This window comes from Nicotiana tabacum, chromosome 7 (assembly GCF_000715075.1).
Source record: "Nicotiana tabacum cultivar K326 chromosome 7, ASM71507v2, whole genome shotgun sequence".
NCBI lineage: Eukaryota > Viridiplantae > Streptophyta > Magnoliopsida > Solanales > Solanaceae > Nicotiana > Nicotiana tabacum.
This window is the reverse complement of record NC_134086.1, coordinates 140,372,647-140,444,735: the sequence shown is the minus strand read 5'-3', so window position 1 is coordinate 140,444,735 and position 72,089 is coordinate 140,372,647. Positions and strand designations below refer to the sequence as shown.

Genomic DNA, 72,089 nt, shown 5'->3' with positions numbered 1-72,089 from the left:
CTAGTATAACAAAGCCACATGCCGGATCCCTAGTAGGAACGTTTATTTGCATCATGTGCATTTGACTTAGGGGACTCAACACAGGGGTTGGGTCCGTCTAGGACAAGCAACCTGAAAATAATAGACCAGCTTTTGGCATCCTATGTGCTACATGTTGTATTTAGTCAAGGGCGAATGGGTCATTTGGTCATTTCCAGCATGGTGTTATTTTAATCAAAGCATGGGGAACATTTGTGGAATCCAAGGAGCCTTGGAATTCCCTATGTCCCCCACGCTTCATTTTTGGGAAAAGCACCTAGGGAACATTTGTGGAATCCAAGAAGTCTTGGAATTCCCATATGTCCCCCACGCTTCATATGTTGGAAAAAGCGCATGGGGAACATTCGCGAAATCCAAGATGTCTTGGAAATCCTTATGTTTCTCATGCCACATTTTGAAAATAACAATAAATATAAAAAACAATTACAAATAAAACAAAGCATGAAAATTCAAAAAGATTTTGTATGTTTTCGTTATTTTCCACAGATTAAAAATAAATCGTGAAAAAGAGGAGAAAATAACAGCATAGAAATCCGAGTAGAGTCGAAACTCTGCCGAAATTTTAAAAATGAAAAAATGTCTTGTTAGTTTGTTATATTAAAAGCAAAGGAATAAAAAAAATCACCATTGTTCTGTCTGTTTTTAAAAAATATTAAAGAAAATAGTTTGTTTTGCCATTAAATGAAAATGAAAAAGAGTTTGTTTTTTTTTAAAAAAAATGTTTTATTTTATTTTATTTTGTTTGTCTATGAAAATGCCAGAAATAAAAATAAAAAGAGTCTTATTATTTGTTCCAAAAATAAGTATATATATAATCCAAAAAAAAATTCAAAAGAAAGTTCAAAATTCAAAAAAGATAAAATAGATAAATAAAAATCCGAAAATATTTTGATTCTTCTTTAGAAAATTCAGAAAAAAAAACATTTTAGAAGCATTTCTTTTATTAAAGGTAAAATTCCAAAAAAATATTTTCTTCTTCTTCTTTAGAATAAAAAAAAAAGCAAATGAAATTCAAAAATATATCTTAGAAGTGTTTCTTTTAAAAAGAAAATCAATCAAAAATAAATACTTCCTTTCTTCTTTTAAAGTAGTTCTTTCAAATTCAAAAAAGGTTAGTTCATCTACTTGTCCTTATTTGACCGAACTACGCGGGTTTGATTCTCACCGGGTGTGAGATACGTAGGCAACCCTCATCGGGTCCAACCCCACCTTCTCAAAAAAGAAGGAATGTTTTATGTTTTTCGTTAATTTGTTTGTTTGTTATGAGTAAAAAATAATAGTCTATTTGATTGTTGTGAAAAAAAAAGAATAATAATAAAAATAGAAAATGGAAAAGGGTCCTCTCAAAAATAGTTTATTCGACCGAACTACGCGGGTTTGATTCTCACCGGATGTGAGATACGTAGGCAACCCTCATCGGGTTCAACCCCACCGTTTTGCTAAAAAGCCAAAAACAAACAAATAATAATCATAAAAAAAATACATGTCAAATTTTAGTTTTTGTCATAAAGAAGTCGGGTGACGCTGTTTTATCAAGACATAGCCGAATGTTCCCGAAAGGGACGCCAGAAGGCTGACTTTGCATAAACAGCCACCTTTGGGTCATTTTAAGATTTGGTCCAGTTGACCCACACAGTCTGAAAAATCTTCGTCCCCGAGACGCTGACAGGCCGTGTTTGCAATATTGAGTTTCCTATTTTTGAAAAACAATAAAAGAGTCATAACTAAGTCAGGAGACTGTTTGTCATAAACAGCCGAATGTTCCCGAAAGGGACGCCGGAAGGCTGACTTTGCATAAATAGCCACCTTTGGGTCATGTTTAGGATTTTTGGTCTAGTTGACCCACACAGCCTTATAAATCTTCGTCCCCGAGGCGCTGAAGGGCCGTGTTTGCAACACCAAGTTTTTTATCATAACTTGAAAAAAAAACAAAGAGTCAACGGTCGGGTGAATGCCGTTTGGATGTTTAGTCAAAAAAAAATGAAAAAAATAAAATAAGCCGATCCAGTTTCGGCCGCGTCTTAAACCGTTCTTGCCGAAATAGCCTTAGAGTATCTTTCAGTTGTCGAAAGGTTATTTTCGTAAAAGAACGGACAAGTTTGTAAAAGTGTCAAAATAATCCTCCCCGGCCTCAAAATTCATGAGAAAATTGGAAGGGGCCACATTTGCAAAAAATAACCATTTGGTTGCATTTGTCGAACAGAGAAAGGGAGCTGGAATTTTGTTTTAAGTCTACCAATCTTTTGATTAGAACATGCGGGTTGTTTAATTTTCAAGCTGGTGGGTAATCTTTAAATCCTTGAAACCCAGTTTGTTTTAAATTTTAAAAAAAAAATGTGTGTTTAGTGTTTTTATCTTTTATTGGCACGAACTACGCAAGGTCTGATTCATGCGGGGTCATGATACGTAGGCAATCTCCATAAGATTCGACCACAAGAAAAAAAAGAAATGAAAAAAAGAAAAAAAATGAAAAAGAATGAAAAAAAAAGAATGAAAAAGAAAAATTGAAAAAAAAAATCGAAAAAAAAAGAAAACATCGAAAAAGAAGAAGAAAAAATGTTGTCAATAATGAGGACCGACTGAGTCCATTTTAACCTGTTTCGTTTTGAATCACAAAGTTAAGGTGGTTGATTTGTGGTAAGCCGGACAATGACACACAGAATCCTTTACTTGCACCTCATGATGCACACTCTGCGAGGATCAGGCCTGATGACAGAAGCACGCGAATCCTCTTGAGAACTTGTTGACCGATGTTGATGATATTGAAGCTGGTAATGGTCTTGGCAGTATCGATGCAAAGCTCAGTGGCTAAGATGCCAGTCTTGATAAAGTGGAAGGACGCTATGTTCCTTGGTTAACAAGAAAGAAGCATTTGGTGGCTTATTTTGTTGTCATTTCTGTTGTCCGGATTATTCTTAGAGTTGTAATCCGAATATTTTCTGGTGTCAAACCTTCTTATCTTTTCCTTTTGTCATATCAGTTTGTTTAAGTTTTGTCCAAGTTGTTTAGGATTTTATTCCGGTTTGCTTTGTTTTTTCAGTCCAATGCAAAAAATTCAGTCTTTGATTATTCCCAGTCATCTTTCTGTTTAGTCATTATGTCATTTTTATTCAGCACCGATTCTAGTGACATGACATGCGCACACACTTTGGGCCTAGTCTTTAAAGTTAATCATAAAACCCTGTAAAGGCGATCAGACCATTTAAAGAAAATAAGAACGGTTTGAGATTATTCAGAGCCCGAGTCATGTGGAACTAGGGGCAAGTTGAGTACAAATAAAACCGTTAAAAGCAAGATTCGCCAAGCTGGCATGAGGTTTGTCCAAGATAATGAGAGTTAGAGTGTCGCCCAACGGTGCTATAGAAGTGACAAATGAACAAACCAATGTTGAATATAATTGTCGAGTCCAGCACCACCAGAAGAGACTACAAATTTAAGTTGTGTTGTTTGCACTTGGCATGTTTTGAAGACTGGAATGACGAAGGCATTTTATTCTGCTACCCAAACACTTTATCCTTCGTCACCCCTTTGAGCCTTATTTATTTTCTTTCATACCCCTCGTTCGGAATTAGTAGCAATGAATAAAATATGCGAGCATGGCAGGTAAGAGAAAAGAAAGAAAAGAAAACAACAAAATGGTAAAACAAGAAGGAAAGAAAAAGAGAGAAAAAAAAAACGACAATAGAAAATGAGAAAAGAAAAAGAGAAAAGAAAAATGATAACAAAAAGCAAAAAAAGGAAAGTCAAATGAAAAGAGGAATTGGGAACTACGTTTGACCTGATTCCTCAAAGAGGATACGTAGGCTCTTCACGGCTCGGTCATAGTTTTGAAAAATGAAAAAAAAAACTATTAAAATATCCCCAAGCAAGAAACTGGGGCAGATGTTGCGTTTGATGTAAATAAATCTAATTCCGAAGGTTGTAATTAATAACCCAAATGAATGCATTTTTGAGCCTTTAATACCCTTTCTTTCTAGCCCAATCCAAAAACCCACATTACGGTCCAAAGAAAGACCTTCCGATCAGTCTTCAAAAGATGCCAAGTCAGACAAATGAAGAGTCTTACCGGCGAACATAACATTCTGTTCCACAGCAGAAAGGACTCTAATCTCCAGCAGAAAGAGTCGTACCGGTGACACTCCAAATCCCTAGCTGGAAAGTGATACAAATGAGAGAGTCTTATCGGTGAAAACCTTCACAGGCACCATAAGGCGATGAAAGCTGAGAGAAAACCAAAATGAGAGAGACTTGATAGTGAAAACCCTTCGGGCACTACAAGTCGAATAAGATTGAGAATCAGAGGGGGAATCGCCAATGGAAGATCTTAAAAGATGATTGACGGCAGAGGATAGGCCACATACGCATGTCATGGCCATTAGAGTCAGTATCTGCATTTGATAGGGTTTTATTTATAGTTTCTTTTGTAAAAGAGTCATCGTTTCCTTTGTCTTTTATTTTGTTTCTGTTATCTTTCTCCTTTCATAGAAAAATCCCCAATAGAGTCTGTCCGGTTAGAACAAGTATGAAATGACTTCAAATAGGCCATCAGCTTTCCAAAATGAGATCTGACTAGTACATCCAAGTGGTATAGTCAGCAGGGAACAAACGCGAGGCCAGTGTCAAAAAAGATATCCCCAGCAAAGGGAATTGACAAAAGGATTGACAAGCGTCAAGAGGGATATCCTTGCCAAAACCAAGGTTATAAACCTCAAAGGCCAAGGCCCATGAACAGAGGAAGGAGAGCAGCGAGCATGATTTGGCGAAATCCATACTAGACTGAAAGGTCGAGGAAAATGCCAGTTTCCAAGCTATGCCACAAAAGAAGAGGGATATCCCCCAGCAAGAAGGGATTATCCCCAGCACATAATATCATCCCCAACAAGTTGTTGAATGCAGAGCAAGGAAGAAGAAAGGGAAAGCCATCCCAGCAGGAGTATCACAACCAACCACCATGTTTTAAACTAACTAATTTTGTTTGATTTGAAACATGTAAAGGAAACGGCATTGATGCCAGAACTGCGTGCCACAAGGAATATTATCAAACTGGGGCAGAAAATTTTCCTTCCATTTAGAAAATTTTCTGGAAGTCAGGAACCCCCAGCTGATAACATTTTACCCCCCAACAGGTAAGTAAATCAAGGTAGGTAGTCTTTGAAGGAAGAAGCTATGCAAAAACAAAACAAAAACAAAAAAGGAATAAAAAAAAAGAATAATAATAAAAAATGGGGAAGGTAGAAAATGAAAATTCATCCCAATCCCCAACAAGTATTCGAGGTAAGACATTTTCAAGTCTTAAAGATATGTCGGGTTAATCCGCCCTCAAATAGGATCTGTTGGGTTAATCCGCCCTCAAATAGGATCTGTCGGGTTCATCCGCCCTCAAATAGGATCTGTTGGGTTCATCCGCCCTCAAATAGGATATGTCGGGTTCATCCGCCCTCAAATAGGATATGTCGGGTTAATCCGCCCTCAAATAGGATCTGTTGGGTTCATCCGCCCTCAAATAGGATCTGTCGGGTTAATCCGCCCTCAAATAGGATCTGTCGGGTTCATCCGCCCTCAAATAGGATCTGTTGGGTTCATCCGCCCTCAAATAGGATATGTTGGGTTCATCCGCCCTCAAATAGGATCTGTTGGGTTCATCCGCCCTCAAATAGGATCTGTCGGGTTCATCCGCCCTCAAATAGGATCTGTTGGGTTCATCCGCCCTCAAATAGGATATGTTGGGTTAATCCGCCCTCAAATAGGATCTGTTGGGTTCATCCGCCCTCAAATAGGATCTGTTGGGTTCATCCGCCCTCAAATAGGATCTGTCGGGTTCATCCGCCCTCAAATAGGATATGTGGGGTTCATCCGCCCTCAAACAGGATATGTTGGGTTCATCCGCCCTCAAATAGGATATGTTGGGTTAATCCGCCCTCAAATAGGATCTGTCGGGTTCATCCGCCCTCAAATAGGATATGTCGGGTTCATCCGCCCTCAAATAGGATATGTCGGGTTCATCCGCCCTCAAATAGGATATTTTGGGTTCATCCGCCCTCGAATAGGATATTTTGGGTTCATCCGCCCTCGAATAGGATCTGTCGGGTTCATCCGCCCTCAAATAGGATATGTCGGGTTCATCCGCCCTCAAATAGGATATGTCGGGTTCATCCGCCCTCAAATAGGATATTTTGGGTTCATCCGCCCTCAAATAGGATATGTCGGGTTCATCCGCCCTCAAATAGGATATGTTGGGTTCATCCGCCCTCAAACAGGATATGTTGGGTTCATCCGCCCTCAAATAGGATCTGTTGGGTTAATCCGCCCTCGAATAGGATCTGTCGGGTTCATCCGCCCTCGAATAGGATCTGTTGGGGTCATCCGCCCTCAAATAGGATATGTCGGGTTCATCCGCCCTCAAATAGGATCTTATTTTCAAAGTTATTGTTGAAGACAGGCGCCCACCTGAATAACGAGAGGAATACATTTTTGTCTTTTCATTTATGTTCTAGGTCACCCACCAGTATAATGCGGGAATACATTTTTGTCTTTTCATTTCTGTTCTGGGTCACCCACCAGTATAATGCGGGAATACATTTCTGTCTTTTCATTTCTGTTCTAGGTCACCCACCAGTATAATACGGGCATATCATTTTTCATATCTTTACAAACAGGCGCCCACCTGTATAACGAGAGGAATACATTTCAGTCTTTTTATTTTAAGTGTTGAAATTGGGAGCCCGCCCAGATAACAGAGGCATACATTCAGTTTTTACTTTCAAGTGTTGAAGTTGGGAGCCCGCCCAGATAACAGAGGCATACATTCAGTCTTTACTTTTAAGTGTTGAAGTTGGGAGCCCGCCCAGATAACAGAGGCATACATTCAGTCTTTTTATTTCAATTGTTGAAGTTGGGAGCCCGCCCAGATAACAGAGGCATACATTTCCTTTCTTAGTCAAGTTTTACCAATAGGAGACGCACTTCCTAGATCCACTGCACCAGTAGGAGACGCACTTCCTAAGCAAGTTTCACCAGTAGGAGACGCACTTCCTAAGCAAGTTTTATCAGTAGGAGACGCACTTCCTAAGATAAGTTTCACCAGTAGGAGACACACTTCCTAAAGTTCAGTTTCACCAGTAGGAGACGCACTTCCTAAGCAAGTTTTATCAGTAGGAGACGCACTTCCTAAGATAAGTTTCACCAGTAGGAGACGCACTTCCTAAGTTTCAGTTTCACCAATAGGAGACGCACTTCCTAAGATATGTTTCACCATAGGAGACGCACTTCCTAAAGTTCAGTTTTACCATAGGAGACGCACTTCCTAAGTTCAGTTCTACCGATAGGAGACGCACTTCCTAAGTTTAGTTTCACCAGTAGGAGACGCACTTCCTAAGATAAGTTACACCAATAGGAGACGCACTTCCTAAAAATATTTCACCAGTAGGAGACGCACTTCCTAAGCAAGTTTCACCAGTAGGAGACGCACTTCCTAAGCAAGTTTTATCAGTAGGAGACGCACTTCCTAAGATAAGTTTCACCAGTAGGAGACGCACTTCCTAAGTTCAGTTTCACCAATAGGAGACGCACTTCCTAAAAATATTTCACCAGTAGGAGACGCACTTCCTAAGCAAGTTTCACCAGTAGGAGACGCACTTCCTAAGCAAGTTTTATCAGTAGGAGATGCACTTCCTAAGATCAGTTTCACCATAAGAGACGCACTTCCTAAGTTTCAGTTTCACCAATAGGAGACGCACTTCCTAAGCAAGTTTCATCAATAGGAGACGCACTTCCTAAGTCAGTTTCACCATAGGAGACGCACTTCCTAAAGTTCAGTTTCACCATAGGAGACGCACTTCCTAAGTTCATTTCACCCATAGGAGACGCACTTCCTAAGTTTAGTTCTACCAATAGGAGACGCACTTCCTAAGTTCATTTCACCCATAGGAGACGCACTTCCTATAGTTCAGTTTCACCATAGGAGACGCACTTCCTAAAGCAAGTTTCACCAATAGGAGACGCACTTCCTAAGTTCATTTCACCCATAGGAGACGCACTTCCTAAGTTGCATCAGCAGTGTCAGTGAGTTACAATTTTGCTAACGACTCACAAACCTTCCCAGTACAAACTGGGTTAGGAAATTTTGTTTGTTTTGTTTGTTTTGATTGTCAGGGACCCGCCTGCGGAACGGAGAAAACATTTTTCAAAATCAAGCAGTGACCCACTGGAGAGCAGAAGGATTACAACAAAAATCCCCAGCACTCAATCCAAGATAGAAGCAACAAGAATCTCGCCCCAAGAATGCGAGTCAACAGTTTGAGAGCAAAAAAAAAAAAAAGAAGAAAAAGAAAAAAGAGAAAAATGAATGAATCCGAAATACGGAAGTGGAGAACAAATGTGGTCTGCTCAAGAACTAGCGCCTACAACTAGCAAGTATCAAGGTTCAAATCCAAAGTCTGTATGAAGCACCATTCAAGACTCAAGACCAAGTTTCAGAAGACTTAAAGATAGGAATCCTTGTAACTAGTAGCTGATAGGCTTAGTTAGTCTTTTTCAGTTTTCATTTTTGTTGTAATGACAGGACCGCGGACCGGAACCTCAACGGAACGGAACCTCGATCGGCTCTTCACCTCAGTACACTCTACTATCTCTCTCATATCCCGAACTACACGTGGCCTGATTCCTGTATAACCAAGGATATGTAGGCGGCTCAGATACCAGAGCTCGGTCACATTCCCTCCCTTTCCTGAAGTGTAGTCCGTCCAAGTAATGGTCGGGTCAAAAACACGGCTAGTCGTTCTTTGTCGGAAAACTCTTCGTGTTTCCAGTCAAAGAGGGGCAGCTGTAAGCACATGATTTTTGACCCTCCCCGAGAATTTTCACATTTTTAGCATGAATATGTAATTTAGGACTAGTATAGCTATTTTAACTATTTTACTTTATTTCGTTGCAAAAAGAAAAATCACAAAAAAATATATATATATAATTTTAGTTTATGTATTTCTCATAAACTTGAAAAATACAAAAAAATTGTACTTTATTTTTGGTACTTTATATAAATTCGAAAATTACAAAAATATAGTTCTATTAATGTTTGCAGTCGTTTTTAACTTTGAAAAATACAAAAATATTACCTCATATTTTATCTTAATATTTAAAAACGAAAATTACAAAAAAATAGTTTTATTAATATTTTTGTAGCTATTTTAAATCTTGAAAAAATATTTAAAAGGATATAGTTTTGTTTAAATACTAGTCTTATTTTTGGTAGTTATTTTGCTTACATAGGACTAGTTAAGTAACGTGTTTTTATTTCTTGGGACCGGGCAAAAGAATAATATTCGGGTTCAAACTACCCGGTTTTAGGCCTATTTTCGGACCTAGCCCATAATAAACCGTGTCCAGGACGCGTGGGGAACCCCACCACGCGTGGGGGACATATGCCTCGAACCCCACCACGCGTGGGCTCATTTTTCTGGGTAAAACCCATGCTAAATGCACGGATGAAAGACAAAGGCATGGGGACTTTTAAAAAATTGGAAAAAGGGGTACTGTATATCTTCTTCCTAAAAAAGAAGAAGACAAAAGGGAAAACGGACGGAAAAAAAAAGGACCAGAGGGACTTGGAATTTCTTTGGGAAATATACTACTGTTCCTCTTTCTTCTTCAAAGAAGAAGTGAGAAAACCTACGGAAAAAAAAAAACGACTGTTCCTCCATCTTCTTTAAAAAACCAAAGAAAACCCTACTCCCCCCAGCAGAACCCGTCACCTCCACGCCCAAAACCTCCATCAACGCCGGAAAACCACCGGACCAACACCCCTACTGCCCAAAACCTCCGTCAACGACGCCCAGCTCCATCACCCCCGTTGCGACCACACCAGTCACGACCAAACCCACCATGAACGACCACTAAGCTCCTTCATACCTTCCGGCACCCCCTCGCACCACCAACATTCCATCAACGGACCAACCTCCTCCTCCCAAACACCACCCCGACGCCATAACCACCACCCCCCACGTCCAAAAACCCACGACGACCTCCCCAGCGTCCAAAACGACAGCCCAGTCCGTCGACCACCAAGCCTCTCAAACGACCACCCTCGTTCCACCCCAAAACCACTCCGTCAACGACCCACCGCGTCTAGCCTCCGTCAAGCAGCGACTGCTGCTACGTCTCCATCGCGTCGTCGCTGCCCCCTCGCCGGAACTCGAGCAGCTGTTGCTGCGTTGTCGAGCTCTCCACCATGTCTGGCGACCATAACCCAAAACCAACCACTCTCTCACGTCCGAGCTCCAGCCATTAACCACTGCCCAAACAACCCACCCTACTGTCGCAACCAACGCCCTCGTCATTTTCCAATCGACAACCATCACCCCGTCACCATTAAACACTGCCCGTCGACCCCCACAATCGTCGACTAAACAGTCCGTCAGCTTTACGCCACTAGTTGAGCCGGAGTTCATGGATGTGAGCTGCTCGACCTTGTGTTGAGGTCGAGTTCCAGTCCAAGGTCCAAAGGTTGAGTCGAGGTCCGGTACGTCGAGGCGCTGTCCGAGGTTCCGTCGTTGTTCTTCGTTCAGAAAGGTCCGGCTTAAGTTCCGTCGGAATCGTGTTTGTCGCTCTGAGTTTGTCGAGGTGCTAAGGTTAGTAAACCTCGATGTATTAGATAAATAAGCTTACGTTGAATGTTTGAGATGCAATATAAAAATTGGTATGGAATTTTCTGCCTATGTTTCATTGTCTGCATTTTGGTTCATTTTCATGTTATGTTATTCTTGTTTATTTGATGTCGTTTAATTAAGTTGGACTAGTCGTTCTATGACACAAGTTTGACGTTAATCTGTTCGTCCTTTCCTTCAGTTAGATCATTCGAAAAAATAGTATTAGTGCATGCTGTTACTACTGCCGAAACACTCATTCACTAAACTCCTTTTATTAAACTTCTAACAAGTCATGGGATTTTAGTTGTAAAGAGGCCGTAAGTTTTAGTATTGTTAAAGACATAAAAATGGCATCCTTTTTTTAAGGAAAAAATAAATAAATAATAATAATAATAATAATAATAATAATAATAAAGAATAAAACGAGACGAGCCTCGCCGAATAAAAGGGACAAATTGCGGGGCCCTCACAAAATATATGTATTAAATACTTAGATTCCGGGATGGGCCGTTTAACGAATTTCACGGCCCTCCCCAAAAATGATAATGCGCTAGTTGCTTTAGGCGCGCCTTTAATAGTGTTATCTCCCTAAACTCGGGTGCACATTTATGTGACCCAAATCCAAATCTCAACGGAGTCGAAATGTGTCTCTAGTCACGGGCGCATTGATTGTGGCGTGGCCCGAGATGCATTTCCATGACGTTGCAAATTCCTTTTAAAAAAAATAAGAATGAGATGAGCCTCGCCGAATAAAAATACAAATTGCGGGGCCCTCAGTAAATACTTGTTTTAAATTACTTAGAATTCAGGAGGGCCGCTTAGTGAATTTCGTGGCCTTCCCAAAATAATAACGCGATAGTCTCTTTAGGCGCGTGTTTGATAATTTACTTTCTTAAGCTCGGGTGTGCATTTCATGCGACCCAGATCCGATCCCAAAACATCAAATAAAATGTGTTCCGGATTATGGGTGCATTTCATGTGACGTAGTCCAAAGACGTGTTTTAAATGATGTTCACATTTCTTTTAAAAACAATAATAGTAAAGCGGTTAAAAGATAAATTTGCACATAAGTTCATATTGTATTAAAAATCAGATAAATAAGCCAAATATAACAGTTGAGCGACCGTGCTAGAACCACGGAACTCGGGAATGCCTAATACCTTCTCCCGGGTTAACAGAATTCCTTATCCGGATTTCTGGTACGCAGACTATAATATAGAGTCATTATTTTCCTCGATTCGGGATTAAAATTGGTGACTTGGGACACCCTAAATCTCCCAAGTGGCGACTCTGAAATAAATAAATAAATCCCGTTTCGATTGTCCTTTAATTGGAAAAACTCCCCTGCGCCCCCTCGGGCGCGGAAAAAGGAGGTGTGACAGGGAGATGACATTATTAAAGGCGCGCCTAAAGCAACTAGCGCATTATTATTTTGGGTAAGGCCGTGAAATTTGCTAAACGGCCCGTCCCAGAATCTAAGTGTTCATTATGATACATATATCTGTGAGGGCCCCGCAGCTTGTGCATTTTTTCGAGGCTCGTCTCATTTTTATTAAAAGCAAGCCTAAAAATAATTATGATTTTTTACCCATGACTTCATCTGAGGTTAAATGAAAACAACGATTCTAATAAATAATAATATCCATGGTAAACAAAAAAAAAAACGATTCAACCAAGATGACTCGCAAACCGTTCATACATTCTCACATTCACTTTAAACATGCAGTAACTATCCATAAAAATAAACATTTTTTTAACAAAACAACAAAAATTGCATTGTCGACATTCATCAATATCAAATACTCTCATTCGCCTTGAATCATAACATGTGAAACGAACAAAATGAAACAAGGATGAAGAACAAACCTTTGATCCTTGGCAACCTCGGAACGACAAACACGACCCCGATGGAACTCAAGACGGACCTCGACGAACAACGACGACCTCGATGGAAGCAGGGAGCTCGGACCAAGAAACGGTTGCTGCTGTTGGATTTTTCGAGATGTTGGTTGGAACGGGTGAAGCAGGTGGTTTGGGGTAGGGTTTGGTTAGGGTTTTGCGTTCGTTCCTCCGATTGTGATGGAGCTTGGAGGAGATGGAGTAGTCGTATAGGCAGTGACGATGGAGGGAGCTGGTGGCGGGACTGCGAGCTCAGCAGCAGTGGGTCGTCGGGGCAGGTGGTCGACAGTAGAGTCGACGGGCCTGTTTGATGGTCTGTTTGGTGGTATGTTTGGTGGTGGTCTGGGCGAGGTCGACGGATGGAGCTGGTGGCGGACGACGAGCTGGTGGGTTGTTGCTGCTGGTCGTGGTGCTGGGGAACAGTGACGACGAGGGGGGGAAGCTGGTGGTTGATGGTGAGGCTGGTAGCTGGGGCGTGGCTGAATGGGTCGTTTGGTGGTGGCGATGCAGCTGGTTGTTTGACGGGTGGTTTTTGGAGGCGGAAGCAGCTGCGGTGGTGGCGACAGTAAAGTCGAGGAAGGAGGAGGCTATGGAGGTTCGATGGATTGGTTTTTGAGACGACGAGGAAGATGGTGTCGTCGGAGCCGGTGATCGTTTGGACGTGGAGGAGTGGCGTCGCGACTGGTTTTGGGTTGCGACGGGTATGACGGAGTTGGGAGGAGACGGGGTTTTGGATCAGTTTGACGGGGGTTTTGGGTGGTCGGACATCTTTGACAGTAGGTTTTTGTTTGGTTCTTTCAAAGGAAGAAGACGAGGCTACAGTGCCCTCCAATTTTTCAAAAATCCTCCTGTTCCAAATGTTTCATCCGTGTTTTTGTAATGGGTTTGCCCCAGAAAAATGAGCCCCACGCGTGGTGGGGTTCGAGACTTATGTCCCCCACGCGTGGTGGGGTTCCCCATGTGTCAGGGACTCGGTTTATTATGGGCTAGGTCCGAAAATTAGGCCTAAAACCGGGTAGTTTGAACCCGAATTTTATTCTTTTGCCCGGACCCGAGAAATAGGAACACGTTGCTTAACTAGTCCTATGTAAGCAAAATAACTACCAAAAATAAGACTAGTATTTAAACAAAACTATATCTTTTTAAATATTTTTTCAAGATTTAAAATAGCTACAAAATATTAATAAAACTATTTTTTGTAATTTTTCGTTTTTTTAAATATTAAGATAAAATATGAAGTAATATTTTTTGTATTTTTCAAAGTTAAAATGACTATAAAATATTAATAAAACTATTTTTTTGTAATTTTCGTTTTTTAATAAAGACAAAATATAAAGTAATATATATTTTTTTGTATTTTTCCAAAATTAAAACGACTACAAAACATTAATAGAATTATATTTTTTTGTAATTTTCGAATTTATATAAAGTACCAAAATAAAGTACATTTTTTGTATTTTTCAAGTTTATGAGAAATACATAAACTAAAATTTATATATATATTTTTGTGATTTTTCTTTTTGCAACGAAATAAAGTAAAATAGTTAAAATGGCTATATTAGACCCAATTTCACATATTCACGCTAAAAAATGTGAAAATCTTCGGGGAGGGTCAAAAATCACGTGCTTACAGCTGCCCCTCTTTGACTGGAAACACGAAGAGTTTTCCGACAAAGAACGACTAGACGTGTTTTTTGACCCAACCATTATTTGGAGGGGACTACACTACGGAAAGGAAAGGAATGCGACCGAGCCCTGGTATCTGAGCTGCCTACATATCCTTGGTTATACAGGAATCAGGCCCCGTGTAGTTCGGAAATGAGAGAGATGGTAGAGTGTACCGAGGTGAGGAGCCGATCGAGGTGCCGTTCCGTTGAGGTTCCGGTCCGCGGTCCTGTCGTTACAACAAAAAATGAAGACTGAAAAAGACTAACTAATCCTATCAGCTACTAGTTACAGGGATTCCTATCTGTAAGTCTTCTGAAACTTGGTCTTGAGTCTTGAATGGTGCTTCATACAGAATTCAGATTTGACCCTTGATACTGCTAGTTGTAGGTGCTAGTTCTTGAGCGGACCACATCTGTTCTCCACTTCCGTACCTTGGGTTCTTTTCCCCTCTTGTTTTCTTGTTGTCTTTTTTTTTTACCAGCCTTTTGTGAATGCTGGGGATTTTTATTGCTTCCTGCTGGGGATTCCTGTTGTATTCCTCTGCTTTATTGATTCTAAGTGTGCTCCTTTCTCATATGAGCGGGCTTTTGACTTCAATACTTCAATTGTATTCCCTTATTCTCCAGGTGGGTGCCTGATTTCTATTTCTTTTATCCTTGTTCTCCATGTGGACGCCTGATTTCTTCCTTCCTTTGTCCTTATTCTCCCGGTGGACGCCTGGTTACTTCTTTTCTTTGTCCTTGTTCTCCAGGTGGACGCCTGATTTCTTCTTTTATTTTGTCCTTATTCTCCAGGTGGACGCCTGATTTATATTTTTCTTTGTCCTTGTTCTCCAGGTGGACGCCTGATTTCTTCTTCTCTTTTGTCCTTATTCTCCAGGTGGACGCCTGATTTTTATTTTTCTTTGGCATACAACAAACTCCGTTCTACAGGCGGGTCTCCTATTGGTAAGATTAAACTTAGGAAGTGCGTTTCCTATGGTGAAACTAAACTGAGGAAGTGCGTCTCCTATTGGTAATGACATGCATGCATTTATACTTGTGGGCGACCTAGAATATGGAATGAACAGACAAAATGTATTCCCGCGTTATACTGGTGGGCGACCTAGAACTTAAATGTATTCCCGCATTATACTGGTGGGCGACCTAGAACTTAAATGTATTCCCGCATTTTACTGGTGGGCGACCTAGAATATGGAATGAACAGACAAAATGTATTCCCGCATTATACTGGTGGGCGACCTAGAACTTAAATGTATTCCCGCATTATACTGGTGGGCGACCTAGAACTTAAATGTATTCCCGCATTTTACTGGTGGGCGACCTAGAATATGGAATGAACAGACAAAATGTATTCCCGCATTATACTGGTGGGCGACCTAGAACTTAAATGTATTCCCGCATTATACTGGTGGGCGACCTAGAACTTAAATGTATTCCCGCATTTTACTGGTGGGCGACCTAGAATATGGAATGAACAGACAAAATGTATTCCCGCATTATACTGGTGGGCGACCTAGAACTTAAATGTATTCCCGCATTATACTGGTGGGCGACCTAGAACTTAAATGTATTCCCGCATTTTACTGGTGGGCGACCTAGAATATGGAATGAACAGACAAAATGTATTCCCGCATTATACTGGTGGGCGACCTAGAACTTAAATGTATTCCCGCATTATACTGGTGGGCGACCTAGAACTTAAATGTATTCCCGCATTATACTGGTGGGCGACCTAGAACTTAAATGTATTCCCGCATTTTACTGGTGGACGACCTAGAACTTAAATGTATTCCCGCATTATACTGGTGGGCGACCTAGAACTTAAATGTATTCCCGCATTATACTGGTGGGCGACCTAGAACTTAAATGTATTCCCGCATTATACTGGTGGGCGACCTAGAACTTAAATGTATTCCCGCATTTTACTGGTGGGCGACCTAGAACTTAAATGTATTCCCGCATTTTACTGGTGGGCGACCTAGAACTTAAATGTATTCCCGCATTTTACTGGTGGGCGACCTAGAACTTAAATGTATTCCCGCATTTTACTGGTGGGTGACCTAGAACTTAAAAGTATTGAAATTGCTTCCCCGTTCTTCCGAGAAAATTTTCGACAATCGACAGAAAATCTTCTGCCCCGGTTTTTGGTGGTTTTCCTGGCGTTGCGTCTTGCTGCCATTATCAATCCTTTGTTCTCCTGCAGCAGACAAAAGGATTTAGTCAGTTTTAATCGTGGTGGTAGAGGGTGCCTTTCCGGCGAACGATTTTTCTCTCTTCCCCTTTTCTTGCTCTATGTCCCCATAATTGATTAATGGGCAGAGTTGCCTGCTGGGGGTCTCTAGCCTGCTGGGGGATTGGCTTTCAATTAATCCCCTTTTCTGCTTTCTCTTTAAGCACATGCTGTGGGAGTCTGTTTTTAACTCCCGAAACCACTCCCTTTATGAGCTTACTTCCTCCAAAATTGTCGGGCACGATCACTGCATTGCCTGGGATCGGCCTTTAAGACTGTTTGTATTATCCTGCATTGGATGAATTCCCCTCCGATTTCTGGTAGTAAGCTTTGAAAAATCCTTTCAAGACACATTTTAGGAAAAGAAATAAAAGATAGAAAAAGGAGAAAATCTTTCTGAACCAATATTTTGGTGGGAGAAGAAACTCAAAAGAACTTATCTGGAGGACATGACTGGTCCCCGTGATCATGACGTGCACCACCGATTCCCGACCCAGTCTATTTGTATCAATCGATTTGCCCGATGGTTTGATTTGCTGGGGATGATAAAGGAGTGTCCATTTCGAATGTTGTAGCTTTTGTTGATTTGTCTTGTCGCCTCATAGTGCCCTTCGAGGGGTTTTCACTAATGAGACTCTCTCTTTTCTCTCATCTCCCGGCGCCTTATGGTGCCTGTGAAGTTTTTCACCAATAAGACTCTCATTTCATGTCCCTCATCTTACATCGCCTCTCGGTGCCTGTGAAGGTTTTCACCGATAAGACTCTCTCATTTTATTTCTTTCGGGGAATCGGGGTGTTGTAGATACGACCCTCTTTTCTGGAGATTCCCTTGACCATCAATTCATTCCCAGTCTTACGATCCTCTCCTTTGCTGGGGATCGGTGTATTATTCTCGACCTTATTTGTCGGACTTGGCATCACTTGAACATTGATCGGGAGATCTTTTGGACGTTGATGTTGGTTTTGGTGTGGGGTTAAAGAAAGGCTATAAAAATGAAAATAATTTGATGGGTGATGTGCTACAACTTTTGGAATCAAACCTTTGTTGGAACTTAAAACATAACCTCTGCCCCAGTTTTCTTGCTTGGGGAATTTATTTTTTACACTTATGTTGCACTATGTGCGTTACGCACACTGTGCCTATTATGCACACTATGTACATTATGCATCCTATATTCACTATGATGCATACTATGATCGAGCCGTGAGGCGCCTACGTATCCTCTTCGAGGAATCAGGTCAAACGTAGTTCCCACTGTTTTGTGGTTTTTATCTTCTTCTTTTCTTTTTCTTCTTCTCTTTTTCTCTTTTTTCATTTGTCTCTTAAAATTTTCTCTTCTTCTTCTTTCTCTTTTCATATCTTTTCCGTTAGTGATTCCAAAAGAGGGGTATGAAAGAATAACTTAAAGCTCAAAAGGGGAAAACAAGGGTAAAAGTGTTTGGATAGAAGAAAGAATTACCTCCGTCATTTCATTATCCAATAAGTACCAAGTACAAACAAACGAACCAAACTGCCATAATCAAAAGAAATTACGTATAATATCTCTTGACTGCATCAGAATTGATAGCCATGTCGGCACATCTCCCCTCGACATCTGTCAAACACAAAGCACCGTTGGACAATACTCTGGTCACGATATAAGGCCCTTGCCAATTTGGGGCGAATTTGCCTTTTGCCTCGACCTGATGTGGGAGGATCTTCTTCAATACCTGCTGCCCTACTTCAAACTTCCTAAAATCTGGGGCGAATTTGGGGCGAATTTGCCTTTAGAATGACTACATTTTCTATTTTTTGTTTTCTCTAAAATAACTAAAGAGAAGGTCCTACTTTATTTACATACTTTCGAGTTATTATAGTTAAGTTTCGAAAGTGAGACGTTTAAAGAGTTTACATGGGCAGTGCATAGAATGTTCTACATACAGACAGTAAAAGAAAGAAAAGACTACATTAAACTACAACTTCAAATCTTTCTCATTTTTTGCATTCATGCTTCGAGTAGCTTACAAGATGAACCAGTGTATCAGTTTGTGTACCTGGATAATGAAAATACAAGAAGATGAAGGAGCAGTCATCAACAGTAGTAACACAGCAAAATACAGCAGTAGAAAGCCCAACACAGTAGCTTCAACACCTCAATCCAGAAATCCCAGCAACACGGAGAAAACTATTAAAAATGGAGAAGAAAAATAGTCCGGAAATCTCTCTTTGTTTTGTTTTTTCTAGATTTGAACTCTCTATGGTGTTCTTCTGCTCTCAATATTTTAGAAAATTTGGTTCTATCTTTTTTACTCTCTCCAAAATGAATTTGTCTCTGTATATCCAATGTATCCAGAGTGTATATCGAGTGTATACCACACTCTCCGCCCCCTCTTTTTTTTTCTTCTCTCTATCTAGTTTTTCCTCTTTTTTAGAACCCCCTTATCCTAAATTTTCTCTTCTATATATAGCAAAATTTCCGAAATTTTCAGATTTGTTTTTTTATTATTTTATTATTTTTTAATTAAAAGAAATTCCACTTACAAATTGCTTTTATTTTTTTAGAAAAATAAATCCCACCTTTATTTACTTTTATTTTTAAAATTCCAACTTTAATTACTTTTATCTTATTTGAAATCCCACTTTTTATTTTTTTAAAAGAGAATATCACTTTATTTAACTTTTCTTTAAAAAAACAAACCACTATCTTTTCTTTTTCTTTTAAAAATGCTACTTTCAATTACTTTAAATTTTTTAAATTTTCATATACCTTTATATTTATTTTTTAATTCCATCCTTCTTTTACCTTTTTAATTTTTTTAAAATTTCCATAAAACTTTTTATTTTTTAAAATTTTCTACATGCTTTTACTTTTTTAAAATAAGAATTCCACCTATTTTTACTTTTATATTTTTTTTATTCAATACTTCCCTTTTTCTTATTTTTTAAATCATTCCTGAAATTATTATTATTTTAAAAAAAAATAGAATAAATATTTTCGGATTTTTTTATATTAAAAAAAAACAAAAAACAAAAAAAATATTAATAGTGATAATTCACCTTTTAATTTTTTTTTGTATTTTTATCCTATAATAAAAAGTGTAATAAAGCTAAAATAATAGTAGGTTAAAACCCCCTAAAATATTTACATAAAAGAAGTGATAAAAAATTAAATGTTGTCAGAAATTAGGTGTTTACAGTGTTATAATGCTCACGAACTTCTAAGATTTACTAAATACAATCGTCTGAAAGAAAATTTTAAATTGTTTGTTTCGGTACAAAAGATAACAAACTGAATAAAGAGAGAGAGAGACTCTGGGCCTGCGGACGTCAGCAAGGTTACCTCGGTGTCTCTAGACTGAAGTCAGCTCCTGATCAAATCCTACTGCTGAGGTCCAAAAGCTGCTCCTGGATCTATGCAAAAGATGCACAGAGTGTAGCATCAGCACAACCGACCCCATGTGCTGGTAAGTGCCTGGCCTAACCCCGGCGAAGTAGTGATGAGGCTAGACAGGACCTACCAAAAACAACCTGTGCATATATATGCAATAAAAGGAAATATAAAGAATTTAAACAGCTAAGAGGGGGGAGCATGCTATGGGAAGCTAACAGTTTCAAATAGAAATCCTCAATAACAGAAAGAAGTAACAAAGCCAGAATGTCAACAAGAATCAAAAGTCAACAATTTGCATGGCATCACCCTTCGTGCTTTTACTCTCGTCCTCACTAAAACAATACACGGAATCACCCTTCGTGCTTTACGCTCTTCCTCACCCAAACAACAATCACAAGGCAAATAGGGTAAGGAAAGCTATAACCTCGAAGTAAATCAAATAAGAACAAGTAATGAAAGAAACAACATAACTCGGATATCAACAAAGAATCAGAAAGCAACAAATACACGGCATCACCCTTCGTGCTTTACGCTCTCGTCCTCATCAAAGCAATCATATAAATGAAATATGCACGGCATCACCCTTTATGCTTTTACTCTCTTTCCTCACCATATAATCAATAAAATCGGCACGGAATGGTACATCGTGCGGCACGGCTTCGTGCTTTACACTCTTTCCTCACAATAGCAAACAATGCACGGCATCACCCTTCATGCTTTATCACTCTTCCTCACCCAAGTAACAATCACAAATAAGGGGCAAGGGAGTAGACAAATAATGATAGAAATTCCGGCTAGGGAATACAAATAACCAGCTAACTCCCGACAAGAGAGCACAATTAAGCAGTTAAAAACCCGGCAAGGGAACAATATCAATAATCTCAGCATCCCGGCAAGGGAGCAATTCAAAAATTCTTTCTCTTTCTTTCACTTTTTCCTATTATCTCACTTTACCACCTGAGCCAACGCTCCAAAGGGGTTCAATCATTTCATATACTTTCACGCTTTATGATATACTCGAGCCAATACTCCAAGAATGTACAAATCATAATTCTTCCTCAAACTCTTCACATTATATGAAATTTATCAATTTAACAAGGAAGAGGTATCACAAAATCCGAATAAACACAAATAAGACTCACGGTCATGCTAGATTCCGGTGTATAGATACTCGTCACCATGCCTATACACCGTACTCAACAATTAGCAAATAGCAAACAACACTCTAATCCTATTCCCTCAAGCCAAAGTTAGAACAAACACTTACCTCGGTCCAAAGAATAGCAATCAACCCTCAAATGCCGCCTTTCCTTTATAATCCGACTCCGAAACAACGATATCTAGGCATAATTAATTCAATAATATTAATAAAGACTCGATAACAAAATCCCATAGCTTAGATATGAAGTTCCTAGCATTCTTCCAAAAATACCAAAATTCGACCCCAGGCCCACATAGTTCAAACACGATGCTCGAACCAAAACCCGATTACCCATAACCCCAGAGTTCAGATATATAATTTATTTTAAGATCCGACCCCAAATTGAGGTTGAATCACTCAAAATTTCCAAAAACCTAACTCTACCCAAAACCCCAAATTTCTACTCTAAATTACATGTTTTAGGCCAAGAAATTCAATAGGCATTGATGAAAATGGAAGAGAATAAGTTAAAGATTACTAACCCAAGAGTTTATGGTGAAAGAATGCTTCAAAGATCGCCCTAGAACTTTGGAGAAGAAAGAGTTTGTGAAATTTTGTAAGAATCCCGTAAGGCTACTGTTCTGGATTTTAAAATTTAACTGGGCGAATTTGGCCTATGCGATCGCGGACAAAGGAGTGCGATCGCATAGAGTAAATGGGACAGGGCTCTGCGATCGCGAATGACACTATGCGATGCATAAAGGAAATAGTGAAGGCTGGCTAACACACTGCGATCGCAGAGGAAATAATGCGATCACGTAGAGCAAAATATAGGACCTCTCAGGCTAACACTATGCGATCGCGGGAGGAACTATGCGATCGCATAGAACAAACTAAAACCCTAAAAATTTACACTATGCGATCGCGGACATAGCTATGCGATCGCATAGCACAAAAGACTGGACACCAACAGACAGCAGTTCTACAATTTTTCTAAGTCTAAAACCATTCTGAAACACATCCAAAACACACCCGAGCCCTCGGGGCTCCTAACCAAACACATGCACTAACTCAACAACATCAAACGAACTTATCCGTGCGATCAAATCGCCTAAATAACTTCAAAAACAATGAATCAAACCTCAAAATCAAGAGTTTTTCTCAAACTTCATCAAGTTTCAAATTTAGGAATTCAAGCCCGAATCATGTCAAACGACGTCCGATTTCAACCAAATTTCATAGAAAGTGCTTAAACCACATATAAGACCTGTACCGGGCACCAAAACCAAAATACAGGTCCGATACCAATGCTTTCTAATTCATTTTTATTTCAAATTTTCATATTAAATTTCAGAAAATAATTTCTTTTAAAAATTCATTTCTCGGCTCGGGACCTCGAATTTCGATTCCGGGCATACGCCCGAGTCCCGTATTTTTCTACGGACCCTCAGGGACCGTCAAATCACGGGTTCGGGTCTGTTTACTTAAAATATTGACCAAAGTCAACTTTAACCATTTTAAAGCCACAATTTATCAAATTTCACATAATTTAACACATAAGTTTTTCTGGCTACGCGCCCGGATTGTGCACGCAAATCGAGGCAACTAAAGGTAAGGTTTTCAAGGTCTCGGAAGCACGGAAAAAGGGAGAAAATCGGTGATGACTCTTTGGGTCGTCACAATAGATCTATCAATTGTACATTTGTGACTCTAATACCTAAGAATGAGCACCCTACAAGTGTGAAGGAGTATAGACCCATTGCTTGTTGTTCAGTGTTGTATAAAATCATTTCCAAAGTCCTAGCAGCAAGAATTCAGAAAGTAATTACAACAGTGATATGTGAAGCTCAAACTGGATTCATTCTTGGAAGGAAGATCTCAGATAATATCTTCCTTGCACATGAACCGGTGAAGTCATATATAAGAAAATATATGTCTCCTAGATGCATGATTAAAATAGATCTTCAAAAGGCATATGATTCTATGGAATGGGTATACCTGGAGCAGATGTTAGATGAGATGGGATTTCCTAGACAGTTCATTTCATGGGTACTAGAATGTGTGTCAACTGTGAATTATTCAATCTTGGTCAATAGTGAGCCAACAGTTCCTTTCAATGCAGCTAAAGGACTTAGGCAAGGAGATCCAATTTCTCCTTTCCTATTTGCAATAGCCATGGAATATTTGAGTAGGATGCTTAATGAAGTGAAAGGAAGTAAAGGATTCAAATATTACCCAAAGTGCTCTACGCTATCAATAACTCATTTGTCCTTCGCACATGATCTTTTGCTATTTTCAAGAGGTGATATTGAATATGTGGATACTATTAGAAGATGTTTCATGGAGTTCTCTGATGCCTCAGGTCTTCAAGACAATAAAGATAAAAGCTCCATTTATTTTGGAGGGGTTACCAAAGAGGTTCAGAATAAAATACTGCAATTGCTAGAATTCACTAAAGGTGACCTACCATTCAGATATTTAGGGATACCTTTAGCTACAAAGAAGATATCCTTAATACAGTGGCAACCTTTGATCAACAAGATGGTATCTAGAATTACTGCTTGGACTGCCAAGAAGCTCTCATACGCAGGAAGGGCCCAGCTAATTCAAACAATATTGTTTGGTATTCAGGCATATTGGTCACAAATATTTGCTATTTCCTCAAAAGTATTAAATGCAATTGAGGCTTACTGTCGAAACTATCTATGGTTTGGTACCAATACAATTACGAGAAAAGCTCTGTTAGTATGGGAGAAAGTGTGCACTCCAAAATCAATTGGTGGATTATGATTGATAAAAATGAGACTATGGAATAAGACATCAATAATTAAAGCTAACTGGGACATTGAACATAAGGTGGACAGACTGTGGATCAGATGGGTACACTCTTATTATATTAAGAACCAACAGTTTGATCAAATGGTCATACCTATGCATGCAGGATGGATGGTGATGAGAATCTTTGAAGCAGGAAGATCTGTGACAGTAGTTCACTACATCAACAAAAACAACTTAATCAAGCAGATTTACCTTCAACTAATTGGCAACAATGAGAGGATATCATGGAAGACACTAAGGTTTTGGAATGATGCTCGACCAAAGCCTAGTTCACAATGTGGCTGCAGATGCAAAGGAAATTACTAACAGTTAACAGAATTGCTGCTTGGGGCATAAATGTGGATTGTGTATGTAAACTGTGCTATATGCACAATGAAACAAGGAACCATTTATTCATGGAATGTCCTTATTCTATGGAAATTTGGGGAGGGGTACTAAAATGGGTGAAGGTTCAGCATTTCAAAACAGCACAATGGGAGCAGATGGAGAACTGGATCATTGAAAGAGCAAAAGGCAGAACAAAAAGAGCTCAAGTGTTCAAGATGTCATACACAAAATGAGTGTGTGCAATATGGATAAAAAGGAATCAACGCAGATTTGAAGGCAGGTCAAAGAATTCAAGTCAACTGGTGAGAAAAATTGCTTATGTGTGTAGTGTTCGAGCACCAGCCAGAATCAAAGATTGGATTCAGCAGCTTAGAGTTAGTTAATTCTGGTAGTATATGTTTTAGTCGTTTGTGAGTACTAACATATAGTAGATTGTGATGTAGTCTACTATGGAACTTATATGTAATCATTTTGGTGATTAATAAAAAAAATTAATTACCAAAATTTTTTTTAGTAAGAGTACCATTCTATAAAACATTCAAATTTGTTTAATTACCCTCCATGCCCCTTTAGTAATCCCTTATACTAAAACTAAATTTTCTATTTCACTTGTTCATTTTAGCAAATCAAGAAAACTTATTATTTTCTTCTATGCCCTTATCATTAAATACATAACTTTATATTTCCAATAATAATAAAATAAACTCTTAATTAATAATTATACAAGAGGAGTGCAATATCAATAGTGGACTAGTAGAAAAAAAATGAATGGAGTATTAAATTTTAACTTTGACGTGAATTTCCACGTCAAATTAACTGCCACTAATAACAAAGTCAAATTACCTGTTTAAACTCTTTAGCTAATCAAACACTATCAATATAAGGAAATTGGCGAGTAAAATCTTTGTTAACTTGCAAGTGCAAATCACAGGAATTGTATGATGTGAATTGTGATGTTGTTTGTGATTGGACTAAATGTGTTAAGACTGACAAATTAAAAGGTTAAATGCGCAATATTGTTGAAAGTGCAGTTCACATCCAAGAAGAAGAAAAAAGAAAAAGAGAAACAAAAACAAAAGGAAAACTTGGCGGGAAAATGTAGAAGCGAGAGGCCAAAAAGTTTGAAATTCGCAAACTACGCAAAATCTGCTGTCGAAGAGTGAGAGGAAGAGAGAGATGGCGGAATTTGAAGACGAAGAATTCCTAGCTCAGGTAGCCGCAGCAGAAGCTGAAGCTCTTTCCACCGCCACCGCCGCCAAGCGTCGCCGGATCTCTGCCGCCCTAACCACCACCGCGAAGCACAACGTCACCACCAATAACACGATCAGTGTGGAAGAAGGAGCTTATATCGCGGCTCTGAAAGGGAGCAAAAGCGTCGTATTCCAACAAAAAGGACCGACTAATGCTCTCCCTACTCCGATTAACAACAGCTACAAAGCACATAGCAATTATTTGCCTAGTTCCGATGCTGCTGCTGGTTCGTGCTTTAAGTGCGGGAAATTAGGTCACTGGGCTCGGGATTGCGATGTTAATCCACCGAATGATGATTCCACGAGCTTTCCTGATAAGAAATGTGCATGTGGATTAGGTAATTGCCTTGTGCTTACTGCTAATACTGAGAAGAATCGTGGCCGTAAGTTCTACAAATGCCCTATCAGACAGGTATTATCATTTCAACATAGCGTACAAAAATTTCATGCTTCTATTTGTATAGTACCTTAATTGAACGAAATATTGTGTTGAAATTTTTCTCAAAAATCTCAACTCAATGTTAGAAGAACAATAAACACTTTTCTTGTAATTGTATTTTCTCTCTTGGCTTGTGTTGCACTTTCACAAAGTGATTTTTCTTCTCAAGAATTAACAATACGGCAAATTTTCTCCATCACCCTTTATGTAGCATCACCTATATACCCTTTTCCTATTTGGGTGAGGTAATAATTTTCTTAAGGTAAAAGTTTATTCCAAAAATAAACTTCAATCAAATTTTATGGAAAATTGGAAATCACATCTTAACGAAAACGTGACTGCCGAACCATTGTCAAAGTTGGATTCTCGTGAATCCAAATTAATGTTGGATTCAATTTATACGTCCTTTGTGGACTTTACCTTTCCAATTCCAAATTGGTAAATTAACTAATATTATATATATAACCTTTATATAAATTAATATTATTTTATATTATATATATCACATATATATTTCAACCAAGAGATATAATTTAATTTTCTCTTCCAAATAGAAAACTTCAATCCGTTCACAATATTAATTATAATCTCTGTGCTAGCAAAGAATATAATAATATTTCATTTGGACTAATAACTAAATTTATTTGACTAATTAAATTCTTTAATTTACTTATCAAATAATAAAGTAATTAACCCTTTAGCAAAGATCAGAACACTCGTTAGTGTGCGACCCCATAGGTTCAATACTAAGTCGGTAGTAAATTGATCACATCAATATACTAATCAAGGGTGGCGTCTAGCAACACTCCTTAACGACCGGATAGCATGAAGTATACAATTTACTCTCAAGAACCAGTATAAGAATAATGTAGTAATTCCTTCTGTCCTTATAGCTCTGGATCACCCTAGGATATGGTTCAACTGTCAAATCCTAATAGGCGACGAACTATGTGTTCATGTCAAATATAATCGACCATTGAATGACCTAAGAAACCTTTTTCTTCTTTCATTCAATTGCCCTTTGGTTAATTTGGTCGTTTATAATTCATGACAACATGGAGCTTAAACTCATTACCAAGAGTTGACAGATTCCATCTTGATCAATCACTAATTCTACAAGTATTCAATCGTACCCAATATCCTTTCAACTATCGCCCTAGGGCTATAGGTGTCTAGTATTAAAGCACAACAAATAACTTGTCAATTACTATGACGATCTCAGGTCAAAGGAAATTCTTACATCACATTCTTCAAAAAGAATATCCTATTGACAGTTTATGGTAATTCTAACCATTAGGAATTATCCAATGAGTCGGTTCAATGATCATATCTCTATATGCATCATCTATCTATGTGATTTAGTTAATGAGATCAACTAATCTTTATCCCATAAAGACGATCACATAAATATTGATCTAACCGGATTACTAATGTCCAAATTAATAATCCTACGATCAAGAACAAATTTAGATTAAATTGTAAGAGACTTTGCTCTCATTATCATGATCTCTATCACGATGACAAGTCTCAAAATTTAATCAAGGACCTTATCAAATTAATCAAACAATTAATAATAACTATGATAAAAGAATGCCATATATTTTTTTATATCAAATAACATTCACAAAAATGGGTTCAAATCATCAACTATAAGATTGGATCTAGAGCATATCTACTATATCCGTAACAATCTCCCACTTGCACTAGAGCCAATCGCTCTTGTACTTCATTCCCAATTTTCACTTGCGCTTGTCAAACTCCTTTGCACCAAGAGCTTTAGTGAATGGGTATGGAGCATTTTCCTTTCCATCAACCTTTTGAATCTAAACGTCTCCACGTCCAATGATTTCTCTTATCAAGTGATCCCTTGGCAGAACGTGTTTGGATTTTTGGTGTGATTTTAGTTCTTTTGCTTGAGCAATGGCTCCAGTGTTGTCACACAACAATGGAATTGTACCTTCTATAGAAGGAACCACACCAAGTTTAGTTAAGAACTTTTTCATCCATACAACTTCCTTAGCAGCTTCACTAGCTGCTATATATTCTGCTTCAGTCACTGAATCAACTACTGTAGCTTATTTGAAACTTTTCCAACTTACCGCACCACCATTTAAGGTGAATACATAACCAGAAATAGATTTGCTATCATCTCTATCGGAAGAGAAACTTGCATCAGTATAACCTTCAAACTCAGAATCCCCATAGATGAGGAATTGGTCTTTAGTCCTTCTTAAGTACTTAAAAATGGTCTTCACCACCTTCCAATGTTCCTCACCATGATTTGCTTGATATCGGCTAGTCACTCCAAGTGCATAAGCCACATCAGGATGTGTACATGTCATGGTATACATGATAGCTCCCACTGCACTAGCGTATGGGATCCTACTCATGTGTTCTCTCTCTTCAGGTGTTTTAGGACAATCCTCCCTATTGAGAGTAATTCCAGCGCCTATCGGTAGATAGCCTCTTTTGGAATTATCCATGTTATACCTCTTTAAGATGGTATCAATGTACAAAGACTGGGAAAAACATCTTCCTAGATCTATCTCTATATATTTTTATTCCTAACATATAAGCTGTTTTTCCCAAGTCTTTCATGGAGAACTATTCAGATAGCCAAATCTTGGTACTTTGCAATGCCGGTATGTCATTCCCTATGAGCAATATATTATCAACACACAACACTAAGAATATAATTGTGCTCCCACTAACCTTTTGTACACACAAGGTTCTTCTTCGCATCTAACAAAATTGAACTTTTCAATTGTCTTGTGAAAGCGAATATTCCAACTTCGAGAAGCTTGCTTTAGTCCATAAATGGATTTTTGTAGCTTACAAATTTTATTATGATCAGACGAAGATGTGAAACCTTCAGGTTATGTCATGTACACATTCTCTTCTAGCTCACTATTAAGGAAAGCTGTTTTCACATCCATTTGCCATATTTCATAATCATAGTATGCTGCTATAGCAAGCAAAATCCGAATTGATTTGAGCATTGCCACGGGAGAGAAATTCTCGTCATAGTCGACTCCTTCTTTCTGACGATATCCCTTGGCAACAAGACGGGCTTTGTAGGTCTCCACCTTTCTGTCTGCTCTAATCTTTTTCTTAGAAACCCATTTACAACTTATCAGTTTTATATCCTTTGAAGGTTCAACTAAAGTCCATACTTTATTTTCCTTCATGGATTCCATTTCGGATTCCATTGCCTTTTGCCATTTCTCATAATCAGAACTTTGTATAGCCTCTTCATAGGTCTTAGGGTCATCATCATTATGATCAACCTCATTTGATACATCATCTTGTACCATTAGATTTAATCTAATTGGTACATGACGTTCTCGTGTAGACCTTCTAAGAGGTACTTGTACAACTTGTTCACCTTGTGCTGGATTTGGTTATTGTTCAATTTGGTTTGGAACTGGTTCATTAACCTGTTCTTGAACTTCAACCGTTGAAGATGGCAATTCCTTGGCAACTTCAAAACATCCAATAAAGGTTCTTCAACTTGGGTCTCATGATATTTATATTGTGTTGATTCATTAGTTTCTTGAACTTCATCAAGTTCTATTTCTCCATTATAATTTCCTTCTAAAAGAAATCCCCTTTCCAAAAAGGTTACTCCTCTGGCCACAAACACTTTATAGTCAGAAGGGTGATAAAAATAATATCTCATTGTTTCCTTGGGATACCCAATGAACATACACTTATCAGATCTTGAGTCAAGTTTATCAGACCGTAGTCTCTTAACATAAGCTGGACAACCCCAAACTTTAATATGTTTAAGGTTTGGCTTACATCCTTTCCATATCTCATATGGTGTCGTAGAGACTGACTTAGTGGGAACTTTATTAAGTAAGTATGTTGCTGCTTCCAAAGCATATCCCCATAAATTTATTGGAAGATCATTGAACCCCATCGTAGATCTCACCATATCTAATAAGGTTTGATTTTTCCTTTCAGACACACCATTGTGTTGTGGTGTTCTTGGAGGTGTCCACTGTGAGAGAATCCCATTCTCTTTGAGATATCTGGTAAAATCTTCACTAAGATATTCTCCACCTCTATCAGACCTTAGTACTTTGATACTTTTACCAGTCTGCTTCTCAACTTCACTACAGAACCTTTTGAACATTTCAAAAGATTCAGACTTGTGTTTCATAAGATATGCAAATCCATATCTTGACATATCATCAGTGAAGGTGATGAAGTAAGAATATCCACCTCTAGCTTGAATTTTCATCGGCCCACAAACATCTGTATGAATTAGTCCCAATAATTCAGAAGCTCTTTCTCCACTTCCAGTAAATGGAGATTCGGTCATTTTTCCTTTGAGACAAGATTCACAAGTTGGATGTGATTCAAAATCATACTTGTCAAGGTACCCTTCCTTGTACAATTTGTTAATTCTTTTCTCTCCAATATGACTAAGCCTACAATGCCAAAGGTATGTATGATTTATATGATCATCTCTTTTCCTCTTAAGACTTGAAACATGCATAATCCAATTAGCATTCACATTAGGTAAGACATAAACATCATGTTGGAGATAGCCATTCACATATAAATTATTATCATAATTATAAAGCAAATACCATTGCCTATAATAATGCAGAAACCACGTTTGTCTAACATAGAAGCTGAAATTATGTTCGAAACAAATTTAGGAACGTAATAACAATCATCCAACATAAGTACTTTGCCCGTAGGCATATTAAATAAATTGATCCTATAGCTACGGTTGCAAATTCTGCACCATTTCCAACTTGTAGATTAACTTCTCCTTTCTTTAGTTTCCTACTTATCTTAAACCCTTACAACATATTGCAGATGTTATAACCACTGCCAATATCTAATACCCACGGTGAAGAATTAGTAGTAGCTAAAGAAACCTTGAAAATATTTTTCATTAATGTCTCACCTTGTTTCTTGTCCTTTAGAGTTGCAAGATACTCCTTACAGTTTCTCTTCCAATGCCCTTTCTTCTTACAGTGAAAACATTTAGCATCATATACTGACTGCAAGATCAAATCTTCAGAAATCTCTTCACCAAGCTTGTACCCCAACTTCTCATATTTTTCGGTAAGAACAATCATATGATTCACAAGGGATCCAACTGGAGAGTTTTCAATGTCCAACTGTGTATCAACCATCTTCTTAAGATATTCAATGATTGCAGTTGGATCTATATTCTAATGTTTCCTCTGGAGTTCAAAACTCATAGAAGCGAGAATGATGTGTTTAATAGCAAGACATTCTTCCAAGTATTTCTGATAAACCTTAATGCCTTGAACATCATTCTCTGGTGGGATTATCTTTACAGGCTTATCGATTACATCAATGAGCTTTTCATGTATGAGAACAATTCTCAAATTTCTATACCAGTCATCAAAGTTTGGTCCTACCAACTTGTTGGTCTCAAGTATTTCACGCAGTGATATAACAGACATATTGAGAAATCTAAAATATAGAAAAGAAAAGGCAATAATATAAGAACATATTTGCATATATCATAAAGACATGGACTTTATCTAAATGATATTTCCACTAATTATTTTAAACTATTTACCCTCATTATAGTTTACGAAATCTTTATTTCTGTTAGTGGAGTAAAGGAATCCTTTAACAATATGTATGAGCCCCTTGGAAGTCAAGTCGTTTCTCACATATATTTTAAAGGTAGGTACTCTTACCAATTGTATCCCCATACAATTTTCTTAAATAGCTCTATGTCAAATAGTCTCGTGGTAGTCAGGTTGATCCTATTGGCATAGTTGAGTTCAACCATTATGATAGCAAAAAACTTATTAAATTTTATACTCCTCAGGGTGGCCCAGGCGTCTAGTGTAAAATTGAATAATTCTTTCAATCCATAACGACCGGATATCATAAAGTATACAATTTACTTTCAAGAACCAGTAGAAAAATAATGTAGTAATTCCTTCTGTCCTTATAGCTCTGGATCACCTTAGGATATGGTTCAACTATCAAATCCTAATAGGCGACCAACTATGTGTTCATGTCAAATATAATCGACCATTGAATGACCTAAGAAACTCTTTTCTTCTTTCATTCAATTGCCCTTTGGTTAATTTGGTCGTTTATAATTCATGACAACATGGAGCTTAAACTCATTACCAAGAGTTGACAGATTTCATCTTGATCAATCACTAATTCTACAAGTATTCAATCGTACCCAATATCCTTTCAACTATCGCCCTAGGGCTATAGGTGTCTAGTATTAAAGCACAACAAATAACTTGTCAATTACTATGACGATCTCAGGTCAAAGGAAATTCTTACATCACATTCTTCAAAAGAATATCCTATTGACAGTTTATGGTAATCCTAACCATTAGGAATTATCCAATGAGTCGGTTCAATGATCATGTCTCTATATGCATCATCTATCTATGTGATTTAGTTAATGAAATATACTAATCTTTATCCCATAAAGACGATCACATAAATATTGATCTAACCGGATTACTAATGTCCAAATTAATAATCCTACGATCAAGAACAAATTTAGATTAAATTGTAAGAGACTTTGCTCTCATTATCATAATCTCTATCACGATGACAAGTCTCAAAATTTAATCAATGACCTTATCAAATTAATCAAACAATTTATAATAACTATGATAAAAGAATGCCATATATTTTTTATATCGATTAATGTTCTCAAAAATATGTTAAAATCATCAACTATGAGATTGGATCTAGGGCATATCTACTATATCCATAACATGAACAATTTATTCCATTACTGACCTAAAAGGTTTTTCGTAAGCATTTTTGAGTGTTAAAATTTGAGTATCTGGATTTAGAGTACTGTGTATATTTCTATTCTTATCTGAATTTTAATACTTTCTCAGGAGAATGGTGGTTGTGGATTCTTTGAGTGGTGTGACCAACCTTCTGTTACCAATACTGCAACTACCCGAGGCCCTAGTTACTCTGTTAGTTCCTCGTTCCCGGAAATTTCATGTCCATGTGGTTCTGGCACATGCCTAGTTCTGACAGCCAAAACAGGAAAAAATATCGGTCAGCAGTTCTACCGTTGTCCTTCTAATCAGGTTTAATATCAGCTTGATCTATTCCTTTTTCTGTTTTACTAGTCTGCTGCACAGCTTAATGGGATTTAATGTCTAAGTACTTGAAATGCTTCACAATGCCTGGTTGTGTGCACGTGTAATGTAGGCTCATTTGATTGCAAAAGAAATCGTGCTGATGGGGAAAATTTTTTGGCCTTCCGTCGATGTGCTGCCCCTAATTTCTGTATTAAACTATCAATTTTTGTTGTCAAACAGAAAGTACAATCTCAAATTAACTCCAAATATCCAGTGACATTCATATTAGTGTTATCTGTCATTTATGAAGCTTAATTTTGCTCAGGGTAAGACCTGGAAAGTATGAGAGAGTGTAGCATACTTGCTTGAGCTATAGATGCATCTTGACCTCAAAGTTGGTGGGTTATAAGCATGAATAGCAAAATATCATAGAGGTTGGGATGATATGATAGTTAGGTCAGTAAGTTAGTTTATATCCTTGAGGTAAGTTATAAAATGACATTAAATCAATTAGCATTGTTGCTTGGAATGGATCGACGGACTAGCTGGAACCTTGAGGGCATATGTGGTAAACCTAAGGACTATGTTATCCGCACATTCCCCTGTCAGACAATTAGGTTTTCATCTAGACAAGTGGGTACATTTTATTGTCGTGAGGTTCCATAAGGTTCTAGCCTTTCCATATTTCATGGTTTCATCCTTTCAGGTCTTAGAGGAACATTGCCTCCGGGCTTTAGGTTTCAAGGGTTCAAGTCTTCTTTATGTTTTTGCCCTGATATCTGTTGCATCATTCAAGGCTGTAGGCTCTCTTACCCTATTCTTTGAATTGGGTATAAACCCTACCTCAAGCTGTGATGGTGTGTAGCATGATCTAAGAATCTCAGTGGGATACATGTATGGGCTGCAAAAGAGTACACTACGGTTGTCGTCAGTGGTCAATTTCCAGGTTAAGTTCTGTAACAGACAAGTTAATATGCTCCTCAGGGGATTCGCTATGCTTGGCACAGTACAGATAAAGAATTGCTATCAGAATCGGTAATTAAGGGGTATATATAGGATTGCAAAAGCATCCTGATTAGTGAGATTTCATTGTCATTGGCCTCGATTCACAATAGGGTATTTCCTGTCATGCCACAGATACATTTTGTCCCCTTAGAGGCATTCATGATTCTAATCTGTTAATCAAATTGTTTTATACAAATTTTAATATACACAATGATATGTACACAGACTAACGTCTTAAGCCTTACCATATAAATAACTAAAATATGAATGACATGTTGCCATGCCAATTCTAACATAGCTGGGCTATAATCTATAGGCACGTTCCAATTAGTCTTCTTGGCTTCTCCATCAAAATCTAGCAGACAAATAAAAACTCATCAGTTTATGTCTGATACTGTTATGTTGGAAGACCTAATCTCATCTACTCAGTCGGGAGCATATTGTCTATAGCTGTCGTAGCAACTTGAAAACAGTCTCATTTTAATGAAAAGCCACTTGTTGGTCATGACAGTCATGACTTGTTCTGTTTATATTTTTTTCTGTCTTGCCTATCTTGTTATGTTCATTAAGTACAAGTCTGCAAAATTGAAATGGAACAATGTGCAGCCATTACATCTAACCTGGCCTGGGTAGTAGAGATTCTGAGATTTAGTGCATAAACCAATAGAGATGCATTTAGGCATGGGTACTTTCAGAATAATCTAGAAGATTGATGGGCATGAGATCTATCGCTACTGTATTCAAGTACCAACTCTACGTAGTAAACAACTATATGAAGTAAACCATTAGCATATCTCGGAGTAAGGGAATTAATATCTTTTGTTCATTTTTCCCCTTCTCTTCTTATAAGCTGTCATATGAAGCCTAGCTTTGTGGCTGAAGGCCCTTGGTATTTTGCTACTTCCTGGAAGGATGTAAGCTGTCAATTGCTTATAACTGAGAAGTGCTATCTTGTGGGTGAAGGATACATGAAATTGGTGTTTAATGAAAATAAGTTGCAATGTTATAACACAATCCAGATTTTATTGAATAAAGTATTTCTAGAATCAATATCTTAGTTAAAGTGCTGAAGATTTAGTTATGAAAATAGACCTTTTTGCTGTGCAAGTAGTTAACCATACTTGATGAACCCGTCATGCCATAAAGCAAACAACAATCTAGATACTAATGACTACTATAGGGCTATAGGGTAATAGTTCTCATAGTTTGATCGTTGTATTTGTGGCTGTTAATGTGTTGTTTACTGCTCTTAGGGAAGTTGTGGGTTCTTCAAATGGTGTAACGACAACACGACCAATGCTAGCTTCTCAAATTCATCTAACATCTCTCAAACTTATCCAAACATGGATGGCTCAACCAACAAAATCCACAATTCAGTCCCTTCTTCCTGTTTCAAATGTGGCAATGCTGGGCACTGGGCAAAAGATTGTCCTCAGTTGTCTTCTCAACACTCTGCTGCTGATGGAGGGGTAAAGTACCCGAATTCAAGCACTTGTTTTAAGTGTGGTAAGCCTGGTCACTGGGCCAAGGACTGTTCATCTAACTGATTTCAGAGCAGTGATTGGACATTAAGACTAAGTGGATTCCCTCGTGGTTTTCAAGAACTGCAAATAGACGTAAACTTGATATCTGAACATAGTCAAGTTCCTTTAGCTTCGAGTAGACGGTGAAAAATCTGAAGCTCTGTTATAATTTTGATGTAAATATTGCCATCCGAACCCTCCGGGAAAAGAAGTTTGTTTTCTTTGAACACCTAATCAGCCACAAGTTGCAGTTATTCCCGCATCCACAGTGAGTGTGTGATCTTGGATTTTGGAATGTTGATCTGCCTGTTAATTGCTTTCTTCTATTATTTTGCTGTTTGGTAATGGTTTAATAACCCCATTTTCCCTAAATCTTCCAATTTTTCAAGTTTGGGACATGTACATATTAAATTTTGCAATAAACTTTTGTTTTTTCTAAAAATGAGTGGTGGTAAGAAAAGGATGAAAGCTTCCTGAGGATTAAGACTTAATGACAAAAGGACTCACTTTTGCTTTTCGTACGTCAACCATGCTGAACTTTGATAGATTTTGTAAACTTATTGTGATTATGAAACTAGACTGTAGTTCCTAGTTTTATTTGCTAGTATGTTCGTCTAATTTATCTTAGATAACTGGTCAACTAGACCATCAAAAAAAACCAAAACTTGCAATCTATTCAAGGGGAAAGAACATCAATACATGTCTGAAGGGATGGTTTGTAACCCAATTATTTCACTTAAAATACTTGCCAAATGTATTTTTCAACTTTAAATTTCAAATTGAAGTTAATAATTATACTTTAAATTCTCTATTTTAAATCCTAATAAAGACAGGATTAATAGTTCAAGAATTTCATTGGGCGCCTTATTCGTGAATGCGAGTGGAAGTTGAAGAGGATGAAGCCTTTAATCAGAAGCTCCTTTATTTAGGAACTTCGAAGAAACCTAACAGTGGTCGTGCTGGTGGATTTATAAAATAGTTAGTTAACGAAAATCAAGACTAATAAGTCTACAAGTACAATTAATAGAGAATAAAAGAGATAGTAAAATTTAACTATTAAACTAACATTACGATAACAATCATAAAGGACTACATTACATTATTCATACTTTGATTTTAATTTGTTTACAAACTTAGAAAAAAGATAACTTAACTGCACTCAGTTGAAAAAATAAAATAACGTAAAAAAATTTTCAGGCATAAGGAAACAAATTAGGTTTTGTAAGTTAATTTCCGTACTTGGTCGAGAAGCAACTAGTCAATATTTTGTTACTTTAGGAAAATTCCATAATGGACCTTTTCCCATATAAGATGGGAAAAGGTTAATATGCCTCTATATATATGTGATGCGACTACTTAGTTTCATTACTTTACTTTTGATACACAGTGAAGCTTAGGGTTAGTATTTCTTGTGCATAGTTGCGTTCTAATCTCCGGGGTTTAGCTATGGCGCTGCTTTAATTTATAATTCTCAGCCAAAAGTGCTTGGTGGCCAAGTTAGAGAGAATATTATGGCTTGCCGCAGGAAGAGGAAGATTTCCATGGATACCACCACCTTTGATCATATGGAAAAGGACGACAAAAAACTTCGGGCTGCGATGCTACGCTGATGTGATCTTGAAATCGCAACAACAAGTTTTAGGCAAAGCGTTTAATGAGAAAGAGATGAAGAAGAAGAAGAAGAAGACAGAGCTGTGGGAGAAGCGGCTCGGATTGCCATTGAAAGCGTCAAAAGGACGGTTGATTTTGATGATAATATGGAAGCCGAAAAATTTCTTTCATACATAATAAAGATTAGGGTTACTACTTCTTGATTGATACCACCACCTATGTTTTCTATAGAATTGCTCCTTGATTCCTAATTTCTTTCAAGATATGTTGATCAACACTTGAGTTTCTTTTTTTGCTTTTGTGAAACTAAATATTGTCCGTAGAAATTTACGAGTACAAAGGAGTTTTGACTTGTGGTTTAATTGGAAGCAGATCATTAGATTGAGAAAATCACCCCAGGAACTTAACCTTGCATATTCTTGAGCTATAATTTCTCATATCCTTAATCTTCGCATAATTTCTGCACCACAATTCATACTTTTATCTTATTATCTGAAAAATCTTTAGTGTTAGTTTTGCAAATTTAATTAATCGCAACCTCCATACGACACCATTGGTGTCTGGCCTGAATTAACTTCCTCTCAAGTTCCACTTAGAGATCCTCCACCACAGATAATGGTAACATATATTTATGTAATCAATCCCGACTAGTTTTCAATCTATGATCACTAAATTTAAGGTTTTTTTGGTTCACACACTAATTAGCTATAGGGATAATTTCACATAAATACAACTCACACACCTGACTTGCAACATAATAGCCTAGATATCACTTTGCAAATCTATAGCCCAAAAATAATAGGTTAATTCCCGAAAGACAGCTTATTTCACACAATCAACTATGGTTATTGATCCCTCTTTATACAACCACTTATTTTCATACACTATTATGTGCAATTGCTGAAGCAATCCAACAGGATAAAAGAAAAATAAAACTTGGTAAATGAATTGTAGAATCCCTCCAATGCGTACAAATCTTTTTTATACAACACATACACGAAAAAGAAGAAGAGAAGGAAGTGTCAAACTTCCGTAGAGGCCTCTTACACACTAACAATGTATATACATCCTTATAAACTGAAAAAAATATATAATTATACAACATTATACACAAATATACACATTTATACACAATTATACAATACTATATATAACTTGTATAAACATGTATAATAGTGTATAAGAGGTGTTTGTATATTCATATACACTATTATATAGTGTTTATACAAACTGCTACATAGTTATGATTTTTATCCAAGCCTCGAGTTGTAGTAGAAGGTATTGGATGATTTAACTCGTCTATAGGTTAGCAATTTTGCGCCAACGATTCAAAATTCAACACACAGATACGATACACCCAATTTCAGATTCGAGACTTCAAGGAGGACAACACACATATCACGGGAATCAATAACTTGCGATGAGCCAAGAAGGTCAACAAGCTTAAGAACAAGCAAGTCTGGAGCTTTCTGCTTCATCGTGTTGAATATTGATTTAGCTTCCGATCTTTTCTCCTCGAAGCTCGACCAGACATAGGAAATTAAGGTTTCAAACTGCAAAGAGTCAGACCCAATTTCAAAAAGCTTCAATATTCTTCTGCTTGCCACCATGGACGACGGAGTAGGAGCCCGAGCCTTCTTCGAGCCATTGATGGCAGAACTGCGCAGGGGTAGGGGAGGGGGAATATCGGGGGCTAGGTTAAGAGAGGATGAGGGATCTATGTGGGTTGGAAAGAAAGAAGCGAAAGGCGGTGAGAGAGAATTTGGTGTGCTGGGAATGAAGAAAGAAGAAAATAATAAAAACTCTAAAAGTGTGTCTTTAATAATGGGCTAAATGCTGAAAAGTTTCTTTCAAGTTATGTACAACATGGGCTAAATAGGGTAAGAGCTTCAAATCTGGGCCATTTTCGGTTGGGCTGTTAGGCCACAAGGGCATAATTCTTTCATACTTAAATAGTAATAATTGTTGTATGATAAACGATGATAGACATTTATTTTTGCAGCAAATATTAATGCAAAGATTGTCAATGCAACAAGCTAAGTCACAATTTGGAAATTGTCATGCAGGGATTACAATATCCAAGAAGAATCAGTCTTAAGGATTTTTAGACGTTTTTAGGTGATTTTATCCAGGTGTTAATGATACAAATATAATTTTTTGCATTCCATCGGCATAAATTAATACATAGAATTCACACGAGGTACACTAACATTAATAATTTGAAGCTTCATTTTAGAAACCAAATATGTGGATCGCCAAAAATATGTTTTTTTTAAAAAAAAAATTATATAAAGTTTGCACTAGTAATACAAGAGTTAATATGTTAAACACAGTTAAACCTCCATCACTTAAAGATTTTTTTGGCAAAATCTTTTTTCTCAGCACAAGCCAAATGAGCTTATAGAAAACATTTCATAACTAAAATAAGATATGCTGTAATAATTCTGGAATAATTCTAGAATTATCAATTTTTATTATGTTGTATATGGATAGGATTTGATATTTCATGCAAAACATATTGCTTCCTCCGTGGCCAATTAAATTAGACTTAATTTTCGTCCTAGTTACGACGATGGTCAACTTTTTTTTTTTTTAATCTATTCATATAAGTGATATAACTATCTAAGTACTGGTAAATTTCTATGTATTCAATAAATCAAGAAGTAGTACAATTCATATTCATTTAAATCGCAAGTGAAAACTTTTAACTAAGAAGTAAGAACTCCAATCTGAACGAATTATTGCATTTCTTACCGAGTTGAATTAAATAACCTATTTTTGTATTTTTCTTTTTGAAAAAATTGAAATTGACATTAAGTGGGTGTTTGGACATAAGAATTGTAATTTTTTTTAAAAAAGTGCTTTTTTTTCAAGTGAAAATGGTATTTGAAAATTAGAATTGTGTTTGGACATGAATATGGTTTTGGGTTGTTTTTGAAGTTTTGTGAGTGATCTGAGTGAAAATTTTAAAAAACAGTTTTTTGAATTTTTTTAAACTTTCGAAAATTTTTAAAATTCATCTTCAAGTGAAAATTGAAAATTTTATGGCAAAATACTAATTTTGAAAGAAAGCAAATTTTTTTTTGTAAAAAAGTGAAAAAATTCTTATGTCCAAGTGGACTAATTTGCAGAAGGCTACAAACGACAGGCTAAGATCTTGTATTCAAGCTATGATTGTGACTGAGTCACAATCTATCATTTTATCTCTTATATCGTGTGGCAATGTCACCACTATTTACCTAGGAGTAGGGGTGTTTATAAAAACCAGAAAAATCGAACTAAATCGAAAACTAAATTAAATTGATCAAAAAAATCGATATTTTTTGGTTTGGTTTGGTTTTGGTTTTGAATTTTAAAAACCGATCAAATTTGGTTTGGTTTTGGTCTTAATAAAAAATAACCGAAAAAAACGAATCAAACCGACTATAGGAGTAGCTATTTCAAATTTATTATTATACCTATATATATGTATATTTTTATACAAATTTTCAAAAATTTTATGGTGAATGTTAATCGTTTGCACTTTTAGTACAGTTCTTTACCTTTATATTCTAGTTTGATTGGTAGTTTTCTTTTGTTAAGTGTAAGAATCCATTTCATGTTAAAAAATATATATTTTTAATTGAGTCCTTCAATTACTCATCACTATTTGATTCAATTATCATCAATATATTTTAGTAAATAATAAATTTCTCAAAGGGCAATTGACTTGATAGTATTACGTTGAAAATGTGATTGCCGGAGTATGTGTTTGGTAGTGTATGTCTTATATTTAAGAAAAAACCCGATAAATAACCAAAAAAAAAACGAAAACCGACAAAACCCGACATAAATCGAATCGAGAAAAAACCAACTTAATTGGTTTGGTTTGGTTCTAATATTTGAAAACCCGACTTACTTGGTTTGGTTTCTTTTTAAGGAAAAACCGATCCAAACCGAATCATGAACACCCCTACCTTGGAGAATTCGATCGTTAATGTTAAAATTGCATTTGCCTCCCCATCTATCATTTTGTAATAATTTGCATGTTTTGCTTCTTGATTCCTAATTCTCGAATATTTTTTCTTTCAAGATATATATGTTAACACTTGAATTTTTTTAATTTGCTAATTTGAAACAAAATATCATCTGTAAAAATTTATGAGTACAAAGGAGTTTTGACTTGTGGTTTAATTTGAAGCAGATCGTAGATTGAAATATCTAGAGTAATATATATACATGTAGTACGTACAGTGCTATTTTATGTTCCCCATTTTAATTTGCTGTCTGTTGGTGGTCATAAGAAGTGAAGTGTGATAATTATAATTGTCTGATGTACACTTGTAAATGACTTGAGGAATCCAATATCACTCTTTACTTTTTTTAACCGGTATACATAGATTATACATAGATATACACATATTGCACATGTGCTATTATATATATATCCACCGGCTATTTTTAGTTAAAAAAATTAAATGGACGGCTATTTTTACGACTAGTTATGATCAATTGAGGCATAGTTGTGTGTATATATATATGATTTGCTTGTAAGCATTGCAGCTAAGATAGTTGATCCATTCATTACTAAATAGAGATCATTTTGCCATGCCGTTTAGGATCAAACAACGTCAGTTTGTCATTGATAATTGGTCTACTACACCATCAAAAACTAAAAGTACAGACAATCAACTCAAGGCGAAGGAACATCAAAAGACATCATGTTTAGTAGAATCCAAATCAAACATCTCAAGTTCATGATCTTCTCTTGTCAGCAGATCCATAAAAGATATTTGCTGGGGTTGCTGCACCCAGCTTGGGCTAAGGAACTGTTGTTTTGCATTTAGTTCTTCAGTCAATATGGAGCAATTTTCATCTCCCATTAGCAATTTCATAAAAGAGAAAGACGACGCGGACCCTGATGTTCTCTGCATGTTCTGATCAGAGTTCTTGCATGGGCTTATAATCTTGGATGGATGAACTATTGCTCTTGGCTTATAAGTTCTTGGCCATGTATTCTGTTCCTTCATATGATTACCAAGGAAATAATTAGGATCACTCACTTGGTTCATACTAGTCTCTACCCCATAAAGTTCTGCGTAAGATTTGCGTACACCCCACCCTCCCCAGACTCCACTTGTGGGATCGCACTGTGTATGTTGTTGTTGTTGGTTCATAATGGTCATATTTTGGAACTGCAATTTTAGGCCACTAGACTGGTTACTGTTTGTTCCCAAAAGTTTGGTCACTTCTTCTCTGGAATTCACAATTTTTTCACTGATATTGATACCTTTATTTGATCTTCTTTGAGCATAAAAATCTTCAAAATTTATAATCTTCTGGTTCTCTTGATGAACCATTTTTGCTTTTCTAATCTTAGCATCAAATCTTTCCGAATAAGTATTAGGAAAAATAGGAGGGGAATTCAAAGATTTCTTCAAGCTACACACTTTTGTAAGTGCAAACCTCTGAGCTGTTTCTCCCAAGTCCTTGGCAAATTCCAACTGGCTACTCACATAGTCTATGTTCCCATCAACCTATACATATTGGACAAGTAACGAAAGCTAACTTGAAAATTTAGGGGGGAAATACAGTAAAAAGAAGGAATTATCAAATGTCTTGTTCATGTTTAAATTATCGTACTATGTTTTAGTCATCATATATAAATCAGTAGTGTTTTAGCTCCAAAGAGCATTCTTCAAAAGAAACAATAATATGTACAGTGGTTTCAGTGTTTTAGAAGATCCAGGAGCAAGATGGGTATGTTTTGCCTATCTAGGAATGCGCCATCAGGCCTAAGGTTTGCATGGTAAGCCGCAAAAAAAGGGGGAAAAAAGAAAGAAATTGTAATGTTTAAAATAAAAATATAAATTAAAAGATGAAAATTATGGATAATAAATCTAAAATATTAAAATTTAAAAAAAAAATGCAGGCGGTAAAAGTATTTACTACTTTAATTATCCAGAAGTAACCAATTTCTTAGTTATATGATAGTAACATACTATGTATGTTATAGTCAAATACTTAAAAAGAAAATTATTTGAAGCGTAAACAACAGATAACCTAATTAAGGTGAAATGGACTCAGCTGAAGGCTTAAAACTATGCATGGAGTGAATGTCTTATCTTATCGAGGCCAGCCTTTGCCAAGAAGAGTCAACTAACGCCCCTATGCAGGACGTAGAAATGTTAAAAAATTATATTATGTATATATATTGTATATTAAATTCTCTTTGCTCGTACGTTTACTTTATATTTTAATTTTCCTTAGTGTAATCCTAGTTGTGCTACTAATCGAGGCATTACTTTCATGAGACTTTAGTGTATCCGAAGGGAGTCCCGCCTTTGAGTTCTAATTTATTTGTGTTATTTATACAGAAAAATAAAAGATATTGTATTTTTGCTGAAGTAAACGTAGGAGTTCATTAGTTAGATGATCACTGAACTATCGAAAATTATGGATTAAAGTCATTTTTCTTTCATTTGTAACAAGAAAGTCACTTAACTATCCTTATTGCACTTTGATAATCGCTCAGTCAAATTTCTAATTAGTATTTCGGTAGCAAAAGCTACTTGGCAGTCCACATAAACTTATTATATTTTTGGACCATATAAATAATTAACACCCAATAAAACATAGAAACTCACCCATAATCCAACCCCACCTGCTAAAGGTAAACTCACCCGAAATAAACTTTATCTCTCTTCCAAAAACTCTTAGACCCATTAGTATTTTATATAACTCTTTTCTTCTTTGCCTGAACCATCAGACTTTGTAACATATCATACTAATAAAACCAGTTACTGTTTTTCTTTTACTTTTTTCGTTTGTTTAATCTTACATTATAATTCATTTACTGCATTCGCGTCCTATTCTATAAAAAAAATTGAGTCTCACTCCCTCGTACCCATTATTATTTTAAGGAGAAAAAATTAAGAGAATAAGAGACACAAATGGTGGAACCAAAACAGTATCAAGGAAATGAGTTAAGAAAAGTTGATAGGCTTATTTATGAATAATATTTATTGGACTATGTATATCAAGTAACTAAATAGCTGCTCTTATTAAGTAACTATTTTTTTATGCTGAAATGTTCAATTTTGGACTAGAGAAATCATGAAAAGTTCATCTGCTTGAGAGAAGAAGAGAAGAGTTTTATAAAAATAAAAAAATAAGGGTTTTTATAAAGATTATCTGTCATACAATATCAGATTATCTATCATACGAAGTCACTAAGTTCTACCAATTAGGTATCTTGAGGTACCTCTAAGTTCTAAAAGATTATCTGTCATACAATGTCAACCATTGATAGATAAAATGATTGGCGGGATACAAGATTACTTTCCTATGCTGGTATAGAGTGCAATTAATAAAGTCTGTTCTTTTCTCAATTCAGATATTCAGTTGTTTCTATTACCAAAGAAGATTATTGTGTTGATTGAGCGGATTTGCAGAACCTTTCTGTGGACAGGGAACGTGGAGGCTTCCAAAAAGGCATTACTAGCCTGGGATAAACTATGTCTACCAAAGCGGCTATGTGTAGGCTATTGTGGAAGTTGAGTAAGAAGAAAGATTTCTTATGGGTGAAGTGGATTCATATATACTATGGGAGAGAAGACTCGTTGTGGGATAAATTTCCCAAGCAAGCTTGTTGGATGATACAAAATGTTTTTAAAGCTAAGCAATATATTGAGGAGGCTGGTATGACCAAAGAAGATTTGATGAATCTAAGCTTATTTTCAATCAAACAGATGTATTTGCTTGGAGAGTACACAAAAGTTAGTTGGAGAAGATTAATATGCAACAACTCAGGATCTCCTAAATGGCTGTTCATAGTGACTATGGTGGCTCATGGAAATATATACAAAGGATCGGCTTAGCTCACTGGGGAATGGTGGTGGATCAGACATGTCCTTTGTATCAAGCAGCATTAGAAAGTATTGAACATCTATTCTTCAGATGTGTTGTATCTACTTTTATTTGGGGGAAGCTACTGGAATGGCAAAGTATATCAAGGAATTAATGTTATGGAAATGCAATGGCTTGAAGTAATAACAGAGGGAAGACTTCTAACTTTGACAGCAACTGTGTATTACATCTGGCAAGAAAGAAATTTGAGAGTATTTCAGAGCAAAAGAAGACAACCTACAGGAATTATCAAGATGATCATCCAGGAGGTCTTTGTGAGAACCAGTATGTGCAGGAAGCTGAACAGAAGAATAAATAATATGAACTTTTATCCTGTCTTATAAGGATTTTAGGCTATTTGACATGGTGAACTGAGTAGAGTTAGAGAGTAAACCTGGGCTAGTCCAGTTTGCTGCTTTCTTTTTTTTCTTCTGGAGTTGTATTCTCTTAGTTGGTAATAAAATTGCTTAGTTACCAAAAAAAAGTATTTGAGAGAGATGCGTTTAGGAGTAAAAGTTTATTTTGGATGGGTTTACCCTTAATGGATCACGTTGGATTTATTGTTATTTCAGTGATAATTATTTTATATGGCCAAAAGTATAAAAAGTCAATGTGAACTACCAAGCAAGCTTTTTTCACCAAAAATATTAAGTAATGGATTATTAGTGTACAATATAGATAATTGAGTGGTTTTCTTATTACAAATGAAAGAAAAGCGACGTTGCTCCATAATTTTTTATAGTTGAGTGATCATTGAGAATAACGAGTGCAATTAACTTACAAGAGCAAGCTCATTCCAATTTGTCTCTTCCTCTGTTGTCAGAATTTCCATGTATTTGTTGAAAACTGATGTTTGAGGATTCCAGGTTTTGCGCCTTTCCTCTTTATTATCACTAATTTTAGCATTTCGAGCCCCTCCACCTATACAACATACATATTTAATTCATACTAGAGAAAATAAAAGGTAAATAAACAACTAATTTACCTTTGCATAGTCTAGTATTTGACTTTGAGCTATAGGAACACTTGGTTCCGCTCTTTGTTTTTGTTTCCTTCTTATCAACACATTTCTTCTCTTCCTCGAAAAGTTTGATGGAACTTTTGTGTAATGTTTCAAAGCTCTTTTGGCCTACTTTTTTGGGTAAAAAATCCTGTCAAAAATAACAAAGTTAAAAGTATTAATGTAACATCATTTGCAACACCTCATTAAAAAACTACACTCTTGATAAATTGCGGTGTGGCTTGAGCCTAACTCTCAAATTTTTTTTTTTAAAAAAAAATCACATGTCAAATGTGTATCATGCTGCTTTGGATAAGAAGAAATATACGGAAAAGCAAATTTTACTTTTTTCCAATAAAATAGAGAAAATCAGATACATCTCACATTAGGGCGGTGTATAATTTGGTAAATACCTAATTACTGTACTGATATCGAAAATTTTGGTATTTAGTATTCGAATCTTTTGGTATTCGTTATGGTATTTGGTTTAATTTCTAAAAAAAAATTGATATTAGGTATGGTATTTGGTATTTTAAAATAAAATACCAAAATACCTATATCGTACCGAAATATTTATTATATTGCACAATACATATATTATTAATTATAACATAAATACAAAAAATCTAAAATTTTGCTTTCCGTTATGCTTTAAGTTCATCAATTAACTCTGATGTTACACCCCAAGTTTTCATACGTGAGAGTACATCATAAGTCATTGATGTAAGCTCGGAAATGAGATTCTATTTGGAAAAAAATAAAGTAAGTTAATAATGTTACCTTGGAGGTTACAAATATTTAAGATCATGAATAACGATTACCAAGAGGGTTGGAAATCTTAGAAGCTAAACCAATTGAAGAAAATAAGTTTCGTCGAAAGTCGACAAGTTTCGAATGTTATAACATGTACTTTGGGGTGAGACTAGGGTTATTAACATGATAAGGAGGTTATTCTATGAGTTATTTTAGTCGTATGATATTCATTTTCTACATTTTGAAGGCAAGCAAGTTGTGGAACAAGAGTTGGCAAAGGTCATCACAAGTTACATTCATAAATTTGCTGAAATTTAGGTCAAATGTATCTGAGAATTTCTCCAAATATACTTGGAATAATGGGGTGTTCTACCTACCAAATTGAAGGTCTATGAGTCTAGTTTCTAACGCATTAAACCGTTTGTCAGTACGACATCGGAGTAGAGAGATATTTGCATTTTCGCGAGACCGCGCAAGCAGCTCCCAATGGGACCCACTTAGGCGGTGGTTGACCTACTTCAATTTATAAACGATTTGGACGCCTATTTTTGCTCATTTTTCAACTAAAGTTCGTCTCCAAACTTCTCCTAACCCTCCTAAACATATATCACAAGGGTTTGAAGTGATTCCAAAGTGATTACACCATATTTCAACATCAAAACTTAGTTCTAGTGAAGAACAACACCTCTTTGAGGTTATGTTGTCATTGAGGATTGTTGTGGGCTGTATTTGGATGAAATTCCAAGTTGTTGCTGCTGCATAAGGTGAGTATAACAACCTACTAATTGTGCTTAAGCTTGCTTGTATGTTGGTTAAGTTGTTAGGATGATAAACTATAAGATAATACTTGGACTAGCTTAAGTCACTTCTATGGTGTTGTATTGCTATTAAGGGTTGTTGTAAAATGAATATAACTTGGATTTTGACTTGAAGTTACTGTAGGAGGTATGTATATTGTGTTCTTGCTTGTTCCTAAGGTTATCTTGATATTGATTAAGTTAAATGGATGGGCTAGGCCTGAACTAGTGAATAAAGTTGCTAGTTGGGGATAGTTGAAGTTGTGGATTATTTTCATTGTTATAAATATATGGTATAAGGCTGGAATCATTGATTAATGACTTCATTATCAAGTTAATGATACTTTTATGTTGAAGTAAGAAGTCTATAAGGATTGATAAGGGGTATACGGATTCCAATCGGAGTTTGCCGCTCGTCGTAATGTAGTTGTGACTTGTTGTGGTTATATGGTGTCTTGATATTGATAATTATGTATTGATGGATTGCTCTGGTCATTGTTGTTGGTATATGGTATTGGAGGAGGCCCTTGTTACAATGGAGATGCTGCCCAAATTTACGTAAACGAGCTACTAGCTTAAGTTATAGACTTAGCCTTTGCTCAGCACTGATTTTGAATCTCCTTATACTATGATAGATTGAGTTGACTTGTTTGAAGAGTTGCTTGGAAGGGATTAAGGACTCAACGGGTTTAAGGTATGTTAAGGCACTTTCTTCTTTCTTTTGGCATGGTCTAAAATGAAATGAACATAAACGATACGCTATTTCATAATGACTCTACTCCTAGCAACTAAGGTTGTCCATGTTGTTCTTTCCTTATAAAATTATTCTAAACAAGTGTGTATGATCCTTAAATCCTACTAAGGTTCATATTGATGGTAGGGATGTCCATAATGTTCTTAAGTCACTCCAAAAGGTTTAGAAGATGATTCCATGAGTCTAGTATGCATTATATATAGTATCTATTTTACTCTACCGAGCCGCGCTATAGTCGGCCGGGTACGGCACCTATTGTGCAACCACTGATCAGTTGGGTTTACCGAGCTCCACGTGGTCGGGTACGATTCTACCGAACCTTATGATGGTCGGGTACGCTTTTACCGAGTCCTCTTTGAGGCCGGGTACGATATGATGATGATGCCCACAGAGGCGAATGTTTTAAAAAGTTTATGTATATATATGTATTATGCATTTCATATCAGTAACCCCCAGAGGCACTCTGATGTTACAGGTTGTATCTCCTTTATCTCTCTCTTTACATTACTGTTCTTGTTTATGCTTTCCTGCCTAACATACTCGGTACTTTATTCGTACTGACGTCCCTTTTGCCTGGGGACGCTGCATTTCATGCCCGCAGGTCCCGATTGATAGGTTGACAGTCCTCCTAGTAGGCTATCAGCTCAGCGAAGGTGTTGGTGCACTCCACTTGCTCCGAAGTTGCCTATTTGGTCAGTATGCTTTGGATATGTATTGATTGATATGGCGGGGCCCTGTCCCGACCTTTATGATTTTATGTACTCTTAGAGGCTTGTAGACATATGTCAGGTGTATGGATAATTGTATGGCCTTGTCGGCCTATGTTTCGAGTTTACTAATGGTCATGTCGGCCTTATAGGCCCGTATGTCACATATATTAGTTTGTATATCATGTTGGGTCTTCATATGTTGACTATTCCCTTATGTTTTATTCTTGTTATCTCAGGACGAGTTTTCTAGCTCATTTACTCATGATAACATGATAAGAAAGATATGTTACGTTGGTACTCGGTTGAGTAAGGCATCGGGTGCCCGTCGCGGCCCTTCGGTTTGGGTCGTGACATCTAAGCAAGTAATAAGACTTTTCAAATGATCAAATTTATTCCTTTATGTACAGTTTTCTCTCTCTGGGTTGATATTTGCTGGTTTTGGACAAAACTTTTGTCAACAAACATTTTTAGTTTTGTACTTTTGAGTACTTAAATTAAGAATATTACAGTCTATGACTCTACTTACTAGTTAGTATTCAAGCCGAATAAACCAAAGTTACCGAACCGAGTAAACCAAAACCAAGAGGAGAAAAACAGAACCATACCGAATTTAATTATGTACGATATTGGTAGTATTTTAAAATACCGAATACCGAAAATACCTAACCGAAATATCTAAATACCGTACCGACCGACAAACACTCTTATCTCACATGCAAATAGTATGGCAAAATGAAAATATATGACACCATTCACTATGTAGATTTTCAAAGTAAGAGTTTGGTTTACAGAGAGAATATGTGAGAGACAAATTTAGCTTTTATTTCATTTTCAGTTTGAATGGCAAATGTTCTTTTTCGTTTCTTTTTTTGTCACTTGAATCCTTTTTATTTTTTTATTAGAGTTCTATATTTAATATTATATCATATATATCTTCCACTCTATATTTATTTCAAATTCTAATTGTTTAATGGAATAGTTAGTTATAACTTATAAGACATTCCTCCGTTTTCAGGCAAAATTGAAGATAAAAAAAACGACCGTTCAAATATTCCAAACGGAATGGCAAAATGGCAGGAAGAGAGACACATGAATGAGGTATATATCCATCTATATTGAATTGCGGATTCCGAAATGATAAAATCATTTTTGATTGGACAAAAAAAGGTCTCTTATAGAAAATAGTTAAGAAAATCAAAGAGGATAAAACATATTTTCGAGATAGAATGAATTCAATAGTTCCAGTATAAATGAAAGAAAAAGGAATAACATCATAACAAGATCTTAATCTCGAAAAGAAAGGGGGATATGACGAAATCGGTAGATGCTACACACTTAATTGGATTGAGCCTTAGTATGAAAACTTACTAAGGATCACTTTCAAATTCAGAGAAACCCTGGGCAATCCTAAGCCAAATCTCGTTTTCCGATAACAAATAAAGGTTCAGAAAAAAAAAAAAAGGGATAGGTGCAGAGACTAAATGGAAGCTATTCTAACAAATGGAGTTAAATGCGTTAGTATAGGAATTTTTACATCGAAATTTCAGAAAGAAAAAGAATGAAGTAAAATATAAATGTATATACATACGTATTGAATACTATATCAAATGGTTTGATGAGCTGAATTCGTATTTTTTAAATAAAAAATAGAAGAATTGGTGTGAATAGAATATTCATTGATATCATTCACTCCATAGTCTAATAGATCTTTTGAAGAACTTATTAATCAGACGAGAATAAATATAGAGTCCCGTTTTGCATGTGAATACCGGCAAAAATAAAATTTATAGTAAGAGGAAAATCTTTAAAAATGAATTTTATAAGATTATTTTCTCAATATTTGTATACGATCTCTTTTATATTCTCGTCAAAATAGTGAATTTTTTATCTCCCGTGAATGTAACTAAATTAAAAAACTATGTTAACTTTTCGTTCTCGTCCAATATATCTAACGTGAATAGTTTCGACGGCATGCTAAAAGTGATTGCTTCTAAATTCCACTGCTTGGCCCAATCGCTATGACATACTTAGACCCAATAGTCTAGGGCCTAAAGTGGGAGGAGAAAAGAATTTCTTCCTTTTATTTTTTATTTTTATTGGAGATTCATTTTGTGAGATCTAAAATGTAAACCGCATAAAAAAATATACAAGGAAGACAAAGAAAAGATACCTGATGAGCAGGGGAAGCAACAACAGTACCAACTACTTGTTCTATTCTTTTGGTCTTTCGAATTTTCTTCCGAAAATAAACAATTGGCTCCTTTGCTTGGTTGTTTGACATAGACATTACAATTAATTAAAAACTTGATGGTTCTTTGTTGCTACTTCTATTTCTCTTTCAATTACTAGTAAAGCAAACAAATCTATTCCCAAAACAATGCAAGTCCTTTATAAATGGAGAAATGTTTCTTCTTCTTGACCTTTTTTGGCAGCTAAACAGTGAGAACTCATTAAAATTGAGATGTGAATGAATTAGTTACAATTAAATCACAACCGACAAGAATCCATAAATAAATAATGCAACTAACCATTATAAATAGGAGAAATCTGAAGTTTGCTTGTTTTAAATTCGCATAATCTCATATAAACCAATTGAACACGGTTTGGTTAAGTCAAAAAGAGAAGTATCACATTATTGGTCAATGCAACAAATAGTTTTTTTTTTCGAATGAAACAAATAAGTTAATAAACCTCCTTTTTTATCTTCTTAAAAATACAACTATACTATGTGACAAGTTTCCATTAATTTTATAAGTGAAAATGGCAGTTTACCCCCAACAGACCAGAAATTATGACCAATAAACTATTAGGCCGCAAAACTGAAAACTAAGGTGATGCTATACTTTAGTCAGTAAAAAGGGAAATGGAAGAGGAAACCTAAATAACTAATCCGGAACCTAAATAATGGTATTTTGGACTCAAAATACCTTTATACAGTTAAAAAAAAAGTTACATTTCTAACTAAAATGCAGTATTATACTACGTTTTAGTTTAACGAAAAGTTAGCCGTTAAAGGAAAACGTAGTATAATATTGCGTTTTAATTAATAAATTATTTTTTTAATGTAAAATGCATTATAATACAACGTTTTAGTAAAACTAGGTACCTAAAATGTAGGACTTTAAAAGCAATTAAAATTTTACCTTTAAAATGTATTATAATGTGTTTTACATTAAAAAAATGATTTATTAATTAAAACGCAGTATTATACTACGTTTTCCTTTAACGACTAACTTTCCGTTAAACTAAAACGCAGTATAATACTGTGTTTTAGCTAGAAATGTAACTTTTTTTAACTGTATAAAGGTATTTTGAGTCCAAAATACCATTATTTAGGTTTCGGACTCCCTCAATAACCAACAAAGACCCCCTTTCTTGAGCACCTTGGTGCCGTAGAGAAAGAGATTATGGTTTTTTCATCTTTTACTTTTTTTGGTCCCCCATTCGACATTGGATACCCCCTTTTAGGGTATAGCATTCTCTATCACAGGCATAGCTTGAAGAGGGAGGAGCACTTACCACCCAACCACAATGATATTACTACTACATTTACAGTTTAATACACTTGAGCTTCTGGCATTCTTCGTTTGGTACGTTGGTATGAACAGCTCTGACCATCTTAGATCTAATATATGGGTTCAAGGAGGTTACGTGGATGCAGAATTCTCAAGCGCAATATTAAGTCAACAAGAATCCAACACGTGCTAATTCGTCTCGCCAAATTTCTAGGGGAAAAAAGGTGTATTCACACTATCCATGCCAAAGGCATTCAGAAAATTGCAAGAGCCAGAGGTGTCGAGAAAACTTTGATAATGATGGCTAATTACAACTTATCTACATAGGAGCATGGAGCATGTATCAAAAGGATACTGTGCAGAAGCTTTCAAACAATAGATGCAAGCTGCTGGTGTGAAATCTAGGGGAAGCCCATTTTATAATTTCCATGTAAAAAATATCGCCAACAATCCCTGATTGCAATAAGGGCTAAACCATAACAATTCTTCCCAAGGCTGATCTGTAAGCTGTGCAAACCAGCATATACATGAAAGAATCGTCAGATTACTCCATTTTTTAGTGTAGAGGCACAAACAGATTAATGTTTCAGAGGGCATAGGCAATTTACATTTACAAGAGTCAAGGCATCCAATTTCTTGACTAAATTCGGATATCAAATTCTTAATTTGAATAAAATTTAATCCTACATATTTACAAACTATACTAAAAGTACAATTAAATACATTTTCTTATAGTTGACACATTTTAGGACATGTTTGAGATGTTACATTCAGAGAAAAAACTGTTTGACTTCTCAAACTGTAATAATATAATAGTTCCTCACTAGTATATACACTTCTTTCTTTCAAACGTCATATGGGGCAGTAAATTACGGAATTCATCCCTATTTCAGCATTTCTCATATTGGGAACCAAGCATGAGGTATGAGGGATGGAATCTACAGCAAATGAAGAGTCGTAACAAAAAAGGATGGGCAAGTCCCCAAGGATCTAGTCACCCACCGATCACGCACAAACACATAAGAGTTAGAAATCAATAGCGCTCACATAATTGTCTTGAGTCAGCTCTGGCTGTGTCGGATATTTTTTTAGGTCAGCTCTAGTTGCTTGAATTAATGAGGTCCTCATTCACCAGCAACATCTGTGGGTTCATCAATAACCATATCTTCCATAGAAACATTGTCCATATTGTCATTTTGATCATCTATATATGCCTGGGAGCTTACTACATCCCCCATCAAATTTTTATGCTTTAGATTGCCTGCCAGAATGAAGAAACGAAATTCAGATACCATTGTACTACACAAATTTAAGTCTGAAGCATCAAAAACTTCTACGAGAAGACAAAGCTAGCTATCGATGCAGCAGATTTGTTAACAAACTTCCACATATATGTGGGGACACCAGAAGCATGAAACTTGATCATTATACTGTTCTAAATCTGAAAAAGGACCATCACACCCTCGGCTTAAAAAAGAAATTTCTCCTTGCATCACAGTTATTTTGGCATAGGTTCCAATGAATGTAACAGATGTCGCGACGGCGACCGTGAAATTCACTGAATGAGCAAGTCTTTTAGTTCTCCCAGATTAGAAATTGATATCAGATCAAACAAATACGTGCATGTATTGAACATGGAAAGATTTTGGCCTTTAAATCATTAAAAACTTTATTAGCACACAGAATAATATTATTGTATACGGTAAAATCGGAGGTCCAATTTCCGTCGTTACGACGCTTCGTAAGCATGTCTCGAAGGCTCGAGACCATAGTCGAGTTTCATCCCTCGAGGGCCATCGACGCTCGACCTCGAAACAGTACAAACCAACGGTTATGATGAAAAAGTGGGGAGTTCCCAAGGCGCATAAATAGGGCTGACAAAATCTAGTGGACTAGTCCAAAAATGAATCAAGGCATTAACTAGCTGTACCATCTCCATAACTTTGTAATAAATGCATTTGTACTATGTTCGGATTCCTCCTCATATATAAAGGGGATCCTTGTCATTTTGTAGACACCTGTTGCTCAATAATTCTCTCTGCTCTCTAACACATTCTCCCGACCTCTTTACTTGCATTTATTGTTCATATCCGTTGTGTCATATTTATTGTTCTTCATTTATTGCTTACTATTGGCCATAAAGAGCCGTCATTAATTTTATTATAACTGTTAGTCTCCATCGACTACCCTCGGCGGGCCATTAGACTCGATCCCGAGGCCCCGAATAAGCAAGCACGAGGCCCCGATCGACAGCCATTGAGTTTGGTTAACATCTTGTTTTAAGCTCCTATCTTGATTCCAAGCACCTCACTTAGCATCTATTGCCCTAACAACTATCATAAAAATAAATCACGTATTTTTAGAACGAACAAAATCAAATTTAATTGTTATTACCATTTTCACGGTAAACAATTATAAAATAATTTGATCAACTATCTGATTACAGTAACATGCCAGTAAATACAAGGTAAAATTACCCATCCAAAAAGTGCATCCAGTTGACGTTGAGTGAAGAAGTTCCTTGACACGAAACAAGAACCGCTCCATAGATCTCTTGGTGATTGGGATTTTGCTGGTTATTGCTGTTTGTTTCATGCCCTGCCAGAAAGAAAAGAAAACACAAATGAAAGTACAGAAAGATGTCTAGGCCACAACGAATGAGCATAGACTGAAGCATACGGGATTTCTGTCAAACCTTTGCTTCTGAACACAGCGTCTGTATAGTTCTCGTTGCCATCTGAAGCTCTCTAACCTAATAAATATAGAGAGACTCCTTAATCTAAAGTCAATGATGGTTCAAGCCAGTAATTCACTCATCTTACCATCTGAATTATTTGCTCACGTTGCAATTCAAATTGCCCCTGTAAGAAACCAAAAGCTGAAGACATTTGTTAATTCCAATACGTCATATTTTGTTACAATCACAAAGATGAGGCAGAAGAAATCACCCTCCCTTAACTGATAAAAAGAGGTCCTTGTACCCTGATCCATGATAGAGGTAAGTACCTTTGAGGAAAGAGTCAACAAACTTCCCACCGAACTTGACAGCAATTGCACGGACGTTGACCTATTAGTCAACACCAATTTTGTTGGTATCAGAAAGCTGAGTGGCAATTAAAATAAGAAATTTAAAGCAAGACAACCACCTTATCGTGAGTCTTGCACATGTTGACTAAAGACACAACTACATTAACAGATTGTTGTAGTTTCTTCAGAAGGCATTTGACATCTTCCACTTCAACTCCACCTCTGGCTTTCTCCAGCAGTGAAATTTCCTTAACCTAAGCAGGTAAAGAAGAACACAACAGTTATATTTTTATCATGGAAGTTCCATCTGTTGACGTGTAGCTTCTAAATAGTATATAAGATTTAGGTACCCACCAAGCGGTTAATCATAGCAAGATTCTCTTCATGCTGCACCATTAAATCATCTTCAGTAAACATCTTGTTTTTATACGCATATAATTTCCACATGAATAACGCACAAAGAATTGAGTGCATTGTGGAAATCTTACCATCACCCGGTACCAAATGCAAAATGTTGCAGGACATAGAGTAGGAAAACTACAGCCATCTTCCGCTGCTGATTTGCGTGATGAAACCTGACATATAAACAAAATACGATTAAATTGTGGGTTTGCCTAGTATCAGTGTATCACACTCACAGACCACTAAGCATATTAAATGCCAACATTTTCACAATTACCATTCTCCAGAGTAAACAACTATAAAGTTAAAACTGAGGTTATTAGATATATATATATAATAAAAAAAATTCAAGACATTGAATTTCAGTTCTTAAATTATTAACGTCCATACACATTCAAATCTAGCCACTTAATATGCAAAGTGGGTATTGCTGCTTTCATGATTTTTCCAATACGTTTGAAGCAATCAACAATGTAAATGACTTTGGCCATGTATATCTCTTGGTATTAAAACTTTACCGAGACCCCTGATCTGCCAAAAAGTAGGGCATGCATACACTCTCTTGATTGATTTTATAGGGTAAAGATCCTTGGACAAAACAATGTCCACTTGTCCAGTAGACAACCATACCAGTTACCACACAAGTCTGCCTAACATAGATAAACTCTGAAGACTCAACAAGCCAATTAACTCATAAATAACAGCAGTCAATTAACTGAGATATATTTACTGACATTTCAAATAGAGTAGCGTAGATTTTATTGCATCCTCGTTACTAGTGAGCTTCAAATAGTATGAGATTCAGGCAGAAAATCAACATAGCGTGCTACTGTAACTGAACTCATTGGATTGCGGGTGTTACTGCTTGTTACTATTGCTTCTTTTATTCATCTTTCTTTGAGCCGAGGGTCTACAGGAAATAACCTCTCTACCTTCTCAAGGTAGGGGTAAGGTCAGTGTACACACTACCCTCCTCAAACCCCACTTGTGGGATTCCACTAGGTTTGTTATTGTTGATGTTATGCTACTATAACTGAAGTAAAAGTAACTAATACATGAGGGATCGTTTGGCTTAGAAACAAGTTATGCAGGGATAAGTTATTTTGGTAACTACACGAAGGGTTATTTTTGTCATTTCGTGATTTAATCCATGTGCTACTAACTCCGCATTCTTATTCCACACTCAATCAAGCATAAAATAATACATATATTTCCGCATAACTTATGTGAGCTTCAGTTATGCGGAAAAGAAATTTTGAAACCAAATATTTTTTTTATAAGGTAAATTGTATTAATCAAAAGGAGAGAACTCCCGTATACAAGAAGTATACCAAAAAGTAGAGAATTTACATCAGTAACATAATTTTTTACAAAAGACGCCCAATCTTCTATACAAATAGGGGCTATATGAGTGCACCAAAAAGCGATCAAAGATAAAGACTATTCTTAAGATGTGAAAAAGGAGACTCAATCCCCTCAAAAGCTCTCCTATTTCTCTCCCCCCAAACTATCCACATTAGAGCTAACGGGGTGAAACCAAACATTCTAATGCATTATGCCAAGTTTTATGTGGAAAAGAAAATCAAACCAAACATTGTATAAAACAATGTTGAATTTTATGTGGAGATTATTTTCTCCATTACTACAAACGTCACCCAAGTGTATTAAACAAGTACATAGTAGTCATGTAGTTTAAGCTTACTTTTAAAGGCTAAAGGAGGTTATAAAGAATCCTTAAGGTCTCCATGTACACCCTTTGAACTTCAAGCCCTATTGCATAACAATTATCTCGCAGCAGAAGGTTTTGAAGCAATATTTTACAAATTCAGGGAAAGTTTAACAGATAAGCTTACAGCAGAAGGTTTGATGCAATATGTGAAATATCTAGCAATACTTTCACATTCGGTTCAAACACAACAAATGATCTGACTAAGCAGCACTATGTAAACAACCTAATATATGCACCTGGGGAAAAACGGAGCAGGCAAATTCACTTAGGGAATCGGAAGTGGACTCGCTATTTTCCAAGTAAATTCGTAAAAGCTTTTGAATGACCTCTGCCTGCAATTAAAAATTAATCAAACTAGCAACCCAAAGAAAATTTATTGTACAGTCAGCTGTCATTCAAGAAACACGATGGTGATGTTTGCTGGAGCAACTATATTAACATACTTTGACTTTCTGACCATCTTCAATGTCATTAACGCCATCACACTTTTCCATCAAGAGTTTGTAAGCAAAAGTTCCCAGCTTCTTTGACAGAAAAGAAAGTAGCTCTTTCGAAAAACCTGTGCGAATATCTTTTCCAATATCATCGAGATCGTTATCTAGTATAGTTCGGATAGAGGAAAGTACTGATTCTAAGCTTAACAATATGTCGGATGCCAAAGCAAATGAGACAGCACGTGCTGCAAGGAAAAAAGTCAAGTGGTAGAGACCAACATATTCTTCCTTGATAAATGAAAGAAATATGTGAACCAAAAGAACAAATTCAGAAGTAGCATACCTGAATCAAAGATAGTCCCAACGAATGAATATGCACCAGCATATAGATAACCTATGTCTCCTGGTGATGGAATCAATTGCATGCCTTCGAAAAAGCAGTCTGTCATGCTGATTGGCTGGAATGCCTCCAGAAGATCAGAAAGTACTGACCTGTCTCTCTGAACATCCGGAATGTTTAGCATCTGCAATTGAAGTGAAAGAAAAGGAAACAAGAGATACAAATTTGATCAGAAATCTAGCAAGGAAAAAGAGAATCCCCCCCCCCCCCCCTCCTCCAAACCGTTTCTTTTAGTTTTTGTTTTATAGAGGCGAAGATTAGGACCGAAATGTTTTACCTTGCCAAAGCATTGAAGTGTCTCTTTTATGACAAATCTCGAAACTGATGGTCTAAAGATTGTAATATTGGGTATATCAGGATTTCCAGCAAAGGCGGAATGAGTTTTCCAATGATCCGGGCATATCTCTGTATCTGCATAAACTCTATGTAAGATATCTAAATTTGGCATTTTTCTTTTGGCAAGGCATTGAACAAAGCCTGCTGTAATACCTGCTCTAACACCAGATACTGCAGAATTCAAGTGCCTTCTAAGAGAAGGAAATAGTGGCTGAATTTTGCTTATGAACTCTATGACTTTCATCTCACCAAATGCAGGAGGAACACTCATGCGCCTAACCAATATATGCCTTCGTGGACTGAAGTAGTCCAGCTTTCTGTTTAGATCCCGCAGAATATATAGACAAAGGGGCAACTGGAACCACCAGGGAGTTAGATATTCTCAAAGATGAAAGTCTAAATATAAGTACACTTGAATTTATGCACAAATTTCACAATATTACAAATTTAAACAATTAAAAAGGAAAAAGGAACTGAACACGTCCATGAGAGGTTCATATACCCTAATGAAGAGGGCATGACTAAAGGAGCTCATTGAATACCTCAGAAGCTGAATCTGCACAGCAGGAATCCTGAGTCTGCATTGAAAACCCATACTTAAACAAGTTAGAAATGCTGTGCAGGCCTGCAATGATTTCTGGCAGCTATTATGTGAATTTACACATTGCAAAGAGATATCAAGTGTCAACTTAATAAAAGAATTGTCTATCAGTTCACAAATCTCCTCTCTTTTTTTATTACTCTTAGTTGAAGGAAAAAAGTTATTGCATAAATTGTCAAAATAGCACCAGAGTTGTGCCTCAAAGGACTAATGACCGAAGAAAGATATGTTACTTTACCGTTGCAAATTAGAAAAAGGGAAGGTAAGAATGGAAGGAAAGAAAGATGCAAGTTGGCAATGAAATCTATCAACTGATCACAGGAGTAAGGGCAGAGTTAGCAGACCAATCAATCAACTAATAATCAGAACAAAAGCATATATGGATTTGGTCGGAAAGCTAGTTCTGATTATTTAGATGTGTTCATTCAATAATCATTAACTACTTTCAACAGAGTAATACTGTGGATATTAGTTCAAAAGGCAATATTCTCACATGACAGCCAAATACTAAGCAATTACAGAAATTGTTTTGATTAAAGACACGAAATATCATGTGATAAACATTGCTCGAATCAGATAAAATAATTCAAATAAGATAACTCCTAAATCTTTCATCGCGTAACCAATTCTTTTGTTCTGGGAAGGCGTCCTTAAAGTTCTATGTGCAGCTAGCGTCGCTATGTCAATACTCTATCACGCTACTAAAAGCATTTGGTGCTCAAGAAAATGCCTAAGAGTTGTATTCATGGTAAGTCATTCTCGTTTATCTTCTTCATTATTTAGACATTTGATGAAGAACCCTGATTCAAGAATCTAGATACAGTTCAATAGTCAAATAAAGGCCAAGTATCAAGATGGTACCACCAGAAAAGTAACACCTCGGCGGTGGAAACATGTTTTCTCCAGATGGGGCATGCAGAAGACTTCAAATGAAGCCCTGAGATGTAAGAAATACCCAGCCCATAATATCCAGATAGAATGGCCAGGAAATAAAAGGAAAATCAAACGAAGGTTATGCATTGGCTGAAAAAGGATTTAAAAGAGTGACACCAGCGAAAAGACCCATATACTTCAGGCACTGGCTAGCTCAAATCAAAACCCATTTAGACAGTGAAAGGAAGGAACTCATTAGAGACACTAGTACTACCTTCTGAAAAGCTAAGATGGCAAAGCATTCCAGCAAAAGAGGCCTGAATTTGTATCTTTGTGCTTCCACATGCTCCACAGTGGTAGAAACATCTATATTTGCTAGTACATTAGAATTACGTGGTTGATTCCCTGATGACTCAGGTACGCTACCTTTAGAACACGTTCCAGAAGGACTCACACTTGGTTCTTGGCTCGGAACTGCACCTGCTTTCCTTAGAACATCCATGATGGTTGGCTGCCTAAGTTTTCCATCAGTAAGTGATGCTTGACTGGTCTTTTTCTCTTTCTTCTTCTTTTGTAATAAACCACCATTCCCATTACCATGCTCATTCTTAATCTCCTGATCTCTATTATGATCAAGCTTGTTCAGTGACAAGGACTCCAGATGAGGTTGGAGTTCAGGTAAAGAAAAGGAGCACTGTCTGAGGGAACTGTTTAGTAAGCTCTCCAGGAATCTGCATTAGTAAACCTTTGTTAGCTTTATGAAGTTCTGTTGTCACAGCATGATTCTTTATTGATAAAGAACTGACTCATGGGTTAGATATCATGCAGTTGCTGATGCATATGCATATTGCAGCGTAAAGTTGCTCGAGAGAAGGAACTTCAGGGTTCGTTCTCAAAGAAAGCACATTAAGGAAGTTTACAAGAGAAAGATAACACATCCAGCCAGGCCTGACATTTGTCGAATCAAAGCATAAAATGAATACAGAATGAAGGCCATTCAATTGTAAGATGTATTTTTAAGAATTTGTAAATCCCGTAACCTGGAAGAAGGAAGATTTTTATAGAACTGTTTTAAATCACTCTGCAACTAGTGAAGACACACATAAGTTAAGCAAAGATTACCGTGTACAGGAGTGGGTTGTTATCTTACTTTGATAGCTCACAGAAAATTCAAAGAAACTAGTGGGTGCCCATTATACAATACAGGGACAAACCATTTCCTTTCACCATTAAATGTTAATGGGATCTGGGAAACAGATAATCCTCCTTTATGAGTTGTTTGTGACAAAGATGCATGAAGATGAACAGAGTTGATAACTAGTTAGGAGGTCAAAAAGGGTCCTCAAAACATGCAGGGCTCAAAAGTTATATCATGCATGGCATACAGGAAAAGGACATGAGCACATACACGAGGTTCCTCAACCGCTTAAAAAGTTTAAGAGTTATCTCCTCTCTTGTTGCTTGACTGAATGCATCACATTCATTGACAGCTTGAGTGCAAAAGGCATTGAGCTACATAATATACCAGAGAAGTCAGATAGCATGCTTAAACATAATATATTTCCAGAAATAAATCACCCACACCACATTGGCGAAATTGTCAACAATACCTACCAGTTCCCGCAGCCAATTGGCAGCATAGTACAATGATAAGATAATGATTTGCTTTTGCTTTCCACTTAAAGAGCCCCAAAGTGGTTCAGAGAAGAACTGACAAATAAAATGGACATTATTAGCACACGGAGAAGCATGCAGCAGGTATAAGCCTACAAAATTTTAGTCATACACCAATATACTGCCAAGTAACATTTTTTATACTTTAATATGTAAATGCATCTATAGAAGTAAATATTCAATATACAGGTCATACAAAATAAATGGTGTACAAATCAAATATGAATTAACATTGGAAGCACAGGGCATTTGAAGCCAGAGCAGATCAATTTTGAACTATTATTCCCTCTATTGCAAAGTGAAATTCTTAGTTTGATTTTGCAATTTATCAAGCGTATAGTTGAAAACACGAATAGTACAGCATTTGTTAATGAAGGATATGGCCACATATTGACCTTTTTTCTGTTTTCGATAATAGAATAGAGAAAGTTTCATTTGAAAGAGAAAATGTGAGATCAATATAATTTTTTGTGAAGTGCAGTATGTTTGAAAACTTATCTTTCAAAAAGGTGATCATTATTTGGGCTGGACACAGGATGAAAAAAGAAAATTGGACATTCAGCTTGAAATGGAGGAAGTCATATACCCATGGTTTTTTTAACAACGTTATCATTTTATTAACAATATGGGCATAAAAACGCCCGTATAAAAGAAGTATACCAAAGGCATAGAGACCCTACAAAAAGATATGGTTCTCTACTAATGACATCTAATCTTCTATACATAAAGGAATCTCACGGGTACACCAAAAAGAAATAAGGCATAAAAGGCTATTCCTCAATTGTACAAAGTTCATCTCAACATCTTCAAAAGCTCTCCTATTTCATTCTCTCCAAATGACCAACATAAGAGCTTGAATCAAATTACTTGGCGCAAGCTTATGTTGCAAAGCAAGCCAGTGCTAGTTGGCACTAGGCTCAAAGTTCATACACAGGCCTCTCCGTGGGTTGAAGAGCCCACCCAACACATTTTACCTACACCCTTTTCAACCTAGTTTCAGCATAGAAAGGCATGGTTTTAATGGAAGATGCAAAGCAAGCTTAAGCATATAATTTGTATAATTTACTATTCCATTTTGTTAAGAGATTAGGTGTGCTTCATAAGGAAAACCCAATCTACAGCTTGATTAAAGCATATTGAACCTGGTCCACCGTCCATGGATGAACAAAATAAGGTTAGACTGATTTTCCAACCTTGCCTTGACAATTGAGTCAATTTAACTTGATTTGTTAAAGACGAAAACATTTAAGAGTTAGTTTGACTAAAATATCATGATGTTGTTGGTAATTAAGTTAGTTAGGCAGGGAACATATGAGTTGAGTGAACTACCTCTCTAAAAGTTTAAATTATTAGAGAAAACAAATTTATACATTTAATCCGTACAATGTCAGTATATGCAAGCTAATTTATTTTCCTTAGAGTCTTGGACCAAACACAAAAAAGAATTTTATACAAAAGATGATGGTGCTCGAACCAAGACCTTTGACTGTTTTGATATCACACACTAAAGTGTATCGAATTTTTTCAATGTATCTGACTTCATGAAACTTACGAGATTATTATGTAGAGAAGTTTGTTGAGAAAAGATTGTTGAACGTTAAGCGAGCCTCAAAATGAGAATTATTATCACACATAATAGGATCACGGGAGTATCACAGTTTCCGTTGGTCATGCCTAACTACCATCCACTTCCTCAAAATGGTACTTAGTCACCTCTTACTACATGTAATAAAGTTTATTCAGTATCCACTTTTCACTTTACAACATCTCAAGAAGTCAAAATTTGGTCCATCACTCCACTTTGGCCCGCCTGTCTATACCCTTTTTATACACCAGGGATATCAGCCAACAAAGTCATATCCTCAAAATACTGTTTTCAGCTTATTCATAATTCACCTACATTAAATCATGCATACTGCAAATTACCTTATTCGCTATTCTACAAAGTCATTGCCTAAAACATTAAAGCATGTAAAAGTCCAACATGACAGTCAATATAAAATAGGTGGTTGAAAATGAGCAATAATATGCCCACCTCAATTTGGGACATAGAGGTGATTTAAACATCATTTCCAGTTTCCCCACCTTTAAGTTTAATTACATAATTTTTAATCCAAAATCGGACCAAAATAAAATTTCCAAAAAGTGCAGTTTAGAGCACTAATGCAGGCACGTCTTTTCATCTCCAAAGTTAGATGATGATGTGAACTATCTCCTGCTAGCTATTAATAGATGCTAATTTTTTATTAACTTATAATTATCTCACTTAGCAGATGACTATTTTGGTTTCTAGATATTGCTTAGACATTGGCCCTTTTATTATTTACAATTAAAGAGATTACGTAAGTGGGAGGATGATCATAAACTAAAGGCAAATTTCATTTTGATCATAGGAACTTTCTTGAGTTTAAAGGAATGGATATAAAGGATCATAGAGTTGATCGCAACTAATTTTCGCAGTGGATGTGATTGAAATGGTTTATAAGAGTAACTGGGAAGGCACTGAATCCCATGTGCTATTTGTACATCATGCTCCTTTACAATTTTAAATTTAAGAAAATGACCTTTTTAGATCTCTTATGTATAGAAGACAGATCTCTTACATGTAAAAGTAAATCTCTCATGTGTAAAAAAAAAATAGGTAGGGTCATAAAACTAAAAACAAGTTTGTAAATAACCAAAAAATCAATTGACCCGAATCCCACCTTAGAGGAAGGAAGGTGTATAGGGCAGCCAAGAAGTGCATCAATTCCTGCAAGAGATCCTTGATTTGCCAACCTCTCAATCTGACAAAGCAATGAGATCAAACATAGAACATTCAAGAATTTAGAGGATGCAGTTTCTGAAGAATTGTGTACTTACTGAAGACAGCAAAACGAAGTTTGCAGGAAGAATTTGCAGTGATGAAGCGGCCCTGCATGCGTTGTATGATATGTGATCATCTATGCAGAACAACAACACTAACAGGCAGAAATATTACTAGAACATATATCTATCTCAGGATAATTATAAGTCCAAGGTTGTTCACAGGTGACTTTGACTTGGATAGAAATTTGACATAAATTCAGTTAAGAGCAAGAAAGGAGTGTCAGGAGAAATTTAATCAAAGACACTGCAATGTTGGTGTAAATGTCAAAGTTTTCCTCAAGTCCCGCACAACATTTTCAAGCTGTGATGAAACATCTCCTAGTTGCATTCTATTGGCAAAATTTCATTCCATGAGTTAAAAGAGAGCAGTAGGACTAACTGACAGATGTATATGGGTAAATTAAAGTCACTCAACAATTTCTGCAAATGTCAGAGTTCCCTCTAACCTCAGAATATGTCCTTGAAGTGCAAAAAAATATCTCCTAGCACCTTTTTATCATATTTCAGAAAAAATGAAGGATGGCAATAATGGTATTCCCAAGTGCAACAACAGAATGTGATGAGAAATTCCTAAAATGGTCCTTCATCAGAACCAGCCACCCAATCTTTGCATTAACAAAATTACTCACCTTCATCAGAACCAGCCACCCAATCTTTGCATTAACAAAATTACTCAACCTCATCCTAATATGCCTTTGAAGATTTATTCCATTTCAGTATGAACAAATATGTTTCAGTTAGTAATTTGTTCAGATTCTATTGTTAACGGTGAGGTTGATCAGGATAGGAAAAGGACAGGAGGCAGGAAAATAGGAGAGAAACATGTAAGATATAGGAGATGGAGGAGGGGGAGAAGGGAGACAGGAATATATCTGAGTGAAGCTGAGACTAAGACAGCAAATAATTTTGCATCGAAGAATTTCTTTCAGATTGACCATTTTAATTCCAAAACTCTGGTAACCTGGTTATCAAAAGAACAAGATCCCCTGGATAAGTTGGTGATTCTCTGGCTTCATAGTTTAAAACCAGTTAGTAAAAGTGGTGTAAGCAAAAATAGGCGTGTAACTACTTTAATTTCTGTTTGTTTCGTTACTCAAAATTCAGCACATAAGGATGTATAAACTTTTCAAGCAGTAAAATAAAGGAGATTGATTACAAAGTTACCGCAATGAAGAGGATACAAGTGGCAAGACATTCAGACATATAGGAGATATGTCTCCATCGAGGTTCATCCATAAATCTCCTGCACATATAAACAGAAATAAAAAATTCAATTGATGATTATTTAATGGAAATTGCTAGCGAAGTTTCTGGAATGCACGTGCGAAGCATACCTTCCAAACCACAATATAGCTCTTTGACCATAAGCTCCCCACCGTCAAGGTCACACAAAAACTTTGCTTCGAAGTCCCCAACATGTTTGCTTGTCCTGTGAGCAATGCACGTGTTATGTACTATAATATTGATTAATAGTGATAATCATGTGCTTACCATTCTACTATGGCTGGATGAAGTGCCTTTTTCTTCAATGTTAAAGCCAGATCATCATAGAACATAATCAATGGAAGTGGCAGCTGCTTGCAAGAATTCATAGATGTTTCCAAAAGCTCCAAAGCTTCCTCGTAATTTGACTTCTAAACCAAACCTCATAAATTGAGAAGTATCATAATAAAGGAACTACGGCATGACAATGTTTAAATGAAAGCTCAAATATCTGAATATCGTGACAAAGAAAACATGGAAATTCAACATGACAAATTAATTCAACGTAAGACACCCTGGAAATAAAACAAGACAAATCCCTGAAACCGATGTGAAGAAACACGCAGCTTAAAATCTAGTAACTTGAGGACATTATCAAATATGGCATTATGGTTCAGTAATTTTTGTATTGAAATACGATCAGCACAGTCACTCTCATTAATCATCAAAATTGTGAAGGTTAAAAGTGAATATTATCAAGCACTTTAATAATGATGATATATACCTATACCTATGATGTTCTAAAATAACACCTCACTTTGAAAATAGAGTTAGGAGCTTTTAGGTGACAAAATTGTTTACCAGTAATAATAAAGGGAAATTATCAACTATGACAGACATAGAAGAGAACTCGCAATAAAATGACTTCCGCTATAGGCATTATTGTAACACGTTGAAAACCTAGAGCACTAGCAGACAGATTTAAGGTATTCAGCAAAGCACAATAATCTGGCAATATAGCGTATCTAAGTAGAAACCACATGTAGCCAGAACCTTTTCAAATGTACCGCCTTTTTCCATAAGTATCTTACTACTACTAGAACTCCATTGCTGAATTCTCATAGTCCGTATAACTACTATTGGCACTAACAATTGTACTCCTTAGTTCCATTTTATATGCTATTTGCCTGGATAAGAAGTTTAAAATGTTAATTGACTTGTCCACTATATTAGTTGTATTGGAAGAAAATATTAAGTAATAGCTGAAAAGTTAATTTGATAGAGAAAACATCACATCGAAATTCAAATTTTGGAATAGTTAAATAAATTTGAATTCTTAAAGTTGTTTAAGTAGTATAATAAGGTTATGCAGTGAATGGTATACATTGGAATGCTTCAAAATGATTTTGAGCCTCATTACAGATTAGGAGTCTGGTCCTGCTTCGAATTTATTGCGGAAGTTTGTCTTCTGATTTCTATCAGTAGGCCTTTCCATTGAGATGACTACACAACATAACTATTAAATGAGTGATTAGCTAGTGCATAAACTGACATACACGGCCACTAGAGAAATCAGAAAGACAAACTTCAGCATCAAAAGAATGGAACAAGGTCAGACAATACAAGGTTCAAAATACTGCAACATATGTCTTTTAATATGACCACTTGGAGTAAGATAAAGTTATCTCAAGTATCAGCAGGCTACCTGAGATGATGAAAGTTGCTTTGTAGCTTTTGCATCCCCAAGGTAGGAAACTATCTTGAGAGTGCCAATTAAGCCCATCTTCTTATAAATGAGATCAGGATTACTCAGCTGCCAGACGATTTGAAGAGCACAAGCTGTCAGTGTGACTCAAAAGAATGACGCTGTCATAAATCCTAGAGAGTGTCATATTGTACATTTACCTGCTTTCTCACAATCACTAGTAGTTCATTCGAAATAGGAGATCCAAAGGACACTGTACTCACTTGAGCAGAAAATGCCAAAAGACTGAAAGCTTCATACACCTGTAACGTAAAAGGTGTTGCTCAAAGACAAGCGAGGAAATGGCTTAAATCATGATGCCAAGAGAAGCATGGTTGATCGCGTCACCAACCTTATGCAGGTTTTGAACACTAAATGTCTCCAAGTAATCTAGGATGCCTGAAAAGAAGCACCAAAAAATAAGCATATAACTAAACCTTATGCGAAATTTCCTAGTCTAGTCAGCATCAACACTGCACCAACAAGCACACCAGTTATATGAGAAGATAGTGGAATCAACTCCTGTGAGTACTTTGAGGCTAGGAGGACCAGCACATCCAAAGCAGAACTCACTTCATGACTTATCCCAGAGCCCACATGAGTAATTAATGCTCCAAGGACCTTCATTTAAAAAACAGCTAATTGGAACTACGGCATGCAGGATAACATTTTGCATTTACTTCCAAAATCAGGAGAAACAATCTAATAAATGCTTGAGAAGACAATCTTACTTCCTGTCTTGAATAACTATCCACGAGCTCTTTGAATAGATTTGTGTACATGTGAATGCCGAATTCCCGGGCTTTGGCTTCTTTGCAAGCCAGTAAGTACTCAGAAATGGAAAGGAGGGTAGGAAGATAATCCTAGTATAGAGCATAATAAGTCAACATGACAAAACTGCAGTAATATAGCTCGCACAGGAAATGGGAATGTAAGCTTTAGCTCTGCGATGAATATCAAAGCGTAAACCATACCTGAGCCAAATCCTTATTCCCAGAAATACATTGATCAAACATTGTTTCCACTATACAGCCCTCAAGAATTTTCTTCTTCAGTAACTTCTCAACACTCTTTTGTAAAGGCTCGCTGCTCATGTATATAAGCATAAGCAACCATATGTCTATCACCTTATGATTCTGAACATTCTCAAGGCTTTTCAGTTCATTCAATGTCTCTTGGCAAATTACCTATGTATAAAGAGCAGAACAGATGTAAATATTTTATACCTAATGATTCAATGAAATTATCAAGTATATGGCAATGAAATTGAAAATCCCACTTTATTAAATCGAAGACTTGTCCGCAAGGCATCAAGTATTGAAGCTTCTGCATTGTTGACGACTGACTTTCCCTTCATCTTACTCTGCTGTGTGGTCCAAACATTCGATGCTCCAGCAAGTTTGAGCTGTTGTCGGATGTGTGAAATAATCCTACGAGTATTGGCTGGCGTAGCCAAAATCAGTAGGAATCTCAATAGGTAGGGCATATGCTCCACATCAATTGTTCGGATACAAGATAACGCCACTGTAATGACCTTTACAATTTTCAGAAAAGGAAAGTGTTATTCTGGTGACAGTCAACATTTAGTAATATTGATTAATACATGTTCAACAAAGTAACCTGTTCTTGCAACATATCATCCAAATGAAGGTTAGAGAAACAGTCGAGCATGGGAACAATAATGGAAGAATCCTCTTGAAGCATCTCCTGAAGCGAATCTATGATAGTTTTGTTGTTTTTCTCCCCAATAATCTCAGGCAATGACCCAATTATTTCCTTCTTCAATTGAACCGGGCAAATAGATAATACTTGAAAGAGTTTTTCAGTAAATGTTTCTGAGTCTACAAGGAAGTCAAGCCACCGGAATTGGTTCAGAATCAGCCTTGCTATATCTTCTTCAAGACATAAAGAGGATGATCTCCCTCCAACATTTCCACCAGGGTCCACATCAAAATACTCAGGAAGCTTTTCAAGCAGCAAGTTTTGAATGTGTGACTGGATGGAAGGAACCAGTAGCAGTACTCTTGCCAGACTGTCACTTCGTACTGATCCAAGTCCATCACGTCTTGAAGGTGATAAAATGCTGTCGTGATCAAATAGCTGCTACAGTTAGATATTCTGATGAGAAGTTTTCTCGAGCATTTATTTCTTAATTTGGATAACAAATTAACAGTATAGAGTACCAGAAGTTGTATTTGCATCTAATGTTTAAAAGATGCACAAAAAAATCTCTTTTACTTTTCAGTTACATTTATTGGAAAGCATAAAAATGTTAGATGCATCTACACTGATTTCATAATGAATGAATCTAAAACACATCTGTGGAAACTGACAAAGTATGGAACGATAGCATTCAACATCTATCATTTCCCTATTTCCTATACACAGTCCCTTGCCAATAACCATGTATCCCCTTGAGACATCTTGTAGGTGGTTACAAGCTAGACTGGTACCACGTTTTTTCGCTTGTGATAAAAGAGTACACTTGTCATTTAGAACATAAGGTGATGCATTCAACAGAAGCTGGTGGACTCATCTTTAAGTTCCTGATATCCCATATAAAATGAACTAGTAAACTAAACACAAGAGTACGTGCCTGTGCTTTTAGCAAGTAATAATATATTCGACAAGAAACATAACAAAAAACATAAAGCGCATTCACTGCTCAAAATGTTGTGCGGGATAGCGCGAAACGTCTAGAAGCTAAATAGCGATGGCACCTTCATTTCTTTTCAACTCTCCTAAAATCTGTAGATTGAAAAGTAACTGTCCCTACCACACAATCCCCCCCCCCCCACACACACACACACACGCACACACACAAAAAAAAAAATTAATGCTTCCTCTTTCCCAACTTAAGTCCTATCTTATTCAAAATTGAGTTTTTATATACACTCCTCGATGTAAATAAGTTTTTACATTGTCAGATCACCTAAAAAATATCTATAGGTACGCCTCCTTAAAATGTGGGATTTGTAATTTTGAAAGTAAGACAAGTTAGTTGCTACAACACGTAAAAGTGACCTAATGGTGTGTGAGTTCCTTACACTGGCTGTGTGTATAACTCCTTCCAATATAATTATTGCTTTCTTATTTCTTAATAAACCTATTTGTTTTCATAGCTATATAACCCTCAAATTTTTCAAAATTCTGAATTCATCCACCCAATTTAACTTCAGACAATGATGTCATGCTTCCATGGACGCCCTATGATGTTTTACATTTACTTAATAGTGCAGTATAGAAGTAAAACCTTTCTAGCAAAATTCTACGCCAATTCATATCTTGTAAAATGAGACGAATGAAGAAATAAAAAAGAGCAGTTCCGCAGGCTTACCGGCGAAGGTTGCCGGGAGAGTTAATGTAAGACGAGAAGCCTTGAAGGAACTCAGACTTTAGAGAGGAATCGGCTGAGAAGAGACGGTTGAGACTGTTCCGAAGCCTATGTAGGTCGGACGGTAGACATGGCGGACCCGACGGGTTGATCAATGTGCAGCCTGCATCCGCTAGAACTGATATCATTTTCTCAGTCGAACTTACATTTTGTGATTTCCCTAACTTTTGCGCTTCCAATTCCGAAGCTATTTGTGGAACATTTTCCTCAGCGGATTTGGGGATTTTGGCGGGCGGAGCAAAAGGAGGAACAAATCCGGTTTTGGATTTCACCGCCGGACGTTTACGAGAAGCGGTTGGGTTGTTCTGGAGAAGAACCATTTTTTGTTTTCTTTCTTTTCCTGCTAGGGTTTCTGAGTTGAAGATTCTGCTGGAAGCTTCTGATAATGGTGGAAAAGGCGCCAAATTTTGTGAGAAGTTTTAAATTAGGAGAAGATGGTAATTTGCACGTTCAGTCCAATGATGTTCTTAAAATTGAAAAGTTTGCCTTCAATGGTGAGCTTTTTCGTATTTAGGCCCTTTATTAAATTGGGATTCTATCCACCAACCCTAAAAATACTTTAAGAGTCTTCGCTACCCCCTAAACTATTTGAATTGAACATAACACCACAAACTCTCAGCGGAAAGTTTTAACAAATTTTCCAAGACAATGTTTGCCCTCACTCCGTAGGGAAATTTCTTATGGAAATGTAATTGTAAGAAAAATGATTAGATAATATTAACTAAGAACAAGAAAGAAAAAAGAACAATTTATCAAAAATACTGTGTCGTGGCAAGCCACTGCCTTGAAAGCAATTTCGGCCCAACTAGGTGCAAATCGTTAAGGCCGATCGCTCCCCAAGGTTCCACATCACCTCCAAACACGTGCACTCGTGGCTGGAAGTTTAGAATTTGCACAAAACAGTTGCCCATAAAGAAGAGAAGATG

General features: G+C 36.6%; 3 protein-coding genes across 6 annotated transcripts; 1 reads left to right on the top strand and 2 right to left on the bottom strand.

The window, feature by feature from the left end:
* Positions 1-25,260: 25,260 nt before the first annotated feature.
* LOC107797633 (uncharacterized) lies at positions 25,261-35,702 on the top strand. Its single transcript, XM_016620534.2, has 3 exons — positions 25,261-25,820; positions 32,729-32,929; positions 35,182-35,702. The coding sequence occupies exons 1-3, from the start codon at positions 25,335-25,337 to the stop codon at positions 35,473-35,475; spliced, it is 981 nt and encodes a 326-aa protein (XP_016476020.2). The 5' UTR covers positions 25,261-25,334; the 3' UTR covers positions 35,476-35,702.
* A 5,953-nt stretch (positions 35,703-41,655) lies between these two features.
* Positions 41,656-51,300, bottom strand: LOC142182581 (uncharacterized). The gene is made up of 4 exons (XM_075256795.1): positions 51,134-51,300; positions 45,935-46,100; positions 45,731-45,870; positions 41,656-42,578 (listed from the first exon to the last, which is right to left on the bottom strand). The coding sequence occupies exons 1-4, from the start codon at positions 51,248-51,250 to the stop codon at positions 41,751-41,753; spliced, it is 1,251 nt and encodes a 416-aa protein (XP_075112896.1). The 5' UTR covers positions 51,251-51,300; the 3' UTR covers positions 41,656-41,750.
* A 2,047-nt stretch (positions 51,301-53,347) lies between these two features.
* LOC107797636 (uncharacterized) lies at positions 53,348-71,572 on the bottom strand. Of its 4 annotated transcripts, none has more exons than XM_075217732.1 (31): positions 71,107-71,569; positions 69,390-69,852; positions 69,049-69,303; positions 68,744-68,956; positions 68,501-68,632; positions 68,261-68,390; positions 68,122-68,168; positions 67,931-68,032; positions 67,731-67,838; positions 66,314-66,456; positions 66,157-66,251; positions 65,987-66,065; positions 64,817-64,868; positions 64,660-64,740; positions 61,895-61,990; positions 61,689-61,792; positions 60,555-61,011; positions 59,349-59,384; positions 58,960-59,161; positions 58,748-58,881; positions 58,414-58,594; positions 58,080-58,315; positions 57,873-57,968; positions 55,994-56,080; positions 55,860-55,892; positions 55,625-55,759; positions 55,485-55,545; positions 55,301-55,356; positions 55,174-55,230; positions 54,956-55,076; positions 53,348-53,739 (listed from the first exon to the last, which is right to left on the bottom strand). In XM_075217732.1, the coding sequence occupies exons 1-31, from the start codon at positions 71,481-71,483 to the stop codon at positions 53,603-53,605; spliced, it is 4,506 nt and encodes a 1,501-aa protein (XP_075073833.1). In that variant the 5' UTR covers positions 71,484-71,569; the 3' UTR covers positions 53,348-53,602. The 4 variants fall into 4 exon arrangements, 2 of the variants coding, with proteins under 2 accessions (XP_075073833.1, XP_075073834.1); XM_075217733.1 differs by having other exon boundaries at positions 66,314-66,453; XR_012693570.1 differs by lacking the exon at positions 53,348-53,739 and having other exon boundaries at positions 54,996-55,076; positions 55,438-55,545; positions 71,107-71,572.
* Between the last annotated feature and the right edge of the window lie 517 nt (positions 71,573-72,089).

What these genes read in the sequence shown, in the direction of transcription:
- LOC107797633 (XM_016620534.2), top strand. Translation starts at nt 25,335, where the DNA reads ATGGCGGAATTTGAAGACGAAGAATTCCTAGCTCAGGTAGCCGCAGCA. An exon ending in ACAAATGCCCTATCAGACAG is followed by an intron (nt 25,821 to 32,728) that starts GTATTATCATTT and finishes ATACTTTCTCAG; the next exon opens with GAGAATGGTGGTTGTGGATT. An exon ending in ACCGTTGTCCTTCTAATCAG is followed by an intron (nt 32,930 to 35,181) that starts GTTTAATATCAG and finishes TACTGCTCTTAG; the next exon opens with GGAAGTTGTGGGTTCTTCAA.
- LOC142182581 (XM_075256795.1), bottom strand. Translation starts at nt 51,250, where the DNA reads ATGTCTATGTCAAACAACCAAGCAAAGGAGCCAATTGTTTATTTTCGG. An exon ending in TTGCTTCCCCTGCTCATCAG is followed by an intron (nt 46,101 to 51,133) that starts GTATCTTTTCTT and finishes TATTTTTGACAG; the next exon opens with GATTTTTTACCCAAAAAAGT. An exon ending in AAATACTAGACTATGCAAAG is followed by an intron (nt 45,871 to 45,934) that starts GTAAATTAGTTG and finishes TATGTTGTATAG; the next exon opens with GTGGAGGGGCTCGAAATGCT.
- LOC107797636 (XM_075217732.1), bottom strand. Translation starts at nt 71,483, where the DNA reads ATGGTTCTTCTCCAGAACAACCCAACCGCTTCTCGTAAACGTCCGGCG. An exon ending in TCTCCCGGCAACCTTCGCCG is followed by an intron (nt 69,853 to 71,106) that starts GTAAGCCTGCGG and finishes TGATCACGACAG; the next exon opens with CATTTTATCACCTTCAAGAC. An exon ending in TGTTGACTCTTTCCTCAAAG is followed by an intron (nt 55,357 to 55,484) that starts GTACTTACCTCT and finishes AAATGTCTTCAG; the next exon opens with CTTTTGGTTTCTTACAGGGG.